Below are 72,089 nucleotides of genomic sequence, written 5' to 3'. Positions count from 1 at the left end.
TCGTGTATCCAATGTCTCTCATGACTCATGTTCAGTGTCTCTGGTTCTTACCTCTTCTTAGGTACTCCAGTTTCTTGCCTCTTATAGGTTCTACTTTGAATGTAATTGTAGCCCCCTGCTTTCTTCCCCTCCCTGCTACCTCAGGTCAAACACTTAACATCTGTCACGTAGCTTCAGAATCAGTTAAAGGCCTACACTTGTTTGGACAGTGCTTGGTCTACCAACAATCCCCACCTTGATGGCCCTCCTAAAGGAGCCATCATTCTTATTTTTAGGCTCGGGTGTGCTAGAAGTTTGAGTCCTACCCAACTGAACACCTACTGGGTTGCAGCCACCAGAAGAGCAACTGTTAGTTCTTCTTGATAGTGCTCTCACTATCCTTGTTCACTCTTGCCCCAGCCTCCATTATGATCTTATGTCGTGGGTCTGGTATTGAGTGCCACAAGTTCCACTTTCTCTATGCCTAATGGGTTGTAACCATTTAGTGGAGATGGATCTTCTTTGTGGCAGTCTTGTCACCTCAACCCAGTCTTGCCCTGGCCTCTGTTCTTTACACAGGAGGGTTTCCATCATGGCCTGTCTCACCATTAAAATTCACAGATGACTATACCGGCAACATATGTAACAAACACAGCCATGGCCAGTAACATCTGAGCTTTGAACTATTAATATTACAAATATTAAAACTAATATAAATATTATATTAAATTTATATAAATATTTATATAAACATTGAATTAATATGAAAAGAGAATGAGGGAATAAAACTACATTACTATCCTTCTATTGTTTTCTCCTTCCATAATAGCAGGACATGTTAATTCATTTGTTGCTTCCATCATTTTACAGACAGATATAAACAAAGTACAATAGAAATAACTACAACTGAAATCAGTAATACAATGATTGGAGGGTGAGTAATACTGTGAATAAGTCCTTGGCTGAAGTTCCAATGTGTCAGTTTATCCTACCAGTTTTCTGTGATACTTTTTTTGATGCTAGCACTCAATTCCTTTAGCTGCTTGTTCTTTTGATCCACAAGCATACCCACAACTTTTCCTTTTTCCTCTAGGAGAGACTTTTTGCATTTTATCAATTTTCTCCAGTTCCTTTCATTGCCAAGTGTGCAGGTTAAGGTGACCCATATTAAAATGCTTCACTATGGCTTCTGGGTCAATTTATTGTGTAATATTTTGGATATGTGGTACTCAGAATCCAGGGTATCCTTTGGCTGTTTGCATGAAAATGTTACTGCGCCACATTCTCTCTTGTAATTCTTCTTCCCCAACCATTTGATTCAGTGTGACATACATAATACTACTTATTGAACACACATGCAGGCATACATGCCCTTCACCAAAGTGCCACAGGTCCTTGCTATGTCCTTTTATGGACACGCTCACTTCACATGTGCTGTTTGCTTTCTCCCAGCAGCTCTGTCCATTTTTCACCATTTTGCCTTCCTGACAAACCCAACCACTCAGCTAGCATTATTGACACTGTTGCACACTTATGGCTACCCACTAGTCATTTCCCCCCATGACCCATTTAGGGGCTCCAATGGGCATGACAACTGTACCATTGATCATGCTTCCAATGTGTATGACAGGGCATGCCTTTCCCACAATCCCAGTCACTGGACCCCGTGTATATATAATGCACTGGTTAAAAATGCACTCTCCTAGACTTACTTCCCAAGGCATAACCCTTCTGCTGGGCACTGGTCAACAGCAAAGAGGGCTGGGTTCTTATTTGGGGGAGTACCTCATAAATTATAACAATGGCTCGAGCTACCACCTAGAAGTCTGGGAACACTAAACTTGTTGAGGCATCCTGTATAGACACCCCCCTACCCCCACCCTGCAAGTGGTGTAAACACAAAACCCAAATTTATTACAAATTTATTACAAAGAAGTAAAAAAAAAAAAAAAAAAAGGCAAGAAAACATTAACTATAATTTTAAAACACTTACCCCAGCAGGTAGTTCCAGGAGCCTGCACCCCTATACCTGACCTCCAGCAATGGGCTGGAGTGGGGCCCACACTACAGTCCTGAGCTGTTCCTTGGGTTCACTATGCTGCCAGGGGCTGCTTGAGAACATGGCTCCTTCTGCATTGCAAGGGGCTCCATTGGTCCTGGAGACATAGTAGAGCACTGACCTCCACTTCCGCATGGTGGCTTTGAGAGGTTAACTTTGGCTTTTGTCAGTATACCGTACCCCAAAACTCCCACTCCCAATCCCAGCTCTGCTGGGCACAAAACTGCAAAAGAACTTGAAGGAAAGGTCAGGCCTATCTTGGCTTGGACCTGAATTTCAACTAGCACCCAACCACAGCGCTTGGTTGAGACAAAAACTACAAAAAGGGACAAAAGAAAGCCCAGGCCTATCTCAGTGGGCCTGAGCTGGGCAGCAAAAAGCCAGCCAGGCCTATACTGCACTGAGGCCTGGATAAACAACAAGTAGCACCAGGTCTCACCCTGGCTCAAGCCATGCCAGGGTTCACCCTGGCCCAAATCTGCCAGCCAACATATGGCTGGGGTTCAGCCACACAGCTAGGCTGAAATGCAATAGCTGTGAAACAGCAAAAAGGGCCCAGGCCTATGACAGCAACCTGGACATTTAGTCTCAGCTATATCACTATGCTGAGACAATACAATTACAATACAGGGGGCCAGTAACTGCCAGGACCCATTCCTGGTCAGATTGCTCCAGGGATTAATACCCCCATGGTATTATCCCACATCAAGTTATGTGTGGCCCAAACTGCCAGGACTCCATTCCAGCTTGCTCCACATATTAATACCCCCATGGTACTATCTTACTAAAAAAAAAGGGAGAAAGAGGGAGGAAATAGGAGTCTCAAATTCTAAGACAGACTTTTTCTCCCTGTGCCTGAGGCTTTCCTGCATCATAGCTTTTCCTAATGGTGACCAATCAATTCAAAGGTGGGCAGTGTTCCTGGATCTGGTCAGAGTCACTAAACTAGCTAAACTAGTCACTAAACTAGTTTTACAGGTTCTTTTAAGGAATCCTAAGACAATAGTCTGGACACGATGAGGGTGTGTGGAGGTGATTCTCTTCTAGTCCCAAACCCCTCCTCAGACGAGTTCAACAAGGTGCCTGTTCAGCCTCATCTTGAACACCTTCAAGGAGGGTGACTGCACCACCTCTGCTGGGAGTGTATTCCAGATTCTGGCAACCCTTACAGAGAAAAGTTCTTTCTTATATCTAGTCTGAATTTATGCTCTATAAGCTTATGCCCATTGGTTCTTGTCCTCCCTTAAGGTGCCTTCCTGAGGAGTTGCTCCCCTAGGTCTTGGTGTTCACCCCTGACATACTTATAGGCGGCTATCAAGTCACCTCTTAGCCTTCTCTTACATGGACTGAACAGGCCCAGTTCCTGGAGTCTTTCCTCATAGGACCTATCCTCCATGCCTGTGACCATACAGGTGGCCCTTCTTTGTACCCTCTCAAGCTTATCCATGTCCTTCTTGAAGTGCAGTGCACAGAACTGGACACAATGCTCCAGCTGAGGCCTACCCAGTGCCAAATAGAAAGGGAGAATCACCTCCCTGGACCTATTGGCGACACATCGGCTGATGTATGCCAGAGCTCTATTTGCCCTTCTGGCAGCCTCATCACACTGTGGGCTCATGTTCATCTTCCGGTTGATTGTGACCCTCAAGTCTCATACAGATGCTGTGCCAGCCAGTGGACCTCCACCCATCATGTAGTTGTGGTGAGGGTTTTTTCTACCCAGATGAAGGACTTTACACTTCTCTCTGTTAAACCTCATCTAATTCTGTTCCACCCATGAGTTCAGTCTGTCAAGGTCATCCTGGATCCTGACCCTATCCTTCAATGTGCCTGCATTTCCCCACAGCTTGGTCTCATCCACGAACTTAATCACTGAGCTTTCTTCCCCCTCATCCAAGTCATTAATGAATATATTAAAGAGCACGGGTCCAAGCACTGATCCCTGGGGGACATCACTGGAGACGGACCTCCAGGATGAGGCCATCCCATCAATTACCACCCCGTGGGAGCAGCATCTAAGCCAACTGTCCACCTACCTCACTACAGACTTGTCCAGCCCAGCACCCTCCAGTTTGTTTGCGAGAATCCCATGGGAAATAGAGTCAAAAACTTTACTGAAGTCTAAGTAAATCATGTCTGCCTCATGTCCCTCAACCAGATGCCTAGTTACCTGGTTGTAGAAGAACACCAGGTTTTGTTAGGCATGATCTACCCTCGACAAAGACATGCTGGTTGCTTCTTAACACCCTGTCAGTTACCAGCTTGTAATTGATGGCCTCCTTAATAAATTTTTCAAACATTTTACTCAGGACTGAGGCCAGACTGACTGGTCTATAGTTTGCAGGGTCATCTCTCTTCTCTTTCTTAAAGATGGGCACCACATTGGCCCTCTTCCAATTGCCTGGGACCACTCCCGAGTTCCACAACTCTTCAAACAGCTTGACCAGTGGTGTTGTTATAAGATCAGTCGGTTATTTCGGGACTCTTGGGTGCAGGTCATCAGGCCCAGAAGACTTGAAAACATCCAAGTGTAGTAGGGGATCCCTCACCTGTTCAGGACTGATTTCATGTAGCCTGTTGTCTTCTCCATGGTCCCCAGGCCTCTGGTCAGGTGAACAGCCCCCATTTGATTTCAGAAATACTGACATGATGTATATATTCAGGAGTTCAGCTTTTTCACAGGCATTGGCTGTGGGCTGCCCCTAAGTAGTCAGTAGGGGTCCCACAGTGGAGCCTGATATTTTTTCTTGCTCCCTATGTATCTGTAGAAGGACTTTGTTGTCTTTAATTCCATTTGCCAGCTTGAACTCCATGCCTGTCTTAGCTTTCCATGTCTCATATCTGCAGGCCATGGTGATACAAGTGTATTCCTCTCTGGTTGCTGAGCCATTCTTTCATTGCTTATACTCTTCTTTTTGTCCACATGTGGATGGCCTGTTTTTGGGCTGTGAGAATTGCCTCCTTAAGGAAGCACCACCACTCCTGAACTCCAAAATTGTCTGGCTGCTGGTTGCAGAGGGCCTCTCCAACTAGCCTCTTGAAGCCAAAATCTGCCTTCTTGAAATCTAGAACTTCTGTTCTACTGACTGATTTCCCAGTTTTATGGTGAATGGTGAACATAACCAAGTCGTGATCACTGTCTTCCAAAGTACCACCAATCTTCAGGTCACCTACAATGTCCTCCCCTTTGGCCAGCATTAAATCCAGACTGGCCTTAGCCCTAGTATGCCCTTCCACAACCTGTGTCATAAACAGGTTGTCTATTGTTTCCAAGAATTTGGCTGACCTGCAGGGGCAGCCAAGTGATCTTCCCAACACATGTCAGGGTAGTTGAAGCCACCCATGACAATCATGTCCCTAGTGCAAAATGCCTCAGTCAGTTCTCTGGAGAATGCCTGATCACTCTCCTCTTCTTGGGAGGGAGGCCTGTAGTAGACTCCCCCCACCAGGTATCCCTCTCCTGATCTCCCTTGTATCTTGACCCAGAGGGTCTGAAGGGTCCCTTCCCTACTGTAAATGTGATGTGAAGGGATGGTTACTGCTCTTTCACATTGAGAGCCACACCTCCTCCCTTCTTTCCAACCTGATCCTTCCTGTAAAGCCTATAGCCCTCAGTATTCACTGCCCAATCATGTGCGTCATCCTACCAGGTCTCCATCAACCCAACCAGATTGAAATCGTATCCAATTCTCCAAGGTCTTTGGTACACTTAGGATAGCTGTACTACAGTTGGAATACCTTTCTTGTACAGACATCCTTTTGGGTACTCAATTCCACCTAGTCAGTTTTAAGTAGGCCTTGAATACTATTTCTTTGGGTATGTCTACTCTGACTTGCAATGGGGACCCCTCCTCCCGTGTGCTGTATGGTTCTTGCACCATAAGGACGGATGAATGCCTTAATATTCCACATTTGGCAGGTTACTCTGGAAGAACCCATTTAATTCTTCCCATAAATGGAGAAGTGTTTTAAGTTGCAAAGTAACGTTCCCATTGTTTTCACTATTTGTATAGTTTATCAAGTTCTACAGGTGGAATTGGTTCCATACTCCCCATCCTTTGGTCCTGAAGGAGGAATGATGAACTCTTCATGCTGTGCTTCAGGTAGGTCAGGACTGAACTCTGTGCATTTACAAATTACAGACATAGTGGCCCCTTTGATCCCAATTACTATTTGATCACAATCTAGCATGGTCTTACATTCATCACTTCCGCATACTCTCATTATCCACATTATACGAGCCATTATAACCACAATGTTCATCACAGATATGTGCTGAATCACTGCTTAGGCCATCTTTCTGAGTCTGTTGAATGGTACCTGAAACATAGTTGATAATGGGGTCTTCACTCATTAATTTCCTTCCAGGCCTTTAGTTGTGAGGAGAGAAACCATTTTTGCTTGCATTTGTAATTTTGGCATTGTTTCACTTAACATATGCAGCTGCTTTTAAACTAGCTTTTTAAAAAAAATTCTGACTGGTCCCATCTATAGGGGACTGAGTGCATGATTTTTTTTCTTTTACCTCTCAATAAAGCACTTGTTCCCCGATTGCCCACTCCTGGGGATGCAATATGGGGCTTAGCTCTTTGACCATTTTCTTAAAGGCTATAGCCACTTGCCTGTTCGTGGTGGCTACTGATTGTAACAGATTTTGTATCCATCGATCTGTTAGGATGCAAGGTTGCAGACTATCCATTGGTTTCCATCCTAGCCACCATTGTTCTGGTAGCCACATCTCTTGCCCTGACATAGCTTTGTGTAGGGTGATTCTATGCTGGCTACAGTTCCTCTTAGTGCCATCAAAATTAAAAGGATAATTTTGATCCCAATCCTTCCCTTGTTGGTTGATGACTTTTCATAAGGCAGTTTTTATGGTTCTATTTGTCCTTGCCACTTGACCTGAACTTTGGGGGTGCCCTGCAATATGAAATATCTGTTTTATTCCAAAAGTTTGACAGATAGCCTATATGATTTCTCCAACAAAATTAGAGCACCGATCTGAATCGCTTTCTTTCAGCTATTTGTAGACCTATAGACCACTAATTCTCTGATGTCCCAAGGGTTCTTTAATTATTTTTGTCGGAATTATTTGCTGCACATGCTAAGCAGTTGTCAATGTATTGTTTCACTTCCTTCCTCCTACTTGGCTACTATCCCACTGCCTGCAGTCTTATCAGGGTTTTGTCTATCTCTAAGTGTCCATGCTCATACAAGAGTTGTTATTTTAACCCTTACTTCTTCAGGCCCCAACCACATGGGAGCCTCCTGCTCTTGTTTGTGGACTAAAGCCAATCCTGATGGCTCTTGCCAAATTTTCCATCCTTTCCACTGGCCTGTGTTTACTAAGTCTTTTATTTTCTTGCTTTGAACCTACTTGAAGTGCTACCAAATCCACTGCCTCTTGGGTTCTCTTAGCTCCAGCCACTATTGGTGCTTTGTCTAGTATCTGTTCTGGCTCTTTTCTGGCTCCACACTTTGCCTGTAAATCAGTTTCCCCATTCCACTTGGCTTCTTCAGTTCCTTTTCTGAGCCTTTATTTTTACTAATATACGTGGGTTAAATCCTTTTCTTTTCTAATTCCCACGCATGAAACAATGTGGTGCCATGAGCCACTGGTTTTCCATCAGCTGACTTCATACCTCTCCTCTGCCACACTGGGAGCCAATCCAAAACAGCTCTTCTGAGTCAGAAAACAGTGCCACTCGTTCATCTAGTGAGCTATTTTTTAATGCTGCTGCCAGTGCCACAATCTCAGCTGCCTGTGCTGAATAAGGCGTGTGCCTTCCTTCCACCACCTCCTCAGTTTTAACACCAACTGCAGCATATCCCGTAAGGGAACCCCCTTATCATAATAGCTGGATCTGTCCACAAACCAAACAACATAGGATCCTTTTTCTGCTTCAAGCAAGGGCCAAGTTCCTTTTGAATGGAGAATGTCTCTCTCAGTAGGCCATACCATGCACTCAGTTTGTCTCAGTCAGTAGGCATTCATGCTGCTCTCCCTCTATGATCAAGCTATATGGGACTGGAGATAAACTGGCTTGGATCTCTACACTGACATCTTTGTTTATCAGTGCTAAGATCCATTTCACTAATCTTGGATTTGATACAAGGCCTTCATTAGTTTCACCAGACAGTATGTATTTTACAGCGTATTGTCCTTAGTATTACTAGGGCCAGACCAACCAGATACTCCCAATGCTGCAGTGCCCACACTAACACCAGAATTTCCTTTACACATGAAGTGAAGTCTTGCTCTACTAAAGTCAGAGTCCAGGACGTACATACCTCAGGCTGGTGCCATGGTCTTGACTCAGCACTGTTCCAAGTCCTCTCATGGTGGTTGCTAGCTAGAGGACGCATGGTCTATCCACTTGAGAATAAGCCAAGGCTGGTGCTTATAGTAAGCCTTCCTTAAGGGCCTTAAGTGCTTCTTGTTGCTCCACTCCCCATTCTCTCATATTTCTTTTTCAGAAGCTTGTAGAGAGAAGCTTCTTTTTCTGCATACCCCTCTTTAAACACACATGAGAATCCCATCAGTCCCAGGAATGACCGCAGGGTAGTAATATCGGTTGGGGCTGGTAACTTCTGTATCAGTTTTATTCTTTGCTTGTCTGGGGATTGTTTTTCTTGCCCTAAAGTTACACCTAGATAGGAAACCTGTTGCTGACATAGCTGCGCCTTACTAAGGCTCACCTTAGGGCCTGCCTATTTTATCAGTTTAGAAACTGTCCTAACAATTCTAGATTCTCTTCTTGGGTACTAATATGTATTAAGATATCGTCTACATATGAAATCACTTTCTTAGTTATACAATTTATCCTTCATGTGCATCACCTGAGTGTGGCATATAACAGGTGTGCTATGAAATACCTGCAGTACCCAAATAAAGCTACATTGCCTTCCCCTGAATGCAAGTGCAAACTTATACTAGGAATCAGGGTAAAGGGGAATGGCAAAGAAGACATTAGACAAATCTAGTACCAAGAACCACTTTGCCACTACAACAATTGCTGCCATCACATCGGGGTACTTTGCTACAATGGGGCTATCATATGAGTGACTTATTGAGGACCCTATAATCCACTGTCAGCCTCCACGTTTTCCCATCCGCTTTTCTTACAAGCCAGAAGGGGATACTCTGCTATTCTACCACCACCCTGTTCTAGCAATGTATTTATGGTTTCCCGCAGGCTGCTTTCAGCCTAGGTTGGATATCTGTATTCTTTTTTGGGTGGGAGATCAGGCCCAGTAATTAACACCTAGGCTTCAATTTTCCCACATTCCAGTTTATGTTGTGCCCACACCTGTGGGTACTTATTGGTTACAGTCTGTACATCTTTATCCCATTTGGATTTCATTATGAGCAGTGAATCTATGCTTTGCCGCAAGCACACTGGGAACTCATCCACCATGTTACCTGCAATCTTACAAAGCATGATGTTATTATTCAATTCCACAGTTATTTGTAATTTTTTTAAGTCCTCCATGGCCAATATTCCTTGCTGCCATCATTTCATCATTCCAATTGTGCCTTTGGCCCATTGGATCCCTATTCCAAATTGCTGCACCTGTGAGAAGGGTACTAATGATTCTTTTCCATTAAGCCCTTCAAGCCACTTTTCCTCTCCTTGCTTATAAGAGAATGGAGCCTCCTCTACCCTCACAATTGAAAACAAAGCACCTGTGTCTATTAGCATTGTTAGCCTCAATACTGGACCATTTATATCACTTCCAAACTGCAATTTTACTAGAGGATGCTCCCAGCTGTCATATTTTATGGGTGTTAGAAAAAGGGGGCTATCAGACGCCGGGCTGTCCTAACACTCCAGAGGCAGAGCATTAGGTTCCAGCCTTACCCTTCTTCATGACAGGTTAATCTTTGTAATAACTCTAAAGTAGGCAGATCATCTATCTCTTCTCCTTTTTCATATTTAATAAGCTGGTGCCAGATTTGCACTCTCCAGGATTCTGAATTTCTGTTGGTTCTCTGAAAGCCTTCGTTTTTCTCTCCCGCAGACTGCTCTGTCCCTTTCAGTCCATTATTACTAAAGGTGACAGCTGAGACTTTTCCTTTCCCTTTCTGATAGGCTTCATTACTGCATCGCACATGCAATACTGCATTATGAACTGTCTCCCACTCTGACCCTGAGCCACACAGCAACAAGAGCTTGCTTTTCGTTTCCCTGTTGAGTGCCCCAAGCAGGATCTGTTTGAACAACGGATTAGCATCCCTCAGATTTTGCCCCTGCTGGGGCTTGATTAAAGAGACCACTATCTGAAAGGCTAGCCACAGCTTTTAAATACTTTTGAATCTTCACCCAGTTTCTGCACATACCCAGCCAGCATGGACAGCATCCCATTATTTCCCACAAATACTCTTGCAACATCCCTCAGGATGGCCATTATATTTGTTTCTTCACCCTAACAAACTTCCTTCTTTACAATTATTACCACATCTCCCTCTGTCAATTTATCTGACTCCTGTACCTGATTTAAGGACTATAACTGTAACAGGAGCGACATCAGGGTCGCCGTGCCATCCCCTGTCACCTCCTTTACTGTGCCAAGCTTCTGACTTGTACCCTCCTATTCTCGCCCGCCACGACTTTGATTGTTTCTGTGTTTTTATAGGGAGGCTTGCTTTGTTCTACTTGGCCACAGTTCTCCTGCTTCGGGTGTTCCGTGTATCCAAGCCCTGTGGGCTACACGTGGCTCCTTCCACCCCAGTACCACGCCTCAAGCCTCACAGATGGAAAAGACAATGTTCTGTCTGGGTCTACACCCCCTCTGGCACTCGGGCCCTTCGTGGCCCTACCTCTCTCCGCACCTCTCTCAAGGGGCCTTCTCAGCAACATGGCCCTCTCACAGGGCTCACCATACCGCTACCCCCTCTTCTGGGGTTTCTCAGCCACCCCTCTCTGGAGCTGGGGTCTGTACACCCCAAACACTGTGCCCTCACTGGGGCTGGGGTCCTCACACTACCATGAGTCCCCTATGAGGCCTCCTCCACCCCCTTATAGCCTCACCCAAACCACCGGTGTAACCAATAGCAAACATAAACAGTAACATAAACACCAGCCTCTTGGCAACAATTTAAACATAAGCCACAAGCTATCAGTATGCTCAGGCCTACCGGGTTTTCTATCCTACCACAGTGCCCAACACTGCTCTGGCATTTAAGCTTCTCTCTTTTCTAGCAGGGAGCTCCTTCATCCTTAACTGCTAGTCAGGACCCACCTCTGGCCTCCTGCCTATGCTTTATATAGAGGCCAGGCCCTGCCCCTTCCTTCAGCTGGCTAGGCAGGTGTAAGCCATTAGCTCCCTTTGGTTGCCTCAGCAACCAGCACCTGAAGGGTAATCCCAGCACTTCTAGTAGCAGGCACCCTAATGCCCTGCTACAATAACCAATCCCATAAATTATCTCTGTTGAAGGGTCCCAAATTTTTAGCAATGATGATTGCCTCCTGCACAGATAAGAACAAAATTGTATGGGTGATCAGTCATTGACCCATTCTCCCCCTTCCCCCTCTCCCCATAGGGGTAGTGGTCTTTTCAAGGATGGGAGCCATAGATCCTTAACAAGCATCATTTAACCCTTGAAAATCCCCCCCCTTAAGGGGACATATGGGTATGGCCAACAAGGAGGTTCACCCCAACGATCTTTTTCATAATCATAACGGGGAAAATTTGGGTTTGGGCTGTCATCACCCAAGCCTTCCAGTTCATTTTCACTAGACCTGCCCCACCCAATCCATCCTCCTTGTATTGCTGCCACAATTTCTAGTGACACTTCCAATGTAGCTTCTAACTCCCTTAATTGCTGGTGGCATTTATTATAGTTAGGCCTAAGTCTATTCTGAAATTTTTTTTAAAACAGCTCACACTGTGCTTTGGGCATCCAGTGCTTTCTGTTTTCACAATGCCACTTCTATATTTGCTTCCTCCTTTTGGTCTTGTAATTTTCCCCCAGTTTTTCTAATTGTGCAATTTCCAGCACAACTTTCAAAGATGTCCCTTGCAATGTTTTTACTTGTACCTAGGAGATAGCTGCTTCTTGCTGCAGCCTCCCTGACTCATTTGTTACATTCTTTAACTGCTGATCCTTCTGTTGCACGTTTATTAAAGCTTTGCATGTCAATAGTATCCCCTCCAGAGTGATTCATTTCTTTGTCTTTTTATTCACCCAGGATTTATGCCCAGAGGGGATCCACTGGTCTTGAAAACTGCACAAACACATCTGATCTACAAAACGCATCCTTACCCCAAAAACCCAGAGCCATTTTGCTTATCACCCATCTCTCGAGTTCTGACAGTTCTTTTCTCATTAAGCCTGCCATATCAAGCTAATCCAAAAAGGGGGGAAACTCCTGAATAACAACTCAGTCTGAGCTCCCTCCCTTGGAAAAACCAGTTTGGCAAGTTTAAGTGAGTAAGCGCCCTAGTCTGCAGAACAGGTTTCATAACAGCTCTTATTCCAAGCAGCTTCCAATCGTAAAGTCCCATGTTTAACAAAATTTTAAGTGTTGCACATAATCTGTCAGTCTAAACAAATTCAACAGCGCCCACCCAGGGACACCAAAACCTGTTACCAGGCTTAATATTAGACTTTAGGTACTGGCACTGAAGTCATATGTGCTTGAACAAGAATAGTCCCTTCTCTGAAGACAGCATTTATTGAACACAGCAATTTGTAACTTCAAGCATGAGACAAACAACAGGAAAACTCCACCTAAGTTCAGATATAGGCCAGTAAGAGACAGTGACAACACATACAACTTAACATAACTTAAAATGCAACATAATAAGCAAAAAGGCAACAGAAAGCCTTACATATATTTTACGTAATCCTGAGGGCAGAGTGTCTCCTTGCAGCCAGGTATTCAGAAAGTCTTTCTGCGGGATCCACAGGTCATCTTAGGTGGTGAGGGCAGTCCCACAGGCCTCATCTTTACCTGCGTTTATATAGGCAATCTGCACTCTCTTCTTCCCCTTGGCTCCATCACATACCTCGTGTCTCTCATGACTCTCGCACATTTGGTGTCTCTGTCTCTTGCCTCTTCTTAGATATTCCAGTTTCTCACCCCTTACAGGTTCTACTTTGAAATGTAAATGTAGCCCCCTGCCGTCGCCTTCTCCCCTGCTACCTTAGGTCATGCACTTAACATCTGTCATATATGTGTTAATGTAATGTACAGCCACATACAGTCTCCTCCCCTCCCCCCATTTTCAAAAGTGACTTTACGTGAAAGTAGAAAGACTTAAATTAGTGTAAGGCTGTATATAGAGTGTCTACTCTATCTTTACACCATACAAAATAAATAAACATGTCCCATATTTGCATCCTTAGTGGAGAGGTCTACTCCCATCATTTTATTCTACTTACATCCGCACCTACTGTCCTCTTCTACCACCTGTTCTGGATGCATTTTCATTCCTTTCTGTTACATTTATAGGAGTGACAGGATCAACATCTGACTAAGGACTTTCGGACCTGTTTCTCCAATGCCCTAAACCCTATTAAGTCATTAACACCATTTTAAAGTGGATGTTAAATGCTACTAAATTGGGTGGCATTTTATATCTTTTCTCTCTGCAGCTGCCCAAATGAATATACAAGGTGCAATGACAATGAAGTATCAGGCCCCCTGTATGGATTAAGCACAAACAAGGCTTGGACCTTATTGTTTCTAAGGGAAACATTCACAAAGTTTTCTGCCAAGAGCAAAGATAAACAATTTTATCATTCAGTGAGAGAGGGGAAAAAAAAGAAAAGATCAGTGTTTTGGAAGTTCAGTTCTACAAGCATTTGAGGGATTTGTAATTAAACGTAATGGAGCACTGAAGACAATATTCCTTTTATTCATTGTTACAATGATGGCTGATTGACTTTCGTATTGTCTGTTGCAAGCTTCACAGCACTTTTAAAGGGATTTAAAACTATATGTAGGTATGGCTTATCTTCATCAGTCATCAAAATAGTGCCAACTCTGGGCTGGAACATGGCAGTCATTAATATGGAATTGACAGCTAGTGGGTATTTTTCTTCTTTTTATTGCAAAATATCAAATTCTGGAAAGGGAAACTATTCACAGGAAAAGACCTGTTTTTACTAATGTCCCATTAGAAAAAATAAATTGCATGAAAAAGCTTGGGAAGTAAAACACTGTGGGTCAAGCTATTTTTTTTCCCTCAAAGGATGTTACTTTATGGTAATATTCAAAATGTCTAAAATTGAAGCATTTTAAAAATCTTTTAAAAGATCCACATGGAATTTTGAAAAAAAATACAACGTTTTGATCGACCTGATCTGTAGATTTTCACTTTGATAAAACATGTTTTTATATTTTTTCTTTTCACCATAATTTCAGTTGGGGAAAATATCAACATTTTGGAAGTATAGGGAAGCTATTTCCTGTCCAGCTGTACTGGCAAAACCTTCCAGTGTTTCTGGTTTACTGCAATGACTTCAAAAGCAACATGGAATGGTTCTCTCAAAATTTGTCTTCCACAAAGTTAAAAGCCTCCCTGAATGCACAATTTTCAGTAGCATGTGCAGGACCATGGGAAAGTTGTGAAGGATGTGTTTTCTGTAATAACTCTTGTGGTTGAAGAGCTGTGGGAAGGTAGTGGACTGGTAAGGTGATCTTTTCTCTCCATTTCCATAATTGTATCAGCTACTCTGCAAAATGAAAATGTTTATTGGACATATTATAAAATAGGAAATGGCTTTGTCACTGTATCCATGAAGCCACATAATATGGCTGGGATGAAATACAGTGCACTGTGGTTTTGAATGATCTGTAACCTCCTTGATGCCAATCCTCTATCTCTGCCTTCTTCCCCTATGAGGAAGGCTCTATGTTCAAAATAAAGGCTATCCCAATAAATCTTTTGCAGCTTGTTCCTTATCGCGGTCCTTTGGATAGGCCGCAGATCTTCCTTTTAAACCAAACAATTCTGAACTTTCCTGCAAACTGTCAACACCTTTTCTTCAAGATATTTTCCCTTTTTATTGTCCGTGGAATCTGGAATGTGTTATTAAAAATGACCAAATGAATGCTGAATATAGAGGGTTTCAAACCAGAACTGAATACCCACAATCTTTGCAACCCAGAATCTGGATCTGAGCTTTGAAGATGGCTGAAGAAAATCATTACTTAGAGAAGTCATATAACAGTGATACCTACCTCAAACAAAAGGTTTGGACTCTTCCCAGTTGACTTAATTGGCATTAAATGAGTGTCAAGAAACAAAGGTCTGGTTCTCAATGCACAAGTGTCAACATCACAACAGCTACTACCATGACTACAAGTTCAGTAAGGCTGTGAGAACTGCAGTGAACTGTTATCTTACTGGAGGTGCCCCTTTCTGATTAATGTCAAAGCGACTTGCCTGTGTAGTTACTGGTTGCCCTATGAGCCAAAAAAATATGTCAGTCTTTAGGGAGTTTTGAATTAAGGAAGCTCACCATCTCCTGCCAAAATTAAATTCATGGATTAGTTATACTGAAATAAGAAGTGGAATATTTTCTGAATAGCAGCTGATCTCTTTTGAAAAACTGGGCCCAATTGTGGACAAAGATTGCTGGACCAGAGATCTTTGGAGAATTTGTCCTAGTGTGTCTACTCAGTCTAAAGTATAGGATTAGGCATCTGCTTTCAGCTTTGATTCCTTTTCTTCAGGGGGCTCATCTACTTTTACATGTACACAGTGATGTCCCAACAATACAAAACTGATAGCTTAGAAACAAATGTAAAATGATTAGTTATTAGATAATAAAAACAAAAAACCTTTGTTTTATTCCCAAAATGTAACCAAATCTCACTCTTTCAGAAGATTAATATAATTCTGGGTAGAAATGAGTTCAGTTCCTCATCTCATACTCTTTGTAGTGAAAGTGCAGACTAAATAACAGCAGGACATCTTTTAAAACTTGGCTCAGTTGTACCAAATGGCTCCTTTAAAGGAAGAAAAAAAAAATGAAAATTAAAAGCATTTCATATTTTCAGTTCAAGATAATTTTTCCTTTTTTTAAATAGAAACATTTATTTAGCCTCCAAAGTGAAACCAAAGTGCTGTTTATTTGTTTTTGCTTGGTTGTGGTTTTTCTTTTTTACTCTCCAGATCTGCTAATACTTAAAAAGGCCTTCACTTCAGGTTGTTCCAAAGCACATTTTCGTTTTTTGCTTTTTTTTCTTTTTCTTTTTTTTTTTTTTTGAATTGCTGGAGAACTGAAAAATCAATTATTTGTACATCTCTAATTCAGTTAGATGAAAACTGTATTTGTGAGATGTTTCCCTAGGGATAGTTCTCACTTGTCTAGAAGCTGGAAGCTCTCATGAGTCTGTTTTCCTAACCAAAGAAATAGAAATTTGGGGTAAGCTTGAATTCACTTCAGAGAAGCATCCATATTTCAAACATTAATCCCTATGGAAATTATTCTGCAAATTCTTATAGATTCATAGATTGTAAGGGGCCGGAAGGGACCTGGTAAGATCGTTGGGTTCAGCCCCCATGCACCAGGCAGGAAAGACAACTGGGGTCCAGTGACCCCAGTGAGGTAGCTGTCCAGTCTCCTCTTGAAGATTTCCAAGGTAGCTGATTGATTGCACCACCCCCGGAGGGAGCTTATTCCACAGTCTGCACACTCTAACTGTGAAAAAGTTTTTCCTAACGTTGAGCCTGAATCGATCTTCCAGGAGTTTGTGGCCATTACTCCTGGTTTTCCCCGCAGGTTCCCCTCTTCGCTGCTGCACCATTATTTCTGCTGGATGTGCAGTGCTTCAACACTGAGCTACAGGATCTCATCCAGCACCCATCACTGTAGTAAGTAAAGGTGTCCAGTCTCCTCTCATTAATAGGATTAGTATAGAAATTATTGTAAAACACCACTAATAGAGTTGTCAGATGAAAAAGTGACATTGTGTGAGGGGACAGGGAGCCCCACACACTCATATTTCTAGCTAAACGGCACTAAACAGGATGATATTTACTGTCCACGTTCTTTAAAAGTTACCTCTTCTGCAGGAGCTTTCATGACTTTTCAAGGAGAACTAAGAGGAGTTCCCACAGAAGCAAGCAGGAAGCTTAACCATGCTTCATGTCTGAAAACCTCTAAGTTCCTGTAAAAAACAGGACCTCCTTTCCTACAGGCTCAATGAATTTAAGACTCCCACGGTATTAATATGGACAGGAGCAGGGGTTAGGGATTCCTGAGCTCTGCTCCCAGCTCTGAGTTCAACTTTCTTCTGTAGTACTGGGGAGGTAACTTCTTCTCCATCTCAGTTTCCCAGCTTTAAAACAGGGATGAAACCTACCTAGGCAGGGCTATTGTAAATCAGTTAATGTTTGTAAAACACTTTGAAGAGGAAAAGAATATTATTTACACACTATGAAAAGCCCTCTTCTCAGCATAGAATATGCCACCACCCCGACTGACTCAGAGGAAAGACATTTAGGCAATGCAATCATCTGACTGGCTGAATGTCCGCTTCCAGTGCCGTAACAACAGATGAAAGACAGCAGCAGTTTGGCAGGTTGTTTCATGTATCAATGCCCAGAACTGGTTCATGCATCCATCTTTGTGCCCGCCCCCCCGCCGGCCCCTCCTGCACAAAGTAGCAGTCAGACCCAGAAACAGTCAGAGCTAGGAAGGAGCTCCCCTCCCTGCTCAGTTCTGCCCTCCTAGGCTTTCTGATTTGGTTGTGGAGAGGAGGAGGGGATTGGAGTTGGGAGGGTGTCAACAACAATAAGCAAGAGGGAGAAAGATGCCTGGCACTCAGAGAGTTCAGGCTGGGACAGTTTGATCTCTCCCAGAGCACTCTTGGTGCTTGAAGATCACTGCTTTTGACACGTTTCTCCTGCTGCTGAATGAGAGGATTTACTTGGGTGAAATTTAGGCCTGAGGGGGACATGAAAATCATATTCATAATTTGAAGTGACATGTGATTTGGGATTAAAAAGCTGGCTGGCAGAGAAAAGAGCTGAGGTTATCCTTTTGAGCTGTGCTAATGCAGAAAACTGCCTTTTTAATCCTGTTTTAAAAAGGCCTAGAAGGTTTCCAGCTGGGGTAGTTGGAATATAAAGGAGAGGTGAAGATAAGGAATCCCTTTTAAAATAATAAATAAATTAATAAATAAATAACACAACAAAACAAAACAAAAGCCATTTAGAGGTAGCCATTTATTGAACACTGCAGATTTTGACCGTCCTTCCCTATACAAGGCCTGCCTAAGCACTCAGAATGGAAATTTGAATAATCCATTGCTTGGCTACCAAAAGAAGCTAGAAGGAGCAGAGTCTTCAGTAAGCATTACGTATGTCTTCAACAGGATATTGCAGGTTATTGCATGAATCTCTCATCCCATTAAAATCCACGACTGCACTCCCATTATCTTCATTGGAGTCAGGATTCCACTATCATTGTCATAGCCATAATTTGTATCATGGCAGTACCGACATAGCCAGTCAGGAAACAGGACTTTATTGTGCTGGATATTGTGCAAACACAGTTTAAAATCTCAGTATTTTAGCCAAAGCTCTTTAAATTTTATCCTTCACTGTGAACCCTGCAAAACACTTGACTATGGCAAGTCAGTCAGCGTGCTAAGTTCATTGCTTATCTGATTCACACTTGTTTCACTGTTATCCCACCTTTCTCCGATTCTTTTTTCTTTTATTCACCTTTTGTTTTTCCTTAGACTGTAAACGTAGGTAACTGCAATGTTTGAAGTACTAAGGGTGAGGGGTAGAGTCATAGAGAAATAGGGCTGGAAGGGACCTCCAGTGCTCATCTAGTCCAACCCCCTGCCTGAGGCAGTATCATTCAAACCATCATATACACTCCATAATCTAAACTCTGTGTAAGACTACCATCAATGCTGACACAACACCTTCCTAACAGCTTAACCTGCTATGACAGGTTTACGCCCAGTGCAGTGGCCATGTCTACAAGTGATGCTGACTGCACAGTTGTTACTATCCAGTTATTTAGTACTTGCATGCAAAAGTGTTGTGCCATGCAACAAACAAGCTACTGCGCAGTGGTAACAAGTTACTATGCAGTCAGAGCCTCGTGTAGATGCAGCCAGCCTGTACCAACTTGACCATGGAGTAAAATTCCTTCCTGACCCCAAATATGGCTATTGGTCTGACTCTAAGCAGAGGGGCAAGCAAGACACTTTAGCCAGGACCTTCCAGCTTTGGTCCCAGCAGAAGCATTGGCATACCCCAGTCAAAGTTCCCAGCTTTGGCTGTAGCTACTACCCAATGCCTCTGAGGAAGGTTTAAAAACACTCTGACCCATGTAGCAGAAAAAGGGGTGGGGGCGTAGTGCAGTAGGGACAACCAGCAAAACCCAGAAGCTGGTTGCAAAATACCCATAGTAATACCCAGAAGCTGATGCAAAATACCCATAGTAAAACATAGGTATAGCTACATCTAGATCATCCCCGACCAAATGGTCTTTTTAAAGTGGGATATTCTCACCAAAATTTTTCCTTTTTGAAATGCTCTGTTTTCCTACCCAGTGGAGCTGGAAATGAAAAATGATTTGGGGAAAGGGGAGAGGGGCATTTTTTTTCCTAGTTTATACATTTTCCCTGAAAAAAATAGGGGCAGAGGAGGGAGAGAGAGGAAGGAAACAGAAACAGGGCTAAGCAAAAACAACAATAAAACTGTAAAAATCTAAAAACAAAACAAAAAAGAATGAAGCTGAAAATAAAAAAAAATCAGAAAAAGTTTCAGGTAAATGAAAAATGGGTGTTTTTTGAAATGCCATTAAACAAAACTTTATTTTTTTTTGTGCAATATTATTTCTCTGGCTTTCAACTAGCTCTAATTTAAAGCTCTGTGGGGAAAGGGCTGTCTTTTTTATTACATATGCATAGGCACTGTTCAAATATATAGCAAGTGACAATTCATGCCCCAAACAGCACTCAGTTAAAAGAAGATAATAAGGATAATTAGATGTATCCTGTTTACAGGTTGACACAAGATAACAGTAATATATTAGATTTATAGCAACTTCATTTCAAAGCAGTTAACAGTCTACATGCATACATATACACATGCCCACCAGGGTGCCAATTTTTAAAAAAATCTGTATTTATCTATATATATCCCACGATGGTATTGGAGATGCGGAAGTTTTTTGTCTAAATCAGGGATATCCAACTGGCAGCCTGTGGGCTGTATGCAACCTGTGTGGGGTTAATTTGTAGCCCCTGCTGCTTGTCCTATTACTTTGGCTGCTGCTGCAGCTGGGATCTCCTAAGCTTCCCTTCCCTTCCTCAGCTTTTGCTTCCTGCTCCAGCCCACGGTGCCAGGGGAGCCCATGATGTGGTGCAATGAGGGAACTGAGATGGTGCAGTGCCCATGTGTGTGGTGCAGCAAGGTGTGGCCGCAGCCTCGGGACCCACAGCTCACACTCATGAGCCCCCTATACTACATGAAGCCTCTGGCTGCTTAGAAGCTGGAAAGTCCTGTTGAATAATACACTAATATGACAACTGTCTTCCAAGATATGGAAATACCTTATATTCCCTCTGTTATGGAAAACCCCTTTAAAATTCAACTGGAATGAAAGGTCTGGTCCAAAGCTATCTGAAATCAACAGGTATCTTTCTCTGTACTGAGTTTAAGTGGGCTTTGGGTCAGACCCTCAGATTAACAGGATTCTGTTATTAATCTAATAGCCTATGTCCAGAATTTAATTGGCCCACTAGGTTAGTTTTTAAAACCATCCCCCAGTATTTCTACTGAATTATACAATTTCATATTAAATCTGCTCTCTTCAGGTACTACCGTAAATATTCATTGCTGTTTTTAATTCCTGTTAGTCCTGATGAGACATCAAAGCAGAAAGACAATGAGCTGGTGGTATTCTTGTATATCAATGCCTAAATTGTTCACTATTCTCCAATCGTTTACACTTGTGCAAATATAAAGATATCAGTAGATATGACTGAGAGTCATACAAGACATTCCCTGAAGATCTGGTGTTGCAGAAGTCTAACAAAGAGGATAATATGGCTGGTAAATCCTTTATTGACAGTAAGGATGCATGAAAAGGAAAAAAAAAAAGAACTTTGCTCTCAAATACCAGTCACAAGTTTGCAGGTCAGGTAGTCAGAAAAAACAAAGCAAAACAAACCTTTTCACTTGTAAACTGAGCACATTTGATACAGAGTCATTAAGATACAATAAACATGAAACCAAATGATGCCATTTTTACAGAGTCACTTTTCAGGGTAGAACTGCACTTTAAGTATGACAGGTTTTGGCTGCAGTCCAGTGAACTATATAATCCTCTTGAGAGTTTTATTAGAATTCCTGGGTACACTAAAAGCATACATGGTGCATATTATATGTAATCAGGAAAGCAACTTCTCCCTTGGGATCAAACTAGAAATGTCTGCCTTTACAGTGTTTGTTTGTTTGTGTGCTTGCTTGTTTTCAGTGTTGGATCATCACAATAGGGACATTTTTGTCAGTCACTTTCTGAGATACACAACTTCTTGGGAGTGATGGGAAAGACTTATTGCAGCACAGAGTCTATTCCCCTGCCAGAGAACACTACTGCCTCTTATTAAATATTACTGGAGATATTCAGCCAAAAAGAGTATCTGGAAACGCTGCTTAGGTGACAGTTCAGGATGTTGAACCAGCTAGATGTTGAACTGATTGTATGATTGCCATGACTGTGAACACAATCCCCATAACAATATGAGTAGGTAAGCCATGTTACTGAATTGTACAGTTCTGAAAAACTGGGCCTAATTAATAACCAAAGCCTCTAGAGAAAGTCTGTATTCAAAAAGGGACTTCCAAGCTACCACCCTGTCACACCACGCCATCCATTCTTGAATGTTGCATAGTGTTGTCCACCTCCTCATTCTCTGTCTTTGAGGAACGTAGGTTGAAATATATCCCATAAACCTTCCCCTTGGAATTACATACCTAAAGCTGAGTTTCCAATTCAATTTGAAAATCCAAAATAGCTAAAAACAAAGATGTAGCCAAGCTATCTGGATATCATTTTATGGATCAACACAGGAAGAACACTATAAATAATATCATCACATGTTATCAAATGCATTGCCTGTGAAAACCAAAACCAAGTGAGATCATCTTTATTCATAGAAAAAAATCATAGGCATACTTGTACCATGTAAGTCACCCATAGCAGTTCTCTAAGTTACTCCTTTCAGTATCATTAGCAGTTGTAATTTTACTGTGTCCTACTGGGCAGGGAGGAAATAGTATGCGATTCTTAAATATTTGCTTAGCAAACAGGTTCATGTCCACTCCATCTTACAGATAGGAAGTGGGTTAACCCAATCTACTGTACATGTTCAGAGTGCAGCCCCAGGGCTGGGAAAGCCCCGTTGCTTGCCTCAGCCCTGGGGCTGTGCTCTTCCTCCCCCCACCCCCAACCCTAACTACGCTATTTTTAACCCCTGACCTCCTGCAGACTACCCAGTAACCCTCTTCAGGGATCACCAACCCCCCTGCAGATCCACTAGCCCTTCCTCAATCCTGCCTGTCCTTTCCCTCACCCTGAGTTACTTAAAGTGGTTTCCCCATGCAACTCCCAGGAGCAGCAAATGCCTGTACACACCATTCCCGCTCTACGTTCATACAGCTTAAAGTCTGCCGTGTGAATGTAGACTGCATGCAGTGAATGGCTATATGCACCTAAGCTAATAATCAGAGCTTCTGCAGAAAGACTGCATGTCGGTTTAAGTAAAATGATAATTAGTTAAACTAACCCTTCCATGGCCCTTTTTTTCCCTGGCTCTCAATAGTGGTACACCTTATTAGAGGCCAAAATCTAGCTCTGCACCATAATCTGCCATGCACCATCTCTTCTGAGTTTAAAAAAAAGAAAGCCTCTCGGGGGTAGGTTCACTACAAATTGTGCAGAGACAGTTAGTTATGTTAGTCTGAAGTCAGCCAGAAGGCAGGGGCAGCCCCATGGCCTGGGAGGCAACAACACCGAACAGCTTCAGCTTGGCTGCTGGCAGCCAGGCCAATAGCATGGGGGCTGCTCTTTTATACCCCCACCCCACAAGTCAGTGCCCAGAGGGTCCCAACCCCTTCCCCTGATTTTGCTGCTGCTGGCACCTTATAGAGTGCCTCTCTGCACAAATTATGAGTGGGCAGAGGCAGGGTCAGTAGGAACTGTGGTGAGTTTTCCCAGCTGGAAGTTACTCCTATTTGTTGTAACCACCTAAGGAATAGGAAGTCTTTCTTTAGACCTGAGATCTTTCCCCATTGAGGTACAAGCTCAGCTCCGGGCCTGTTTTGCTGCTCAAGGAGGTTTTTTTTATAGCTCCAGCCAAAACCCTGTCTTGCTAATCTATATAACTTTGTTTTTCCACACTCCCTAAATCTCCAGGCTGCCTCTTTTCCTCATGTTGTAGTGCCTTTGTTTGCTTAAGGCCTGAGGCAATCGTAATTACAAAATTTAGGCAGAATTCTGAAATGACCCCAAAGGTCTTTTTACTCAAACAGAAATCATTTGTCATAATGAGCCTACTCGTAACCTACTGACCCTTGGAGCTCAATTAATTTCACACAGGAAAAGTGTTCAGAGCCTCTGACCCCTCCTCCCACTGGAGATAGCCCTATTAAATAGGGAGTAGTCTCCCACTGCAGTTGGCTGATGCAGGAAACTTGGCTTAGACATCTGTAGACAGGACACTAAACATTGGTGGAGCATTGCTTTCAACGGTAGTTTGTAGAAACTATATCAGCCTGAGTCCAGCTGTCTGTGCACAAATGTGCTGATACATGGTTATATAATTGTTGTGGAATAGAGATGTAAGGTGAATCTGTACAGCAGAATGTAGTGCCATACACAAATTACTGGCCTGGCTTTAACTGAGGTATATTGGGTATTAGAAGCCGTGTCCATTACCCTGGACTTGCACTCAGGCAATTTATCTTGCCTTCTGGTTACCTCTAGACAGCACGGCACTGCAATGGAAACATATGTTGCTGGGCCGGATTCTGCCTTGGAGAATACTGGCAGATCTCCATTAACTGGATCAGACTTTTTTGTTCTCTCCCACATGCTGTGGATTGTTTTATCATCTTGACTATCACAAGATTAAGGGTGATAATGAATCTTTAATGAAAATGATCCTGTATTTGTTTTGTGTTGTTTTCAAACTCACATGCTTAAAATAAATACTGTGCAACTTGACAACAAAAACAAAAACCCTCGTGTCCATTTCTCAGCTACCTGAAATGGAGGCCTGGTTTCTTTAGTGCACTTGTATAGATGAGAGGCTCAAGCAACTCCCTGATTTGGACTTGTCGGTGCCAGTGCTTTTGCCACAGAAGATGACAAATCTGTGTCCAATTGTGTATGCATGAATGTGCATTGGCTGGAATAATACAATTCTGATCCATTTTAAATGTATGTGTGATCCAGCCAGCCTATTCAATTAAGATGAAAAGCACAGGCAAGGAGATAATTTAGGAGTCATCAGTCATATTGGACAATGCAGGGCAGTGAATTTTTGTATCAAATCATTTAACCTGCCTATCCATTTGCGGGAATACACGAGGTTGGACTGGATAAACCAAGAGAACCTTTCCAATAGTAGTAATACTTTGTACTTGCATAGCACCCTTTGGCCAAGGATCCCAATGTCTATAAATCTGAAAGCTCATAGGTGAAAGCTCAGTAATGAATTTCAGAGCCATATAATAAATTGTATTTATTATGCACTTTCATTATACAATGCTATAAATGGATTTTCACTATAAGCGAGTCTCAGACTATTCCAGCTCAACCATAAGCCACAGCTACTTTGTACAAAGCAGCCAGAAAGCTCTCAGAGAAATTCTCAAGTGGCACAAAACTGGCACTGCTTTCTTCTTCACCACTTTCCATGTTTGGTACATGTGGTAGCAGGGGCTAAGGCAAAGTGTACTGTGATTTAGCAGATGCTACCAATGATTGCAGATGATATAATTTAGAGTATTCATGTCTGCTGTAAGTAACACTCAGAAGCTGTTTAGGCCCCTACTCAGCCCAGAATTAAGAGAGCAGAAAGGTGACAGAAAATGATCTTTCTCCTATTATTCTGCTCATATGCACAGAGTGAGATCAAACAACTGAAAACTGTGCCCCCTGCACTATGCATATACTATTAAATAAAGCATGTATGAGTGGCTTATCATAGACTATTTTTTCTAGTTTGACACGCTCCTATTATTAGGCTATTTAATTGAAAAACTTGTCATATAATTTGTTCAAAATTTGACAGCATTCAGCAACTTCTTTTTCCCCCAAACTGTTACTGAAAGCACTTTTATTCCTAAAGAACATGAGAGAGAAAAATAATGTGTGTTGTGTATGTGTGAGTGTGTGCATGTGTATAATACATGATTGGTGATCACTTATGACATTAATCTTCACTTGTGAAGACAGAAGAGATAACTCACTCATAAGTTATCTCTCTGCTCAGTCATGAATGTAAATGTCGTACTCATAATGGAGATATTCTCTAATGAAATATCATGAGTTACTGTATCTCCTTAGCCAAGTGTGAATTTCATTTCTTTCTTCTTTCTTGTTCACTCTGTGTACTTTTAAGGTGGTATCATCACAGCATTGTGATAAGGGAGGGATGGAGGGAATCAATATTGCATTAACAGTCTAATCTGCATAATGTCTGGTGCCAGTGGGACGCTGACAGTGTAGCCCCTTGGCATCCATAATTAAAATCATCCAAATCCACATTCAAAACAAATATATTTGTGGATTTCTTCCCTAACAGCCAAATACAGAGGGAGTGGAAGTAAGTCTATAAGAGATCATGACCTAGTCTATAAATCACAGTGGTATGTTTAAATCAATACAAAATAGATCAAGTTCCAGTGATGCCAACTTGACACACTTAAAATGGCTAAACCTTTGTAAAACAGGCATAGCTTCATTTAGGAAATTAATATAGACAAGTCAAAAGTTGCTATAATTTACACTTTCTTCTGGCTTCTTCAAATTTTATGTTTCACCAGTTTATATTCCCTCAGAGACGTACACACTTGCTAATGTGAACCTAACCCTCAAGTACACTTTTCCTCACCATAGCCAGCTGTGTTGTTGAGGACTCCAGTCTTACATAATTCACCTACAGAAAGAAAGTTCATCAGGAAGCTGAGTTAACCTAAGGGTTAAGTAGACCACCCGCTACTTTAATTTGTACTCTTTCGTCCTTATTCTATTTGGGTAAATCAGATCCATTTATCCTCTGATGGACTGCACCAGGCCTAATCTTTTTCCACTTCCCCAGTGTAACTTTATCATTTTCTGTAGAGTTATCCTGTATACTAGAGCAGTGGTTCTCAACCGTTTTCTTACCAGGACCCATTTGTAAACATTGATGGCCAGTCCCAACCCAGTAAATAGTTTAAATAGAAAACAGTCCCCTGGCCCTGTTGGTGCCCCTCACTCCCAACCCATAGCCCTGCTGGTGCCCCTCACTCCCAGACTGTTGCTCCTCACCTCCAGGCCCCAGTCCCCAAGTGTGTGGGGTGGTGCATGGGGGGTACCCCAGATTTGTTCACCTACAGTGGGCACAGGACTGCAGCCTGGCTGCACTGGCACAGGCAGGAGTCACCTCCATGGCCCGGCACATGGGACCCACCATGGGAGGGCAGAGCAGAGAGATTTATTGCCGCTGGGACCCCTGCACCAGCTGTGCTGCCATCAGGGTGAGGAGTAACAGGCAGGGGGGTTGTGCTGCCCTCACTGCCTCCTGCCACCAGCTGCTTGTATGCTGGGCCGCAGCTGTACCACAGGTCTTTAAAGGATAAAATCCAAATTTTTCCAAGGCAAACAGAAAACCTAGATCCCTGTTTATTAGTATGCACACTATTAACATATGGTGAAGCACAAACAGCATCTATTTTTTCAAAATGTATGCAAAATATGATCCATTTTTAAAGTTTGTTTGTGACCCTTTCATATATTCTTGTGACCTGCTCTTGGGTCATGACCCACGGGTAGAGACAAGGTGGACTAGAAGTCACAGTGTCCCCTGACCTGACTAGTTTACACATGCTCATATTGACTTGAAGTCAAAAGGACCCAGAGTCAGTGAACTTCTGAACTTCAATGTCATGACCTAGTTTCAGGTCTGAGCATGCGTAATGATATCCCTGTCTGCGGAAAAGCCCGTATAATGTTTACTTCAGGACTGACAGGTGAGGTGCCAAGTCCACTGAGGAAGAGGGATGTGTGTAGCAATGAGTGTTGTGTGCATACGTGTTTGGTTGCTGACATGATGGACAGGAGTTTGTCATGGATGAGTATCAAGGAACACAGATCTGAGGGCTCTTTGTTCTCCTGCATATGGATGTTGTTCCCCAGGTGTGCCTGCGAGAGTGAGCGAGGATCTGAGAGATCGCTATCTCCTCCCAACAGTGCAATCGGTGAGTGCGCATTTGGGGCATTCGTGTTGAAGAGCCTGGGAGGCCAGAGGACAATGTGGTCCAGCATGTGAGTGTATCCAGTACGTGTGTTGAGCAGGTGCTAAGACAATCGGCAGCCGGTTGAGTCTGGAGCATTTGGAGGGTCTGGGCAGCCAAAGGCCGGCATGGTCCAGTGAGTTGTTGTTGAGAGAGTGTGTCTGTGTGAGTGGTGTGGCTGCAGCAGCTGAGTGCTGGCCACGTCTGAGAGATAAGAAGTGCTCTTCCAGCACCCTCTTTGGTAACTGTCTCGCTATGTATATTGTTGTTGTTGATACTGATATGTGATCCTTGTTGCTGCTATTAATTATTTGCTTTGATTGTTGTTGAATACAGTTGCTATTATTACCCCTCCTCTTATGTGTTGTCTGATTATTACAAATTCATTATTAATCGTCAAGTGGGGCCGGGCTGTAGGCCAATGCTTGGTGAAAGCAAGACCCCACCCCTTACGTCTACTGTTCAGGTGTGCAGATTACCATAAGTGGTCAATTTGCATATTCCCACGTTAACAATCCTTTCCTTCTATAGGCCTGTGGTCACCATGCAAAATACGCTGGTCTTGGGTATAAACACCTGCTGACATTGTCTCATTTTCAATCCACTTCTCCAAGTGCAATAATAATTAATGCGCATCAGGGCAGCTCATTTTAAGTGTGTAGGCATCCAGGTGGCATGAATTTATCCAGGTACATATATGACTCCTGTCAACACAGCATATGATCATTAAGCAAATACTAATGCATGTATCTTGTAAGAGCAGGACATACTGTTATCCTCACTTCTGGATGCAAAATTGAGGAACAGGATAGATTAAGGGCATGTCAACATATATCCTTGGGCCATCCCCAGCACCTCAGGGGAACCAGTGAGCAGTGCTGGGGGATATTCAGGTCTGCTCCAACCTACTCAGGACCTCTCCTGAGCCACCTATTCTGTCCGCTGGTTTATGGTGCAACCAAGAGGGATTGAGTGGGTAGGATTTAGTTTCTGTTGTGGAACTGTGATTGAGAGGGAAGCTATATAGATATGGTTTAAGTAGTTTGCCTGAGGGAAGAAAGGAAGTCCATGTTACAGCTGGGTATTGAAAGCCAGATCTCTTCTAATCTGAATCAGAATTTGGCCAAAAGAACAGGTTCTGTTTTTGCAAAAAATGCAGGCAAAAATAACTAACTCTTCAATTCTGTCCCTGGAAGGTTACAAAGTTAAAAAAAAGAAAAGGTCTAATTATCTGATAAAATAAGTCCCTCACTTGCCCTGCAGTCCTATAAATATTGCATGATTCAACTTTATTTAAAGTGACCAGGCATGAGCAATGCTTTTATTGTGATGTTGAGCAATTTATGCTTGAACATTGCTATTTGCTTTAATTTTCCATTGACACATGTCAGTACAGTTCTATGCGTGTAGGACACTGATGGTGCTAGTTTGTGCCTACCTGAATAATCTGAATGAATCTGATAGATTATAGATACTTAGCGTATGCATATTCAATTCCCCAGAGCAGCTCAGCTACTCTGCTGCTCACCGCAGCAGCAATGTTTAATGACAGAGGTACTTGCTATATTGTGCACGAGTTCCATCACATCATCATCGTGCACTGATGCAGAGGCTGCACCAGGTTGTTAAATTCCTTAAGTATTTATTGAAGCCAGTAGTGCCTCAGGCTCCCTCCTCCTCCTCCAGCATACCTAGCTGAAAATTACTGCCAGCATTTGCCACTGACCCTTACAGGAAGCATTGAACCGATTCCCCCCCTGACAAACAGAGAGCAATGGATCTGCCTTGCTGAGTGACCCCCAGTGAGGTCGGCTTGACACTCTAGGCAAGGATTGATTGCAGGTAGCAGGTGAGACCCTTTCACTTGACTGCCTCTGGGACTTGGCCAAATGCTCTGTGCTTCAGGCAAGACACGTGGTGCATTGGGGATAGGAGTCTGAGCTACTTTTATCAGAACAAACTGGCTGCCAATGATTATTTTTAGGCCTATAATTGCTGGATGTGTTGATGCTATTCCTTGAGCACAATTATGTGGAAAAAGCAAAATACCAAGACAAATTTCTTTAGCATTTCCATTAGCAAGAAAGGGAAATGCACACAACTGGTCAGATTCTTTTATGGTGTCAAGATTCTGGAAGCAGTTTTGTTTTTGCGGTGGATCGTGTTGCCCCCTTGTGAAGCAGGTGTGATTTGATCAGGAAAGTTACATTTACTGAAGTGCTGGCATCATGCAAGTAGGTACTTGGGCAGAGTTTCAGCTGGTGTAAAGATGGGTTTAACTCCATCATCATCTGGATGCATCTATACCAGCTGCAGATACAGGCCAGATAGGTAACTGGACCCTTCTGCTTACACACTAACATTGTGATAATTAGCAAAAAGGAAAGGATTTAAAAACAAAAAAAAACAGCAACAAAAAAGAAGTGTAACTCTCCACACAAGTGATGTCTAATAACAATCACTGGTGAGGTGCAGCTGTCAGGACTAGGGAAAGAGTTGCTTTCTAAGTAGATTTGCCTCAGCATGCTAGACATTATTACCCACCCCAAATAAACTGATATTTGGGTGTTGTTGTTGGTACATTATCTCTGGGTTAAAACTAGGGAGCAGGGAAAGAAAGAAAATGAGAAAGCCAAAGGAAGTAACTAAAACTAGGTGAGATTTTGAATCCTGAATCAAGCCATCAACTGCAATAAATATTTTATGAACAGCACATGCAGCATGGTAATACCCACAGAAATATGACAGTCTTCTTTCTCTGCTTTTCCTTCTGTCTCCTTTATCTTCCTACTAATACCTAAGACCACATGATTGAGACTTGTTGCTGTTGCCAAGACCTGAACAGCTTCTCGCCTGTGACTGAAGAGAGGCAAGGAGCAGATTGGCAGGGGAGAAAGAATGAGAGGTCTCTGAATTTCCTTCAGCTACTCCTTTTGTTCTCTACCTGTAATTCTGCTTCCGGGTTCTTCCTTTCCCCCTCCAATTATGTCTCATCTCCTGCCAGTTTCTCATTGTTATTTGGCATCACTTGTGTGGAGAGTTACAATTTAATAATATATTGAAATGGAGTTCCTATTCTTAAGCCCTTAAACGTTGTCCCCCAGATCTTAGCTTCAGTAAACAGTAGTTCACAATAGTTAAGAACTAATACAATTCCAGGGCTTTAAAGATTTAAGACTAGTGGGAAACCATGGGAGTTTAGGTACTTAGGTGCTTCTGAAAATTTCATTAAACACCTATCTTCTTTAGGTGCCTAAGTAACTTTAAAAATCAGGCCTTTAGGAGCTTGTGTGTCTCTGGAAATCAGTGGGATTAATCTGCTAAAAGTCAAAAGCCCATCATGAAAAATCTACCTGAATTTCAAAGGTGCTTAGTACCTAGAAGAGCTCCATTGCTTTAAGTGGGAGCTGAAGAGCTTTGCTTTTGCACATCTCACTCCATTCAGGCAACAGATATGACCACTTTTGCTAATCTAAAATCTCAGCACCTTAATACTTATTTTAAATGTGTCTTTGGCCCCTAAATCACCTAGGCACATTCAAAAGTTTTACCTTGTGTCTTTTGGCAGTACTAGGTGGTAGAGAAGAGGTTCTGTCACATTCCTGGGTAAATTGTTCCGTGGCTAATTACCTTTTCTGTTGTATAAAATGCACCTCATTTTCCCCTTGAATTTGTGTTGTCCCAGTAATTATTTGAATTTTTAATCCTCTCTCTTAAGAGACATTTATCCTGACTGTCCTAGAGAGACCTTAAGTCCTCTTCGTGCGTAATTTTTCCAACCAATTGTTGAGTGATGAAGAGGCTTCACAACAAAGAGAAGAAAAAGAAAAAAAGTGAGGCAGGATCTCCTGTGGAGCTTATATGTTGTATCTTCTTGCTAAAAAACACTGCATTCATTCCACTTACACTACCCGCTTTCTCAGGTGTTTGTGCTGAGAGGCGGGGTGCACAGCCTCGGCTGGATAGAAGCTCTTTTCCAGCTTTGCCACCAGGCAAGGGAATGAATCTCTAAGGCTGACTATATTTTCAGCTTGGCAGGCTCCTGCTTCCCAAGCTAGCTTTGGTTCCCTTTCTTTGCACAATAGTATTTCTTCCCCAGCCCCTAACCTGGTCCTTCTACAGACAGTTTCTGGGCCTCCTGGTTGTATTTTTGCAAAGAAATAAAAATTGAAATTCAGGAAGTTTACTGCAAATGACAAATGAGAGTATAAAGCTGAGCAGAGAAATTACCCAGGAAAAAAACTATCCCCCCAGGAATCAGATCACATTCGAAACTGTAACAGGATCAGACAAGCCATAGCTAGGGAAACTACAGAAGTTCAGAGGGCACAAGAGAGCTACAAAAAAAAATAAAAATAAAAGGACCAGTGGCTGTTCCTTGCATATTCTCCTACATAGTGACTTCCAAGCCCCTGTGATATGCACTGTGCTCTCATAATATTAGGGGTTAAGCCTTTTTCATAAAGGAAGTGGCAGGGAGAGTAAATCTGCCCCATGAACATTGTTATTCAATAAATGACACATTATTATGAAAGCATATTTTCAACATGTGGGCAAGGTCCTGGGTAGCCTGTCCAAATGATTTATTGATGGGTCAATGTTTTCACATTGGGCATTACAGAATAGAGAGATTCTCGGGCTATTGAATATTTTACATTCATTTGATGGATTGGATTCTACATGAGTTAAGCAAAAAAGATCAACCCAGAATGATCGGAGTTCCCAGCTCTGGTATGGTAGACTGTTTTGTGACCTCAGGCTAGACAGATAATCTTTCCGTTTCTTGGAATTCTCATCTCTAAAATGGGGAGACAGTACTTCTTTCTCTCTACCCCTCACCTTTTTTTGGCTTGTCTGTTTAGACTGTGAACACATGGAAGCAGGGAGTGTCTCTAGCAATGTTTGTACAACAACCCACATAATGGTGCCCTAATCTCAGTTGGGATCTCTAGTTGCTACTACAAAAATATAAATTAATAGTGTTGATGTTGAGAATACCAGTATAAAAATATTACAGGATTTTGCAGCCATGCTGTTCAGGAAGCGTATGCTAGAAGACCAAATACAGTGCTTATGGGAGGTGGAGAGGGGAGGAGGAATAGTACTTCCTCATGGACTTTTCCATTTGATGAGAATGTTCCACTGTATTGAAGAAAGTATAACCAGGGCTGAAAGATATCTGGGTCATGAAGAAAGATAAGCATAATTCCAATCCATAGAGGTGAATTGGGAATTCACGCTGGAGGGTAGCACAACAGTACTTGACTGCATAGAAAATTGGCTTTATTGAATAAGTATGCATCCTATAGAAAAGCATGTTAATGAGCACATCCAAAATACTGTGAACTCACTGATTTCTTGGTCCAGGTGAGATCTACATTAAGTACTGTGTTCCCCCTGAGATCCCAGTAGGTGGAGGAATAATAGTTCAACTCCCCCACCCCACCCCCAGCACCACACACGCTCTAATTTTCCTTTACTTGTAAACTGACTCCCTCAGTGTCTCCCCAAGGATATCAGCCCCACTCTAGCAGAGAGTCTGGGAAGTTTTTTCATTATTAATTGAAGTTAGTAATAGCAATTATTAATGTTGTAAATACAGGACTCTAAGTCTTCACAGGCAATGAGGTGGCAAGGTCCTTAGCCTCAGGAGTTTACAATCTAAGTGGACAATGAGTGAGTGAGGAACAGGAGGGTTGAGATAAAACACTGAGAGCAAGTGAGTGAGCTGTGAGAAGGATGTTAGTTCTCATTTATACCTATTCATATAACACATTTTGCTGGGGATATAGTTCATATACCCGCTGAGAAGAAAAATATTTTTAAAAGATAGCTAGCTGCAAAGGAGAAGAGGTTAGTAGCATGGCAGAGGGGGCCAGGGAAGGAGTTCCAGGATGACTGGGTTGCGTGGAAAAGACGCAGGAAGGAGAATGGGAGAATTGGGAAGCTAGACATTCAGGAGTGGGGTCCTGGGAATAAAAATGAGTATAGCAGATCCAAAGTTAGATTGTTCAGGGCTCAAAGGTGAGAACAAGGAACTTCCATTTGATGCAGAAGGCAAGAGGGAGCTAGTGAAGGGAATTCCAGAGGGGTTGGACATGGAGCAGTAGGCAAAGTAGATGAGTTTTGCAGGAGTGTTTTACAGACTGGTAGGGACAAAGCAAAAGCCAGTGCTGAGCTGTGGAAGTGTGTACCATTCTAATCCTGTTTTATACCTTCGGGCTTGTACAGTTAAACTGGCTACAAATGGGTTCAAACACCGTATGGGTATTGGCTTTATATGGAATTTATGAGATTTTCGACTTACTGTCAGTGCATGAATTCCCTGTGTTATTTTATTTTATTTTATTTTTTCGGAGCTGAACGGGTGCATGAAGGGCACATAAAGGTTTATTGAGTAAAAGCCCTAAATGCTTGCAAACTTTTACTATTCTTCCAGGGCCTATAAATATTTTTCTCGATCCTTCTCTTTGAGGTAATAAAAAATTAGTTTAGAGGTTAGCTGTGGGACACTTGACATGAGTCTGGCTCTAATCTCATCTTGAGGTTAAGCAAGAAATAGGACTGAAATGGCCCATGCTGACAAAGAGGTGAAACTGATATTACCATGTGTCTGCCTCATGTGGCATATGTATCTGTGGCCTGAAAGGTTCACATTCTCCTTCTGAAGTATACCAGGAGGCAGCTTGTCAATGTGGTGTGCAAAAGGTGTGTCAAAACTCAGTTGTCTTGAAGGCTGCCACCCTAGCAACACTTCTGACTATGTAAATAAGGCAGTAGCAATATATGCAGGGGGTGTGGGGGTGTGAGAGGTATATATGCACATGTACTTGCATGCAGAAAGAAAGAGAGGGAGGTGTTAAACACCAAAGTGATTTACATCATCTTTGAAAACTCATGGTGATCAGAAGTCCTGGATGGTTGGAAGAGAGCAAACATAGTGCCCATATTTAAGAAAGGGAAGAAGGAGGATCCAGGGAACTACAGACCAGTCAGCCTCACTTCAGTCCCTGGAAAAATCATGGAGCAGATCCTCCAGAAATCCATTTCTAATCACTTGGAGGAGTAAAAGATGAGTAGGGAGAGTCAGCATGGATTCACCAGGGGCAAGTCATGCCTGACCAACCTAATTCCCTTCAATGATGAGGTGACTGGCACTATGGATGTGGAGAGACCAGTGGATGTGGTGTACCTTGATTTTAGCAAGGCTTTTGATATGGTCCCCTACAGCATTCTCACAGGCAAGCTAAGGAAATATGGGCTAGATGAATGGGCTGTACGGTAGATAGAAAACAGTCTGGAGCATCAGGTTCAGAGAGTAATCAATAGGGCTGTGCAAAATGGCACTGTTCCATTTCAACTTGAATTTCGAGGTTTGGACAGAACAGTGTTTTGTTTCGAATTTCATTTTGAGTCGAAACAGCTGTTCCGTTTTGCTTTGTCAAAACAGTGAGGCTGTTTCGACGCTGTTTCGCCTATTGGCTATAATGGGGATGCTCAAAACAGCCTTTCTTATCTGGCAAGCAGATTAGGGCCCAACCCCGGGAGGGCTGACATGGCTGTGCCAGTCCTCCCGGGGCTGAAGGCCCCTAATCTGCCTGCCAGATGAGGGAGGGAAGCCGGTGCTGCCACCCAGGACTGGGGAAGGAAACTGAGCCTGAATGTTCAGTTCCCCTCCCCAGCGCTAGATCAGGCTGGGGAAAGGAAGTCAGCCCAGCAGGGCTGGGTTCCCAACCCCAAGGCGACAATCGCTGGGCTGAGTTCCCCTCCCCAGCATGACGATTGCAGTGGGGAAACTAACTCAGCCTAGTAATCATTGCCCTGGGGTTGGAAACTCAGCCCAGCTGGGCTGAGTTGCCTTCCCCAGCCCAATTGTAGGGCTGGGGAGGGAAACTGAGCAATCTGGCTGCACTGTGATCGGCTTTCCCCATGGGAGGTGGGGAGAGCCAGGGCTGCACTCACCGCCTGGCTGAGCCTGGAGCCACTGGGAGTGCAGCCCTGGTTCTCCTGTCTCCCACCACCTGGCTGCTTCGAAACGTTTCAAAACTTTCAAAACATTTTGACTAGCCTCCTTTTGTTTCAAGGCTGTTTTGAAGCCCTTCATTTCATTTTGATTTCACTGTTTCAAGCTTGGAATGAGTCAAAACAGCGTTGAAATGAAATGGCCAGTGAAATTTCACACAGCCCTAGTAATCAATGACTCAAGGTCGAGTTGGCAGCTGGTATCAAGTGGAATACCCCAGGGGTCGGTCTTGGGGCTTGTTTTGTTTAATATCTTCAATCAGTGATCTGGAAGATGGCATAGAGTGCACCGTCAGCAAGTTTACAGATGTCACCAGGCTAAGGAGAGTAGTAGATATGATGGAAGATAGGGCTAAGATTCAGAGTGGCCTAGACAAATTGGAGGATTGGGCCAAAAGAAATCTCCTGAGGTTCAACAAGGACAAATGCAAAGTCCTGCACTTAGGACAAAACAGTCCCACGTACTAATAGAGTCTGGGGGCTGACTGGCTGGGCAGCAGCTCTGCAAAACAGGACCTGGGGGTTACAGTGGACAATATGCTAAAGATGAGCCAGCAGTGTGCCCTTGATGCAAAGAAGGCTAACAGCATACTGGGTTGCATTGGTAAGTGTCTTGCTAGCAGGTCAAGGGAAGTGATTCTTCTCCTCTATTCAGCATGGGCGAGGCCACATTTGGAGTACTGTGTTCAGTTTTGGGCCCCCCACTACAGAAAGTGTGTGGACAAATTGGAGAGAGTCTAGCCAAAGGCAGTAAAAATGGTTTGGAGGCTGGGGCACATGACTTATGAGGAAAGGCTGAGGGAACTGGGCTTTTTTAGTTTAGAGAAGAGGAGACAGAGAGATGATTTAATAGCAGCCTTCAACTACCTAAAGGGAGGTTTGAAAGAGGATGGAGCTAGACTGTTCTCACTGGTAGCGGATGCCAGAACAAGAAGTAATGGTCTCAAGTTGCAGCAGGGGAAGTTTAGGTTAGATATTAGGAAGAATTTTCTTACAGGGAGGGTAGTAAAAGGCTGGAACAGGTTACCCAGAAAAGTGAGGGAAGCTCCATCCTTGAAGGGTTTTAAGACAAAGCTTTGACTGGGGTCCTGCTGTGAGCAGGGGGTGGACTAGATGACCTCCAGCAGTCCCTTCCAACCCTAATTCTCTATGGTTTTATGATTGCAGGTCCTGCTGAGGAGTCTGAAGCCTCATATACTCTGATTTATAATTGTCATTTTCTGGGTCTAAAGCTGGAGGTGTACAGTTTATGTATGTAAACTGCAGCAGCAAACCAGAAACTGAGCCTCAACTCATCCAAAAATGGAGGTTTTAAAGGTCAACCTCTTGGAATTTAGTACACATGAAAGGAGGTACAGTTACAAGTGTGTGCATAGTCATAGCAAATGTCTGCACGAAAGGACATGCTTAGCCAAGTTCGCTTACAGTAACAGGTTTCTGAATTCCTACCTCTGTCAATCTAATTACCCATCCAACTAGCCAGCTATAGATCTATAGCTATAGATTTCAGATGGCAGCCATTCCAGCAACACTTCTATTTGTTCCTTTACCATGAAGTTCAGGACTGAAGTCACCCTCAAAATCAGCAGTATAGCATGCCAGCAATACAGATTTCTCAGCTAGATGCTGAATTCTATTCATTCCAATTGAAATCTGGCAAATATAGCTAGAGCTACCTAGCTCTAGCTGTATTTGCCTTTACAGACTGCATCAGCAAAAAATCTGAGTGACTACTATTAATGCAATGTGATAATTCCATATAAAAATCAGGCAACTGCTTGCATAAATTTCATTATAAGAAACCAAGCTTAAAATGTTAAAATGCCCTTGCATTTCAATATTACCTTTGTTTTTCTCCTTCCTCCTTGCGCCTTCTCTTCCTCTTCTACATATATACCTGCACACAGCCAGCCACATTTAGACTACTACCTCTGAATGGTGCGATCTGTTCTTTAGTTTTACAGGCAATCGCCAATAAGTATATAAGTGTCTTGATGTACCTGTGCAAAACCCTATTGTCACTAATGCAAGTGTTAACTAAACAGATGGTATTTTGGTCAGTAATTGGAACTGGTTAGTTTAGTCACCAGTTCTTCTGATAGGCAAGTAAACAGGCATGATTCCCACACAGAAAGCAGATCTGTTCAGTAGGTCATCAGTGCGAAACTCAGATGTTTTGGTTTGCTTAAGTACAAATACTTTTATATGTCACATTTTCATGAATTATGGTGATTCCAGAAAATTCAGGGAGGTATTCTAGCTTTGTCTTCTCTAGAGCAGCTGTCACTGAACAATTCTGGGTGCTAGTACACACCAAATTTCTGAAGCCCCTGATCTCATCATTGTTTAACAGAAATATTCTAAACACAGGAGATTTTCATGGGAATACTGATGGGGACGTTCATAGTGGAGGTGGTAGGAGGCTTGCAATAACACATTCGTTCATTTGAAAGACTGTTTTGGCTATAAAGCCATTTCCTATGTGGATGTTTATACTGAAAGGAAAAGAGGAGAAACTGTCTTTTTCACAGGATTTTTTTTTTTTTTTTTTTTGTGCAAGAAAGTCATTTTTTGATGAAAAGCTAAGTTATCTTTGAGGACCAGGCATTTTTGTAGGAAAGCTGATGTAAACATATGTAACTCTAAATGACTTAATGAGGTTCTATCTGGGCATGTTGTGCATTTATCTAACAAGAACATATAGACTCTCCTCTCAGCACCTCCTCATATTGTGAAATCAGGTGCCCTCTCTGTTCTAACAAGGCCCCCAGATTAATGCTGCCTTAATGTAATGGTTCATTCAACAGCCCTGTTAATTTATCAGTGAAGCCATCCCAGGGTCTAACTCCAAGAGATATGAAAACAGTAACCTTGTGACCAAGAGACAGGACTAATGTTTTCACTGCTAAGCTGTTGAAAGGGTGTTTGGTGTGAAGGAGAAGGGAATAAGTCATATAGCAAGGGGGAGAAGTGGGTTAGGATTTTTGAAAAGAACAGAAAAAACCCCTTCCAAGATACAATTCAGAAAATATTGGGGGAAAGCAAGTGAACCCAGGCATACAGCATAGAGGAATACATCAAATCTGTGATCTACATAAATTCTGAGTATTACAATTATGCTTTCACACACACACACATGTGCACAAACATACATATATTTGTACATGTATGCATATACATGCACATTACATACTGTTGTATATATGGATGCATATACATATGATATAATAATACATTGATATCCAACTTGAAAATAATTGCAGTTTAATAACAAAAATGTGCATCCATTGCAGCAATGAAAACTTCAGTGAAATCAAAACCAACTGGTGTTAAAAAATATGTGTATTTCAAAGAAGTTTGGGGTTAGCCTGTGGTTTTCAATGAACTGTGTCTCTGTAAAATTCCTGCTGGGCAACACAATGGTCCAGCGTAACATAGCCTGACCTCTGAACTCAGTGATACAAGTCCTAGATCCTTGAAGGATCATTTCATGTAACAATTTTCCAAAGTTATCTAAGTTAATTAGAGCACAAAGTCTTTTCTTTGACCCCCTTCTACCTGATTTACCTTTGGAGCCTCTGATATGCCCCCTCTCCATATTTATTTTAAACATCCCCAGATTCAACGTGGATATATTTCTTTCACATCTGCAAAAGAAATCACTTCTCTAAGAATCGGTGTAAGAGTCAGGGAGTATACACAATAGCTGGAAATACTGTTTAAGGCCCAGAGGGGAGAGCCCATTTCAGCTACGAAAATGTGCTCTAGTAGCAATGTAATATTCAAAGCTCCCCACCCCCTCCAAAAGAAACACAAGGTAGAACAGCTTCATCTAAAGCAGAATCTGCTCAAGAGAACAGATGTGGCAAAAAAAATTCCAGTTTTCCATTAAGATCTGCCAAAAATAATATTGGCTCAACAGGCATGTGATTCTCAGAGAAGTTTGTTTCTTGAATGAGTCAAAATGGTGATTCCATTCTACCTCTTAAGTGAACAGGAAATGTATTCTTCCCAACTGCTTATTCCTCCCATAGTGGTTCACTTATGCTGAATTATTTCAATATACTGTGCAGGTGTTGAGAGAAAATGGAGACCGTATAATGGTTTCCTCCAGTTTGAGAAGTGTGGCAAAAAATAATCCAAGGTCATCTAAGTGTATATATAAAAACAGAGACACCTGTATATACATGTTTGAACTGAGGAGTGAGAAGTGTGGAGGGCTAATTTTTGTAGGATTTTTCATTATAGAACAAGGGTTATTAGAGCAGATTGGAAAATAGATTTTGTTGTGCAGCTTGGTAAGTCTAGAAACAAGATCATATGACCCTTCTGGTTGCCTGCCATAAAAAAGGACTGGAATATTTGATCAAGGAAGTTCCTTCCCTGTCTATACCCTTTGTTAGTAAAATGAAAATACTTTTTTTTTTTTTTTTTATAAAACATTAATTTTTGTAGAGAGTATCGGACTTTTGTAGAAAACCTAAAGTCCTGAGAAGTGAAAGTATTTCATTTTCCCATTACTGGATGTTTCTTTTTCCAGTTGCTGACCACCCCTCATCCCACATCCAAACTGGGAAAAAATGGAAATGTGCTATTTATCATCAAAAGAAAAAAGATGATAAATAAAATTACAGCCCACCAGAACTTTAAACAATAAAATCTGCACTGATCTGTATGTAGTGGAAGCGACATCTTTTTCAGTTATTGTTCCAACCTACCACTGGTCTCTCAACCTTAGAACCTGTGTTCAGCCATCTGCCAAAGTTTCTCCATCTGAGATGTGATCCAACTCCTCCTCAAGCCAAAGCAGATCTTTTTATTGCTTCAGCCTCTCTGACCAGGGCTCATACCTATTTCCCCCTCTTCTAGGGTTGTTGATCAGTTAATATTTATAAAAAGCTTTAAAAAGTACTTTATGTTTAGTACTACTCCTGTTGTTATTATTTTTGTTAATACATTCTGCTTTGCACAACATCAGTGGACTCTTCACCTAAGCTCCTGATGCAGAATTTTCATTGCCAGTGGCAAAAAGAATGCGATGTGATTACTCAATCCCAGAAGGAGTTTGCTATGATCATGTACAGAAATGTCAAACTTAACTCAGAAACTGAGCAAAATTGAGTCTGGAAACATGAGGGGGATAATATGGAAACCCACAATGGGGTCTTTGCAGGGTTTTTATTCATACTACAACTACATTTAAACCAAAAAGAGGGGTCCTTGAAAATCTGCCTGTGGTCTCTCTATGGCTTCCTGTCTGTAGGAAGAATCTCTCTAATTTACCCTTTGCAATGTTTGAGCACATCACATCAAGTCTCCCCAAGGAAATCCTACAAGAACCACATTTTATCTTATTTGCATTTTCCCATTCAAGTACTGTCAAGTTTCCTGTGGCGCTCTGGGGATGAGCTTCCCATGCAACTGGAAAATGTTCGAAGTCTCTGCTATTCAATACAGTTTCAAAAAGGGGCAAGGAAAGAACTGAGGGAAGTGTTTGGCTGTATAGCTGAGTGTCCTGAGGCTTCGTAGCTACAGAAGAGCAAAAACACAGCCAGGAGGCATCAGCCAGTTGAGTCCTGGGGCAATTGCTGCTCATGATACTGATCGATAAGATTTATCATTGAAAAGTCTTTTGGGATGTAAGTGTGGAAAATAGCAGAAGCAACAGGCTGTATTCCAGCTTCAGAAACTACATTCAGTCAGCTCCCATCTCAATTCCTGGTATGCCCTTAGGGGATTTAAATAACTCATTAAATAAGTTAAGTCAGTGTCCAAGATTTGCAAAATGATGAATGATTTTTGTAGTGCATGACTCGAGACAACTTGGGTATTCAGCACTTTCAAAAACTTGGGCCTGAAGGTCCTTTGGATTTGGTTCCTGAGATGTGAGATGCCCAGCCAAAAATCACCAAATAATGGATTATTCAGTTTAGTGGCTGAACTGAAAAAAAATGTCTTAAATGTAAAATAAAATAGAAAGCCTCTCCCCCTCCCAGTCATCCAAACATAAGCTGATGTTGTAATTAATTCCTGTACATTACATTGTTACTGAGATATTTTTACAGAACATTAAACTTATTACATAATGTCTTGATATATAATTAACAATTCTCCACTGGTGCCTAAGTATGTCATTGAACATTTGGGTGGCATCAGCTGATTGGGATTTGCAAAGCTGTTGCATTAGATTGTTTCTAACACGATTTGAAGACATCTCTGTGTTTTATGACAGCTCTTTGGTTCTCTCTTTTCTTTGGGAGAGGCAAAGTTTTCTTATTGTCTTGTGCTTTACCTTCTCCCTTTGAAGGAAAATTGTCAGTAGAACATGATATAGCCCTGAATCTCAACTGTGTGTAAGCGTGTGCACGCACGCACACACATACATACACACACACAAGCCTGCTGAGGCTAGTCGCCCAAAGAGCTATTGTGGTTACAGTATACTAGTCTGTTTAGCCAGTGGTCTTCAAGGGAGTGAGGTGACCAGAAAAACATAGGGCTGCCTTTGACACTACAGCCTGAATGACTTGGTATCCAGCAGTGTCAACTGGGGGCAGGCTCCAGCCTTCACAAGTCTGCAATGAGGCTTCAAACTTATGCCTCTGAAGTCATTGCAAACATCATAACCACTCTGCCACCATGCCCAGCATATCTTGTTCTACATAGGAAGTCTCAGTTGAGTCATTCAAGCTTTTAAAATATGTTCTCCAGAGCAGTATTACACATATAAAGATCCCTGTTGGAATCAAAACAATCATATTCTATCAGACTTCTTCACAGCAATGGCCTTTCCCAGGATACCTATTCTGCATTGCTAAATAAACAGCATGCACATTAGCAAGAGTTGGAAGCACCACTGCTCTGGCCCTATTCTCAGAATAAGTACATCCTCATTCCCAGCCCATCCATATGTGTACTGCCAGATGGGCCGACTGGTGGCCAGAATGGGTTGGGTCCTATCACTCTCAAACTATGAACATTGCAAACCAAATACTTCATTTTTCACTCTAGCCACTCTCTCTAATTAGTGATGGGAGTAGTAGCAGGAAAATTGATCATTTATATTGTGGTAAAGTCTAAAACTTGTAATCAGATTATGGCTTAATTGTGCTGGGTACTGTACAGACATCCATTTTATGACAGTTCTTCAACTGAAAAAGAACCTTTTATCCTATTCCTTATCCCATCACCCCATAGCCTCCTCATAGATGACTCTGGGTACTACCACTGTAGACTTCACTGGCCGGCTATGGCTTTAATAAATACAAAACTGCTTTACACCAGAAGACACGATTCATAAACCAAATATTTTATTCTATAAACTTAGGCTTAGGTCATGGAAGTCCCACACTCACAAACTCTGTGTTGTAGTACCATTACCTTTCAAGCCCAAGGAACCTGTGATGGAAATGTGGTGGGAAGAGATCCCAGTGTTACTAATCCCATGCATTAAAATATCATGAGTCAGGCTCCAGAAAGCAGTGAGGGGGTGTTCTTTTTGTGTGTGTGCTCTGTTTTCTGAGCTTTTTAGGAGGAGGGTCACACTTACTTCATACTTGCATGGTTTTTTTTCAACAGCAAAAGGGCTAGAAAAAAGTCTAAAAAGCAAGCAAGAAAGATGATATTCCTTTGTGATTAGTTAATTATTTGTCTCCAAGACTTGGGGCTTAAAAAAACCCCACCAAATATCCCAGGACTCATGAAATGTGAAAATTAGCAACATTAACATTTGGATGCAAAGCCTTCCCTTACTCTGCTCACAGCAAAAGCGGGTTTGTTTGGTTTTTTTACCCAAGATGTCCGGTCATCTCTGAATTGCTCACTGAAAAGCAGCTTCTCACTGCAGTTAGCCTGTTAGCTTAGAAACAATATTATATATATATTATGTGTGTGTGTGTGTGTGTGTATATCTATATCTATATAGATATAGATATATCTGTATATATCTATATACATCTATATATATAGCTATATATATATATTTGTGTGTGTGTGTGTGTGTGTGTAATGTGTGTGTATATATGCATTATAAAGGTTCAAGATGGACAGCAGGGGTTAATTGGATTTCTAAGAGCTTGGGAGACGCGCACAGTTTCTCATGGCCCTGAAAGCAGATGGGCTGTCTAGCACAACAAAGCCAATGGATGGAGACAGCTTGAGAATTGAGGGGGACATGCCATAACACTAGATCACAGCCTTCAAGGCAGACAGGTTGTCTAACACAACAAGGACACACAGCTTGGGAACCAAAGAAGTATGGACCGTACTATCCCATAACACGAGATAAGTGACACCAATTTCAAGGCCCCAGAGCAGCAGGGGGGCTGAGTCCTGGTTTCGGGGGAACAGACCAAATTAGAAGAAGGCCTGGAAGGCTACATGGACATGTGACCACAGAGAGATGGCCAACTAGAGATAGCTATGGATGAAGTCATCAGGAGTCATCAAGGGGGAAGGAGAACACAAAACCAGAGACTTGAGATTAACAAAGGGTCCCTCCCGTCCCCGCTTCTCTTCCTCCCGGTCCTTCCCTTTGTCCCGTCCCTTCCCTGTCCCTTTGTCCATGCCTCCCTGTTCCTTCTTGTCCCTCCCTGACCCTTCTTCTCTTCCTTGAGAAGGGTCCCCATCCCCATTCCCTGGGAAGGGTCCCTGAGGCCACCATGGACAGAGGGCACACACTAGCAGCCTGTCTCATGCACCCCACTGGAGGGGGGCTGTGGGCCTTGGCATCCCATCTCCAGACTGTGACACCTAAGAGAGAGAGCCTCAGAGTGAAGCCTGCATCCTGACCAGATGTATTTTGACTCTGATGACAGCCCTAAGATTGGTAGATATAGAATTGTTTGTATTGTTGCTTTTTTATCACTCTGTATCAATAAATTCACCTATTATCAACTGGCAGGTGTTGTGGTCAGTCTGAGGGTTGTGCCTGCCCAGAACAAAGGTATAGGGGCTGGGTCCAAATCCAGTGTCAACAAGCCTCTTATGCCTTTCATCCCTGAGGAGACAGACTCAGACATGTTCTGGGAGGGGTAAGGTTGCTAGTTCTGTCTCTGACACCTCCCTGCAACAGCACTTTTGCCTGAGGACACAGCTGATCTACCCAATTCAGCCAGGCACACTTCAGAAACACCACACCCCAAACAGGCCTAGCTTCCTCCAGCTCCTGTTGGTGATACCTGGAGAGATAAGTTGCACAGTGTCTATCAGAGAAACAATCCTACATTGCAGATACGTGTTCAGCTTACAGGATAACAGGTGTGCAAAACTTATTTTGTTAACCTGGAGAAGTATTTCTCTGCCCATCTAGCAGGTGATTTTTATTTTTATTTGTTTGGAGTGTGGTTATTTACTCTGCCAGAGAAGAAAGATAGCCCAGGACTTTGGGCATAGCCTGGGATCTGGGGAGAACCAATTTCAGTTCTCAGCTCCAGAATAGGCTTCTTACATGACCTTAAATAAGTCACTTAACTTCTCTGTGCCTTATCTCTCCATCTGTGAAATGGAAAAGATAGCACTTCTCTGCCTCAGAGGGGACATATTATGAGGAGAAATATATTAAATATTGTTAGACAAGGTTCTGTGGGTGAATCTGAGATCTTTTATTAGACTAAGTTAAATAGTTGGGGGAAAAATTAAGTAACTATTCAAGTTGGTCAAATAAAAGATCTCAGATTCACCCAAAGAATCTTGCCTGCCCATGTCCTTAGACCAACACTGCTACAACCTACACCCCTTAAATATTATTAGTCACTTAAACATTTCTCTTACAGAGACCACATACATGCCATACATTAACTTTTAAGGTAAACTTCCAAGCCATGTTATGTGTTCTAAGCTACATAAATGGGCCAGGTCTTTGATGAATCAGTGGGATTACATACACCCATTAATAACCTGCTCCAAATTGGCATTTTGCTTCCCTTTGTGGGAAGGAAGAGTGGACCAGTCCTGATGATGCTGAGCAGTGGGAGAAGACAGGACGGTCCAAATCACAAGCACAATGTTCAGGACAGGACCACTAAATGGTCAAATCTCCAAAAACTCCAACTGGAGTCATTTTATCCAGATGGATGTTTGGTGCAATTAATTCTGACTAGAGATTGTTCAGATTTTCTTCTTTCCAACAAAATGTAATGCCAATGTGTCATAGCCAAACCTTTTAATGGAACAGTGTTTAGTGTTTTTGTTAAATAGCCTTCATCTCTGAACAGGGGTCAGTAAGACTAATGTTAGCATGTAACTGTGGAGTTACTCCCATGACACAAACACCATGTGAGAATGTGGAGAAAACTTTCAGACTATGGAAAACCTACTGGTCTACCCATGTACATGGGAACTGTGCACTAAAGACGAGCTTGCTGATGCTACAGATTGAGCAGTAGTATGTCCCTGTTTCGGGGCCCAAATCTAAACATGGTGACAGGACATGAGAAGAAGTTAGAAAGATTTATCAGGTTCCACAGCAGATCTGGGAAAACATTTTTACACCTCATTTTTTTTCAGTACAGATTCAACAACACCAAAACATTTTATACATATAGTGTTAATTTTGCTACCTTTTTGTTTTGGAAAAATTGTCATTTGAACTGGCCGCTTTTGATAAACCAAAATCTTTAATTTTGTTGGAATGAAACAATTTGAAAGAAGCCATTTGAACCTGTATCTCTTGTAACACACATCAATACCCTAACCACTATATCAGTGGCCATTGAGGCTCATGTTTTCTAATTTGTGAAAGACTTCATTTTCATCCCATTGGGCACATCCCCATGAACAGGAATGTGCGTTTCCCCAGGGACAAATAGTAGCAGCACATATCTGTGCTGCTGCTAGTTTCCACTGGGCACGCCCCCGCACATATGGCAAATTTCCATGGGTGAGGTAGGGAAGGCTAGGGCCAGTACTTGGGATAGCCCCAGCAGCCTTACCTGGGATCCTGGGGGCCTCCCAGGGCTGCAGCAGTGGTGATCTGAGTGCATGGAGCCTAGCCAGCAGCCGGAGCATGGCTTTGGCCTCCCAGGCTCCAGTTTTGGATGGCGCATGTTGCAGCTGTGTGTGCCATACTGCTTTTTTTGGCACCTTTTTTTTTTTGACACTGGGATCTCCCAGTGTCAAAAAAACCCCACTCTGCTGCTAATTAGCAGCATGATGGATGTGTGCACATGCAGCACATGTGGTTTGCAGCTCTACAGCTGGATTTGCGGCACTGCAACTGCACATGCAGGCTCGTGGGGACGCACCCATTGTGAAATAGAAACAAAATTTGAATCTTAAAAAAGTTCACCATGTGGAATTCATGTTTTTCAAGTCAGCGCTAGTTTTGAAAGTTGTTATGAAATCTAGGTCCTAACTGATAAGAGCAAAACCACCAGAAGGGGATTAGTTAGGTGACAACTATTGATAGAGTTTGAATAACATGTATATACAATTTCCTCCACTGAAAAATATCACATTCACAAAATGATACCTTTTTGTGATGCATACTGAATAAGGCCAATAATCACCCATAGCAGAGGACTTGTGAATAGGGAAACAATCTGTTCTTAGTTTCATTGGCATAAATCTATCTGAACTGAAGGTATCTGAGGACAGCAATTTTTCCCTTAACTTCAGTGGCAGCTGCACCCACATGCAGATGTCTAAATCTGGTTTTGAGTAATTCAGTGTGTCTCACCCATACACAAACACAGACAGTCACTGACTCATGGGCTTCCAAACAGTCAGTGCACCTCTTACTAGTTGAAACATGTCCCTGGTACTCTCTTAGCCCTCTGGGATTAACCCCTGTCTTCTGTCTACTTTGTACACCATCACCTATTGCTAGGCAACAGAAAACAAGCTCTGATTTCAGCCTGATGGGCATGCTTAGCGAAGATGCATGGAGACAGACAGATATTTTTATGAGCTCACTTGACCCTTCAGGGTAAGAAGTGGAAACACTTGTTGTATAGTAAATTGAGCAAACATGACATGGACTGTAAGAAAGAGAGAGACAAAGAGAGACTCCACTACACAGAGAACTGTGAACTCAATAGCCACTCACATGTATCATCAGGGAAGTGTGACATTTCCACACGAGAACAGACTATGGCTATAGGTCCATAGCTTTTCTGGTAGAATTCTGTATCAGTATAGAATATCACTCATTTTTTTACAAAGCAGGTATGTTTTCTATTCAAAGGACACTATCAAGTCAATTCTGGATCGTGAATACTTAGATTTTTTTAAAATTCAGCTCTGTCCAACCTTGTGCTGTCATGGAGACTGTCCAGTCTTTGCAGAAGCTAAGCATCATGGAATTCCCAAACATTGCATTCTTCTCTTCTCTCCCCCACATTGTTGTATTGATATGATGTTCTCATGTCTTTGAACTATGGACTAAATGGCATCATCAACCTGATGTTTCTATTCTACCTGATTAGTTTTACTAGAAATGGTCTTTGTTTCAGTCAGATGTCTATTTGGAAGTTAAGAGGGGAATTAGAATTATTGGTTTGAAATGTACTCTACTCAGCCTCCTGCTCCCTCTTGTAAAGTTGCTCCTTCTTGAACTCCTTTAAAGGCCCAAGAACCCCTGGTTTACTGAAAGCTATCTTATTGCCTTCAATGTGAAACAAATGAATAAATAATCTATTAAGGAATGTATGTGACTCATAGTCTAGCAGACTATGTAATTCAAACCAGAGTTTGATTAGCAACTTTGGCGAACTGGCAGAAGGCAAAGTACAGTCAGGAAACATGCTACTTTCATAGTATCTTAATAAAGATAGGATTCCACTGTATAATATCTCAACTGCTGTCTTCTTTGAGCGACTACAAATGGTCATTCTACTTCCATTGCCTGTAACATCAAATATGATCACCAACAGTGAAGACTCCCTTCTAGTTTATAAATCTGAAAGTATTACAATGTAATGTTTTGTCTCTCTCCCTGCATTTCTGCTTGTCCACTCTGAGATTGTTCTCTGTCAGGTAGATATTTTGCTTGAGAACGTTCTGATGTTCATGAAAATGTTAAATGCATTGGTTATATGTAGGTCTAAGGTGAATCTGGCAGTAGACTTATGAAAGACCAGGGTAGAGGCTAAAGCATAAAGCACTCCTTCCTCTTGTCTAAACATTGTATGACTTATATTAATTTAGTCTATTTGGTCCCCTTTTGGCCCTGCATCCTGGGTTCTTGCCCTGATTGCTCACTCCAAAGCCAGCTCTTGTGTCAGTCTTGCACTGTAAAAAGTGCAACACACACAACAAAGAAAGCCAGTAGCATACTTGGATGTATTAACAAGAAAGTCTTGTACAAAATATTTGAATTTAAAATAGCTTTCAAATACCAAAAGGATTGTTATAAAGAAGATGGTGATGATTGTTCTCTTCATCTATTGAGAGCAGCAAAACAAATAATGGTCTTAAATTGCAGCAAGGTATAGTTTGGTCTCATATTAGGAAGACCTAAACAACTCTGAGAATAGCTAAGTTTATACTAGATATCATGGCATCTACAGCTACTAAGCATGGGAGTTAGAGATACAGCCTCTGATTTGGAACTTCCTAGACCTTAAATGTTGGAGGCTGTAAATGAGAGAGGAACAGTGGAAAAAATCCTGGTCATACCCAGTACATTCTCCCTTTCAGTATCCACTGTCTGCCCATGTGTGACACAGGTTACTGGGAAAGATGGACCTGTGGTATGACAAAGTAAATGGCAATCCTTATGTTGTCCTTCCTATGTAGGAAGAGGTTACCTACTGAAGTTGTAGAATCTTCACCATTTGAAGTTTTTAAGCATAGCTTACACAAACATTTGCCTGAGATGGTTTAGACCGGGATGATTTTGGCCTTGAGCAGGGGTTTGGATGAGATGATAACTCAAATAGATCGTAAAGGCCCCTTCTAGTCCTTGCAGGCCCCTTCCAGCCTTTTTTTTTCCATATAACACTAGGTCACAAGTCATGGTTGGGGCAACTTAGAATCAACATGGACTTTTTCCCCATGCACACGATTCTGCCACTGCATCTCATTCCTCTCCTGAAATTCTTCCCGTTGTCATCACACCCGCAAATACAGTCCCCTGTCCAGTTATTCCAGTATCATAAGCCGTGACTGCCAATTGGTCTGAATTTGGCAGCTTTTGTAAGGTGAACAAATATCTGTCAGGGACTATACAAACTATAAATATTTGCCTGTATCATCAGATGGGTAAAACCTCCAAGGGAAGGCACAGCTTGACCAGTATAGCTTACCCCAGTTCCATGAACAAAATAAACTGTATCAGGCAAAGCCCTTTTTCTAATAGAATAATTAAATCAACCCCCATGTTTCAGCTGGTATAAAACATGTTTAAGCTGTTAAAAAGATCATAGCCCTCACCTGGATTATTCTACCAAATCACATCCCTCACTAGCATTATTATACCAACAAATATATCTAGTATAGACATGGCCTAAAAGGCAATTATCAAACTCATCAAGACTTAGCACTGAAACCTAATTTGAACCCAGTCTCCAAGAGGTGGGAAGTTAGTGAGTTAATCTACCAACATCCCTTCAGTGACAGATGAAAGAACTCAGAGGAAAAACACAAAGTAATCCGGCTATTTCATTCACACCGAATACCAATTTCCATTGTCTAGAGACAAAAGACATGGAAAAATATCCTAATGTAAACTGGCCCAGAAACCAACACAAGCAGTTAGCATTAATTATGTATTACACAAGCAATATAGATAGCCAGAATGGGGAGAAAAACTCATAACACTATTAATAATGAACATGAAATTTGTGAACTCTCTACCAGGAATAATTAGCATAGCAATATAAATATGCTCTCCAGTGTTGAAAAGCTGGAAACAATGCTGTGGTAAAAAAAACAACCCCCCCCTATAATTTCATTCATTAAAAAAATGGTACATTCTACCTGCTATAATCTACAGTTTTAAGGTATATTGGAGTTGTGTGCATATGATCTATATTTCATATTTGATGGAAATAGTTAAAACAGTAACACAAAAACACAGTTGTTCTTTATCTCAGATTAACAATGATTACTCTAAGGGCAGACTATTACAGGGTAACTTCAATGTCTTAACATATCTGACAGACTTCATTAAACCTACAGTTGTGATTATTTATTTGGGAAGGATGATCTTGTGCTTAGGGCCTTGAACTGGGATTCAGGAAACATGGGTTCAGTTGCCAGTTCCACATAGACTGGACAGCCGCATATGTGACTGTAAAAATTACTTAGACCTCTCTGGGCCTCCATTTCTCATCTGTAAAATGAGACCCTACTTCTTTCCTGTTTCCCCTCCTTCCTTGTCTTTAGGAGCCTAAACAGAATCAGGCATCTAAACCCCAGTAAAAGTCAATAGGGGTTGATTGCTTATCATTTTATGTCCCATTCACATGAGTGTAAGCTGACTTTACACCAATGTAAGAAAGGAGTAAAGACACGATGTATAGCCCTATCATGAGCTAGAATTCAGTGCCAAATTTCCTTAAGGAAAAATGACAGTAAAAAAACCACTGGTCTAATGCATCTAGCTGTCGTGTGTCCTCAGTTATCTCAGGGTATCTGTTTGCTCTGTGTAAACTAGCTATTACCTGATCCCCATTAACTAGTGATGAAGTGTTTAATAGTACCTTCTGTGGCAGCCAACTTGGGATAACTGGTCATCTGTCCATTCTGGATCCATGTGTAATCCACACTAATGAACAAAACTGATGGAAATTATGCCAGCATTAATGTTTTGTGCAGCCTTGGGCTCCTTGGAATATTCCTAGCCTAAAACTAAGCTTTTTGGAGGAGGGTATGTATCACACTATGTGAATAAGTATGTAGTATAATGGTACCTTGATTTGAGCCATTGTATTGTAGTAGTATGCATGTACAACTATTGTGGTATGCATCTTAATAATATCTGTCCATCTGTCTGTCTCTCTGTTGACGTTTATGAAGTGCTTGTCACCATAGTATCTGAACATGGCATATGTATCATAATGCAATTTTAAGCTGTTAAAGAGAGTCAGTCCCTTGTTTATTTTGGCTGCAATGAAATCTTCTAAACCAAAGCATGACGTCTGTTCTTGCCCTCACATGAAGTCTAATGTTAGCATGAACAAAGCCTTTCTAGCTGAGTTCCATTGTATCCATTCAGCACAGTTTCAAAGCAGAGTTCAGGATCTGCTAAAAGCAGATGTAAAATGTGGGAGGGCTACTTCTGATAATCTGTTACATTATCTGCAGTGCAGTCATCAGTTCTTAGTCTTGCTTAGTGCAGGTCAGGATTCAGGGGAACCAAATGGAGTTAGTGACATGAAGCATCATGGACTATATCAGTCAGACTGGAGAACCACAGGGTCAATCAATCTGTGTCCAACAGCCTAGATAAAGAGACCCCTTTCTATTCATTACAACTTAATCCCTCTTCTTTGTCATGAGATGTACTGCATCGATAACCTACACACCTAGCAGAGCCCACAACAGGCCATTTTCACACCCTGCCTGCCAACTGTGAGTTTAATCAGCTACTACAGTCCCCCTGCATTTGGTTACCAGCTTCACTGGTTTCCTAACCGAGGCAGGTATCACAAATAGGAATACATTTCTCCTGGTCTGCAGCCAGCCAAATTAGTAAGAAGTTCCGTGCATTAGAGGCTGAGCAGACTTTATTTGAGTCAGGTGCCATGCAATCTTTGTCTGCCTCGGCATGTTAGTTCAGTGTGCACCTTCATGTCTCAGTTTTGCCTACCAGACTTCCATCCTGCTGGCTGCGCTAAGTTTCTCACAGCTGGAAGTTGCTTTTGCATACATCACAGATATCTCTCAGTGGGCTATGATTTGATTTTCAAGAAAGGCCTCCTGGGAGAGTACCTTGAGTATAGGCTGGGGGAGGACAGGGAAGGATATGGTTGTATGCTTGATCAGAAAAGCAGTAATGAAAAGTGGAATGAGATGGGAAGAGAGCAGTGGGAGTTTTCTCATCAATCCTGGGTCCTGTTGGGCCAGCAGCCCCTGTGGTATGTTTAGGGATGCTGTGTGCTTTAACAGCCTCCATTTACTAATACAGTAATGACCTGCTGGAGGAGGATTTGGCCGCTGTGCTAATTGCATTCCTCCACTGCACAATAACTTAGCACATTATTAAGATTCCACAGAACAGGGCCAGGGAATTCATCTTTCTCCAGTGCCCCTTCAGCCCCCACCCCCCAGCCTCATCTCACACGCACCCTCTCATTCTCTCCCTTTGTGGAGTCCAACTTGGGTGGCTTTAAAAGCTTAAAGGAAGGCAAATGATCCACCATTTATTATGCCAGATCAGTGACAATTTATTTTTCTACTTAGCATCCTGGACATGATTCTCAGTGATGTTACAGCATCCTCCCCCTCCACCCACCCCCGTACGTGTACCTCTTTACACCAGTCTCCTAGCGTAAGAGTGCTTTAAATAGGAGTCAATTATGTTTACCTGCATGAAAAAGTGTTGTTATATTGCTGCAGTGGCGTAAAGGATATAAAGTATCAATGAGAGTGAAGATGTGATTTGAAAACTCAGTGAAAGCAGCATTTAAAAAAGCAAATTTCAGGACATATTACAGAGCAGGTCGCCTGTGTGTGTGTGTGTGTGTGTGTGTGTGTGTGTGTGTGTGTGTGTGTGGAGGAGATGGGAATCTACATATATTTGTAGATTGGTGGTTGTCACCATTGTCATCAGCAATTTGACTCTGTGTCTTCATCTACCTATCAATCATGGTCTTGTGCTTTCCTGCCACACACATGCCTGGTTTCTCTAGACTGCTTCGCTGGCATGCCCTGATGCCTGCTTTCACTCATAAGTGCCACATCTGGAACCGCTGCGGTGAAGCTGCTCTGAAGGTGTCCCCTCATAGGCATTCTACAGGCATCTGCCTCCAGCGTGCAGGGCAGCAGCTGTGGCAAAAACCAACCACTGTCTTCGCATGGTGGTGTGAATGTGAGTGGGTATGTGGAATGAGTTCAGGAGCATCACTCCCCAGATACATGGGGATGGAGGGAGCATGGTGCAGACATACCCTAAAAGGTTCAGGATGGGAGCCATTAACATGAATAATCACACTGGCTCCCTTGGTTCAGCACAACCCCCTGCTCCTCCTGCACAGAGCAAACAGAACGGGGAGGAGAGGGGAAAGCAAGTGGGGAGGGAAGCGCTCCTTATTCCCTGCCCACTCTCCTCCATGCACATCTCTGCCTCTGCTGTTCCCTGACAGGGCTCTACTTGCCCTGCATATCCTCCCTCTTTTGAATTCATACCATTATAACAGTGTGACTCCCTGGGCTTGTGCATCTTCATTTAATGAAGACAGATGGCTGATCTTCAGGGTGGTGTATATTAGATTAGTTGAGGCCCATAACATAGGACTGGAAAGAGGCTCCCAGGCTATCAAGTCCAGTTCCCTACAATCACAGGCAGCCATGTATCTAAATGGTTCACTCTGACCCCCCTCATGCATCTCAACTGGAAAGCACCTTGTGGTTGGAAACAAAAAGCCCTACTACAGCACAGGTAAAGAGCTAGAGAGAAAAGGGTGCTGCCAAAAACCTTCCATTGCAATGGCAGGGAATGTGTTAGGCTCATAGATGCTCAGATTGTGGCCTTTCATACCATAAATTGGCTTTTCACAGGCTCTCCCAGCTCTGCTGTGAAGCTTCCAAGAGTGGAATGATTCACAGTTCTTTCCGTGTTAGGAGGGCTGTTCAATCTGACACCAATAGCGTTCATGTCTTGGAGAAAGGACTGTTAACAGAGAATATAACGAGGCAACAAGCATCCCAGGCAGTGCTGTAACAAGCAGGGTGGGGAGTGGGGCAACCGCCCTGGGTGCGAAAGCCAAGGGGTGCCAACAGGCACTGCCCAGCCAGGATGGGCATGGAACGGAGCCACAAGCAGCTCATTTGGTGGGATGTGGGGATGGGGGAAGAGTGGTTCCCGCTGCTACATGCACTCCCAGGCAAACATGGGTGCGGTGTGTGCTCTGCACATCTGTGCATGGCGAAAGGGTGGGTTGCTGCTTCATTGTTATGGCACTGATCCCAGGCTGTACATTTATAGCTGCCATTTATGTCAATTAACATAGATTTTGGCTCCTGGCAAAGCTAAGGGTTAAACCCCTTTGAGGATTAAAAATAAAAATGCACAAGAGGGTGAGGAGTGGAGGGAGGGCAGAATACTAGAATGGTTGACTCATTTTGGGTAACATGACAAATGGGAGAGGGCTGTAGGTGAAAACCATCTGCAGGCCAACTTGACGCAGATCTTCAACCCTGATGTACAAATGTGTGGTTACTAGAGCCTGGATGAGTTTCTGGTGTTGTACCTGAAAAGTTTTGCTGATCACAATGATGAGCTGACCATGCTGGTGTACCTGATGCATGCTGTGAGGAGGCAGCATGAACGCACTTGATACTCCACTTACTCCTACCCTGTTGTTTTCTCCTCCTCCCCACTATTTTAGTCATTAGTCTATTCTTTTTCAGTTGATGACCACCCCAGTGGTGCGCTGATTAAAGGGAGTTGCCCTTGTGCTGCAGACTTGTTTTCAAAAGAGGGTAGGATGAGTTTATTAAACTCAATTGTACCTCACTGCAATTTTTCAGAGACAATAGATCACTGCATTAACCCATTGCACCATCAAAATTGCTAGGGAGTTACATGCTTGATCTACTTTTCCTTACAGCTCTGACTCACATGATGACTTCTGCTCCTTCACTCCACCCCAGTGCTTTTCCTGGCTGTGTCCTTAACTCCTCTCAACATTGTGGGATATGTACCATCATTCATAGCATTTCTTATGCCTGGAGCAGCTATCTCACCGCTGTATGTCAAACTCCCTCTGTTTTTGCCTTCTGAAATCTTTTGAAAGTCCCATTGGCACAATGTAGCATTTGAATGAGGCATGATGACTTCATCAATGTGTACTTTAATCTATTTTATTATATACCAACTTTAGGCTGCTGAATTTAGGAGCAGGGATTGTTTATCTATTTGGCACTTTTTTAGCAATGTTTACACTTGTATCACTTAATACAAAACAACAATAACAACAACTAAACTATGCCAAATCAGTGAGCATGGAGGATTAAACCTCAGCTGCTAAAGGCCTTCCTTTGGCTGAGAACAACTCTGAGATACAGAGCCTTTAAATCCATTTGCTTTTCCTTTTTACCTATAACAAGAGACAGACTACAAATTTTTAAATTGTTGTTATGGCCATTGCAATAACAGCTGCGGGTCTTGATCAGGGATTGTGCCATGCCTTAAACACATGGAGGATTTCAAAAGAAAGTCTTTTCCTCAAAGAACTCTACAGATCTCTGTCTAAGGAGGGTGTACTTGGTTATTACTAGATATCCTGATTCACAGTAACTATTTGTATAGCAGCTATGACACTGACTGCACATAAAACATGAATCAATCCCCTTTATTTAATTTAAAGATCTGAAGCATGCCAGTTTTTTGGCTGCTGGAAATTGGTTAGAGCACACTGTTTTTGCAGTCGTATGATCATGTTCAGGTGCACAGCAAGTTGATTTTGGATTTTTCCCAGAAAAGTCCATTAATGTATTAGTCATAAACAGGCCTCAAGGACACTTGACCTCAGTCAGTATGCTTCTGTCTCTGATCATCTTCCAGGTTTTGCTTGAGCAGTAGGAAACTCTACAAAGGAAAAAAACGGCAGAATCAACTCAGTGAATGAAAGCCAAAGACAGCCGGAGTTGCAATGTTTTGCTGTAAGGTGATCTGTACTTCCATGCTCAGAATATCATTTCCAGATATTAATAATTCCTTGTAGGCTGTTGATTGGCGATTTCTCCTACTAATTAACATCAGCCATGGCCGGGGAAGTTTTCTCACAATTTCACTGTCTGGGTTCAGCTCATAGTTTTTAGAAGTATAGCATTATAAGGCTGCTGGGCCTGTATTTCATTTCAGCTGTCTACTAGGCCTATGAGAAGAGGCTAGTATTGGCTTTGGATTTGGAGATTCAAATCACTGTCCCGAATCGATTCAGCTGAATCTGATTTGGAGATTTGGCCACAACCAAATCGGTTGAATCTCCAAATTGGCCCCACCCCCCACCCACTCTCAATGGATGCCCTGCCTGCTCTCCCAGCTCCTGGCTCTTTAAAAAAAAGCCCGTATTCACCAGCTACTGCCAGGCGGGGGGTGATCCCCACTGCCCCCCACTGCCCCAAGCTGTGTGTGGGGCTCTGCCATGAGCCCTCTGGCCCCCACCCACTCCCCCCCCCCCCCGCATGGCTGCCCTGGCTGCCCCACCTGCCCCAGCTCTTAGGCCTTTAAAAAAAAAATTAAAAAACCCCCACTCACCAGCTGCTGCCCAGCGGGGGGGTAATCCCCACTGCCCCCCATTGCCCCATGCTACATGGGGAGCTCTGCCATGAGCCCCCCAAAGCCCTGAGGCTACTGCAGCAGCTGGTGAGGCAGAGCTTTTTCTTTTTTTTTTAAAGGGCCAAGAGGTGGGGCAGCCATTGGGGATGGTGATGGGACAATGGGAGGGGATTGGGGGGTGCTCAGGGAGGCTGGGGGAGCAGGCAAAGGATGGGGCCTGGCAGGGGTCCCCCCATGATTTTCTCCCCTTTCCTCCAGCCCCCCTAGCCCCCTACCCCCACCCCTTGCAGAGAGCAGGGACTGTCTGAATCTCCAAAGCTCTCCAAATCTTTTCCCAGTTGATTCGGAGAGCTTCAAATCAATTCAGACCTTTTGACTGGTCTCCTGAGTCAATTCAGAGATTTGGCCACCAAATCAGGCCGAATCTCCTCCAAATCGAATCAGAACCCAAAGCTTTGCACAGGGCTACTGTCTACCTGAAAGGCAGAGCACTGCTAGGCTGACATGCAACGCCCTGTCTGGACATAACACAATTAAGTAGCTATAACTAGGCCTTGAGGCCCATACTATAACAAGGAAGTGCAGGGCAAGAGAAAAATGGCAATACCTTTTCAGCTGCCACTTCTTCTTCTCCTCATGTCTTTATCATAAGCTAGATGTTTTTCCAGAATTGTGCACAAGTGATGGCTCTTTCCATTGCTGCAGCAAGGTCCTCCTTTGTACAGGTCTTACCAAGGAGTCGGCAAATGAACAGGTGCTCTATAGTCTGAACTTCACTGCACTAGCATATATTTGTGTCATTAGAGTAGCCCCATTTGATCATGTCTGGTTTTGATTTTTGCATGTACAGGTGATTCAGGCATTGCCATGTTGGCCAGTCCATATAAGCCCCTCTGGAAAGGTCATCCTGGGGTTCCAGGACCATTTCAGAGCACCTGATTGCACATAATCTTTCCTTCCACAGCTTTAGTCATGCCCTGTCAGCTGTCATGTCTACGGGTGCAACACGGGTTACAAAACCATTTTGACCTTTAAGGCATTTTGTTACTTCTATGTGACTATAGAGTGCATGCCTTCCATCTGCTGTGATCTTTATTTTTGGCTTGTTAACTTTCTTCTAATACCAGGTGGTGCAATGCTAGCCACTAAGTACAGGCTATCATTTGGTGTTGGCTTTAGACATCCTGTTATGTCACGACACCTGTCATTTAGAACTGGGTCTAATTTCTTAGCATGAACTGATCATTCCTATACTGGACACACATTCCCTGCAGTGGAGTGACACAAGGAAACACCAGTGTTCATAATGTAAATGGGTTCAGTCCCCACTTTGAGGTAATCAGCTTTCAAGAATGTTGTTGCAGGCACTGACTTTCCCTTTCATCTTCTCTATATATACTTTGAAGGTAAGTTTTAAGTCCAGTGTAAGTCCCAAGTTTTGGGGGTTCAGGTGATTAGCTAATCAGATTCCATCCCAGGTGATGTATAATTTTTGCTTGGCTTCTTTATGGCATAGGTGAAAAGCTGTGACCTACATCTTGTTGGGGTTGGCACAAAGCTGGTTCTTATTGTAGGAATCTGAGAGGTTGCTCAGTGCACATGTCATTCTGTTCTCAACAGTGGCAAAGTCCTTCTCTTATGACATGATGCATAAATCATCAGCATATATGAAGCTCCTCATGTTGCTCTGTATGGGTTGGTCATTGGTATACATGGTAAAAAGGATTGGTGCTACTGTTTAGATGGTATGGTTTATTGTGAGGGCCAGGTAATAATAATGGATTAATTTACCAGTGCAACCCATTCCCTTCAGTGAGGTTGTACTGGCACAAAATTAGGGTGAAAAAAAGAAAGAAAAAAGAAATGGAATCCATGGGTTTTGGTTTTGTTTTGTTTTATTTTTGTAATGGAAAATTCTTCTTTTTTTTTTAATGAAAACTTTGGTCCCAGTTCTGCTAACAGATGTGATCTGATTCTTATTTACACAAAGGTCTATTAAAGTGAATTGGCAGTATAAAGAGGTGTGTAAACCACATTATTGCCACAGCAGTCAATATGGATCGTAGAGTTAAGTGAGTATCAAATCCTACATGGACAGAACTGCCACTGGAGATAGCAGAATTTCCACACAAGAAAAGCTTACAGGTTTGAATGATTCAGATGAAATCTGAAAAGGTTACAAAGATAAAATATTTTCTTACATTACCTTAATATATACCAAACTCTCTGTGGATGTCAGTGGAATTACTCCAGCAAGGATTCTGACCTCTTACTCTCTAAGTTTTCTTTAAAATCTTTCTGCATAATGCATTTTAAAAACAATAACTGTTTTGAATCATAGTATTTCACATTATAAAGTAATTAATAATGGTGTTCAAAATGTCTGAGAAGCAGAAGCACTGAACAAAGAGGAAGGACATTAATAAAAAGAGCAACAGATAACAGAAGAGAAAACAGTGTCATCCGAGGGAAAACTTCTGTAAAAGAGCTTCTCTTCTGGCTTATAAATGTCCCCTCATTTCACCTCTCCGGGCCTCCATTCCCCACTTACATTAAAGTGTGGTGGCAAGTCGCATAATATTTTTAGATGATGTATACTGGCAGAACAACAGGAACTGCAGCTCCTTTACTGTTCTGCTGGAAATTTCTACTGCAGTTTCTGGTAAATATGGCTGGTGGCAGGACCTGGCTTGTAACAGTAACCACATGTGGGAAGTTCTTAGCAGAGAAGCCAAGTCTAAAATTAATCAAAGAAAAAAAAGGTTTTGGAAGGATGGGAGTGTTGGAACCCTATTTGTTATTCTTTTCTTATGTAGAAATGTACAGACTTGGATTAAACTGAAATCCACAAATTTGAGATCCTAAATGTAGGACACTTTTGTTTTTGCGAAAATGCATAAACATTCCAGTGAAGTACCATAGCATTCGGTCCCGAGCAATATGCCAGTACCAGAGAGAGCACTGAGCTGGCTGTACCTTCCACAAGTAATGTGAAGGGTACATCTACCATGTTGCCAAATCTCATGATAATCTGGTATTATTTTTGCTAGTCTCAACACCTGGAGCCAAGTGATTTTTTTTGAAGGCCTCAGCTTTGAAAGACAAAGTTTTTATCTCTTATGCTGGTAGAAAGTGTGGGGGGGAGGGGAAAGTAATCCCCCAAATATGGGTACATACATATATTGTTTTAATCTCAGGCTTTTTAAGTGCATTTCCCTACAGGAAGTATGGAAAGGTATAATTTATTATTTTTGAGGATTGGATCAGAAAATATATATGTATTTTTGAGCATCTTTTGTCACCAGTTGAACCAACAATACAACTGCTGGGGAAGGTAAAGCTCGGGAGCTGTTGTCGCAGTTTCATCTGTCACCCTGTGTTAAAATTTGACTTCCACCGGGCACATCTGCAAGTGTGCATTTACTGCGCAGTAACCAAAATTACTGCACAGTACAGCCACGCATCTACATGTGTACTCCCATACCATGCAGTCAATATGGTGACTTACGCCAATGTGAGCCTAAATTTGATACCTGCATCATGCAGGTATCAAATTTACAACCGATTATTTACTGTGCAGTAATGCCTTACTACTTAGGAACTGTGTGTGTAGACGTGGACTGATTTGAAACTAATTTTAGTTCCAAGTCAGTCCCTACACAGTGTTAATGTGCTTTAACACCTGCACATGTAGCTACTGACCTATTCCTGCTTACTGTGCAATAATTTACTGTGCAGTAAATTTAAACTGGCATAAATGGACATGTACATGCCCAGTATGAGGCACTGTGGTTCAGCCTAATGTGGGACATCAGAAGCTTGTGAACAAGGGCTGTGCTTGGCTTGCTGCTCCCTGTGTTGATCTGTAAAGCAGTCTTTCACCTTAGGTTCTAGGTGTTTAGCTGCTGTTTTTGCTGTGTCCTGCAAAGCTAATTCTGTTTAGTAACAGCTGCTATAAAAACAGAAGTTTGCATTAATGAAAAGCTTTATCTGCACAAAATGGGTCTAGATAAAAATGAATTACAAGGAACATTAATATAGGAATACTGATAATTCCATATTTGTCCATTTCTTCATAAAAACCCAGACACAGATCCAGTAACCATGAAAAACTGACATTTAGCTATGAATCTGTGCATGGACTCTAGCACTTTCTTTGTGTACCTATTGTACATCTTCCATGCATCCATACATCTTATTTTCCATTTGAATGGACTATGTTGACTATGCAATGCCTATTTTCTTTTCTTAATTAATAAGAAAGTTTAGTTGCGTCTCCTTCAAAACCTTGCACTGTATATAACAAACTACATTTCCATGAAGCTGATCAGTTCTTTCAGGTAAATAGTAGTGAATCTCAGCTTAATTCAAGATGACTTTGTCTTCTGATTTTAGATCTGCTCTCAGGACTATAATTTTGATATAAGTCCATGGATAGAAGGAAGGCTCTTATATTATAATAATTACTAAATTGATCAGGGTTTCACTGTACTAAGTGCTGTAAATATAGTAAAGGCAGTTTCTGCACCAAAGAGCTTACAGTCTATATAGACACGGCAGAAAAAGGCTATTATTTCTCCCATTTTTCAAATGCATTATCCAGACACAAAGAGTTGCTCAAGGTCAGAAAGGAACCTTATGGTAGCACGTGAACCTGAAAACAGGTCCCTTGAATCTTAGTCCAGTAGTTTAACCATAAGGCTAGCCTTCCTCACTACTCTGCCACAGCACCCAGATAACATGTTAGTGACCGATAACTGAAATTATGACACACTGTTTTTGGTGCCACAGGCCCCATTAGTTTAGATAGCACTGGAGTCCTGTTCCAGACAGGAGGAGCTTTCCAACAGTAGGAAGATTAGAAAAATAAGCATTCTAGTTACCTGCTGTGATTTTGGGGAATTACTGGTTCTGTTGCCTGATTCTTCAAAATGCATCTACGCCCTGTTTGGACTAGTAATATGGGAATGATTAACAATAAGAGATTCATAACTGAGGTTGGGGAAATAGCAATGTTAGTGTAGACATGACAAAATTTGTTTACAGCCCCTTTAGTGAATGAATGACTGGGACTATCCCAGAAGCTAAAATGAAAAAGGGAGGCTTTTCCAATAATTTTTCAAAGCACTATGAGCTGCCAGTTTAGGATAGACAAAAAGCATCAACACTGAACAGAGAGTGTTGTTCTGTATCTGCAGCATCTTAATGAATACAAAAAGTTATAGACAGTATCACTGCAGTGCGTTTGCCTCTTATCAACTCTTCCTTTCTCAAACATGTTAATGATATCAAGGCCTCTTAAGGGTAATCGATTTTTAAGGGTGATACTAGATGATTTTCTGTGTACACAGAGGGAAGTCAAACTTTCCCTTTGAACTTTAGAAAAATCGACATCACTAGATGAGAGGACGCACTTTCTTGTGAGAGACGAGAGAAGCAGTTTTCCTTGACCAGAAGGTTTGTGTTTTCTTGGGCAAATCATCGTTCTTTGTGCTTCCATTTCCCTGTTAGACTAGGGCAGACATTCAAAAAGCCTGAGCCTGAATTGATTCAATCTTTGCAGGTTAGTCTAACCTGGCTAGGCTAAATCAGTTTTGTAACCAGACAGACATCCCAGAAATGCAGGCACATGCCTGCAATGGCTTAGGCTAGAAGCTGGGGGGCGCTAGAGCAGCCCTCCCTTGGCTTCTACAGTGCTGAGCTCAGGGGGGCATGGCCAGGTCCATGACTCTCTGATTATTCCCCCCACTCCTAAGCAGCCCAGCGGGGAATGTTTATCACCCCCAACTAAGTGTTTATCAACCCATTTAGAAAACAAAGCCTCTCTCCATTAACTCATGGAGCTCTTCTTAAACAGCTCTTCTAAGGAAGGACATTGAGCTACATGTTGATTAGCTCCAAAAAGCCTGTCTGCCTGTCCTCTCCCACATCACAGACCGTAGCCAGGATGTGGTCTGCTAGCTAATGCTAGCAGTCTACATAAGGCAGAGGGGAGAGGGGAAATAATCCCTGCTTAACAGGTAAAAGCTAGGCCAACGCTCTGTGCCTGTAAGTCTCTGCTAGAGCTCTGACCAGGGACCAGAGGGGAGGGGCCAGCCCTGCTGTGGAGCAGAGAGGCCCACACAGCCCAGAGATCATGCTGGGATGCTGGAGGAGCCTGGTTTACCTTAAACCAGAAAGGGGTCTGGGAGAGTCATTGCATGAACTGGTTTGACCCAAATCAGTGAAGTCTGATACTACATTCAACCAGGTTTATCTCAAACCAGTTTCAGCCATCTTCAGACTGGTTTATTTTCACTGAACATCTGTTCTGTTACAGGTTTAAACCAGTTTCTGATCACTTAAACTGGTTTATGTGTAATGTCTGTTCCTAGCCCATGTGAAGCACAAACAGAATTACCTCCTAACTGTTGCAGATGTTGAGATCCATGGATGAATGTAGATCACTGTCATAACTATTATTTGCAGGAGATCAATGTTATTCTCATTTATTATCTAGTCTCTGCTACATTTACTGAAATGTTTCAATATTTAGCAGCTTAGTGAACTGAACAGCCACATTTTTAGTTTCAGAATGAGACATCTACAGCCCACTGCTCCCCCAAGATTGTTAACTTTCTGTTTGAAGCTGCAATGTAACAGATGCAGCAAATGGAAAAAGGAGTTTTAGAAGTCTATAAATATCAGTGTCTGAGGCAATCCTTCTTAGACCAATGAAGATTACTGTAAGCATTGCCCATTTTTGTAGGACTTTGAAGATATATGCAAGCTCTTAGGTTTTGTTTGAACAAATTATTCATGGATAAATGGATTAATATTTATCTCTTCTATGAATTACATGAATATGTTTGTAGCAGATATCTAGGCAATGTGCTATGACCTAATCCTGCAAATACTTAAATATATGAGTTCCTATGGAGTCAAACAAGTCCAAGTGGAGGCACAATCCAATTCTCTCTGTCCAATCCAAAGATCATTGCCAGGAATGGGAATTATTTAATTTATTTCAATGAGATCAAGATAGGATCCTATGAATACAGGCAAGCCTTTACTGCACTTAGCTGTGCAGAAAAGATGCTGCTATGGTAGGGTGACCTGGCTTCCATTTTGCCCCATTAACCATCAACAGAACCATGAATTAAGCTGCATTTTACTGGTTATTAGTTATCAGAACCTAATTTATAGACCCCAGGTGAAATTTGCAGGCAGTCACAAAACACATTGTTTAAGTTATAAAGTGAGCAAAATGGATTAGAACTGAGAGCCACTGAGAGAGGGTAAACATGAAAACCTACTGTTCAGCAGTTCCTCTTTATAATTCTTTAAACATCATTTTGAGAAATGAATGAATCATAAGAGCCAAATACAAATACATCAAGATTCACTTTTAACATTTTTGAAGCATAAAAGGTGTCAAATGTCATACAAGTGGCAAAAAGAAGGTCCTTCCATAGGAGTTTTGCAATTGACTTCAGATGGGACAGAATTTCACCCACAATTATTTTGTACCATTCCATTTATTAATTTTTTGGTAGTGGTGGGTTTTTTTAAGTGAAATAAGTACAGTAATAGGAACAAGTAGAAATGGAAAGAGTGGCAGACAGTAATGCCATTTCTACTATCATTTTTCTGCTATATCTGGCCCTCTGTTATCTGATCTTCATGTGATAGCCCTATATCTTTCGGTGGTAGGATTTCCTCAGATCAGGTTTGCTCATTCTTTTCCCATATCAGAAAAAGGAAACACGGAGGTGACCAAAACATGACACACTGACCACAGAGAGACAGCGAGAGTCTGACTCTGACTTTCCTCCTGAACCCAGCCCATTTCTTTTCTCACCAATAGCAACTATTTCATTCTTTGAGAAAAGAAAATGAAATCAAGTATAATTTCTATGAAGATTTGGCAGGATCTTTGCACAATTCTAAGTGTGGCTCAGTGTGTGGGGAAAGAAAGAAAAGAAACCATGCACCTCTGTTTCATTTTTCCCCTTTTTGTTGTTGTGTTTTGCAATATTAGTCTTCCACATCTTGCTCCAGTGAGTGAGAGTGAAAAAGAGAAAAGGAGAAGAACCTCAAGAGCTCTTAAAATATGTCAAGATGAGCAACAGATAAAATTCCCATAAAAGTAAAAAACCAGTGCTCAGCCTAGGTGCACTGGCCAGGACATAGTGCAGTGAACTTGACTGAGTTTCCTCAGTTGCCTCCTATTTGCTAAATTTCATGTTATGGCAGTGAGAACATCTAAAATAGGACAACCAAATCTCAAATCTGTATGTTTAAATTGGTGGGTTGGGCCCAATCTGAAGTCCATCGAAGTCAGTGGGAAGACTCTTGGTACATTGAATAAACTTTGGACCATGTCCTTTGCTACATAACACCTAATTTTATTTCCAGTGTTGACTTAGATATCCTGAAAGAACTGTCTTTCAAGAGCATCTGGTTTCTCCTGTCCTCTTTTCCCCCACTAGGAGCCTTCTGCTGCTCACTGCTCTCACCTCCTAATTTCATCAAGGGAATTTTACATTATTGCTGCCATTCCTATCCCTAATGCTTTGGTGATCAAGCAATGTTATGTTAGAATAGCACATAAGTCATGTTATCTGCAGTATGTGATCCCTGCCATAGTTTTATCATCCAGATTTTAGATTTTGCTCTCCTGTTAAGGTAATATATTGGTGAAATCCCAGGGAGATAGACAAAACAGTAAAGCAGGCAGGTTGCCTAGCACTTTAGAGGCACACAGTTATTATTAGTTGTCAGATCTGTACTGTAGGACTCACAGGGATCTCCAGTCACTGACCATGATCCCATTTGTACCAGGTCTGTACAAATACAGAACAAACAATGGTCCCTGCCTCAAAGAGCTTATGTTGTAAATCATACTAATCAATATTTGCATCCATCTAATATTGTGAACATCCCCAGCAATAAGATCAGTTTCCCTTGAAGTTAACGCTGTTAAACATGGGGGGAAATCTATAGCATCTGGGCTGTACTTTATAATACCTTCCTTACTGAGAAAGCCCTTAATTCTTTCCCTGTGCCTTGTGCTTTGGGCAATTACTGTCTGTCCAAGACACTGATACCAATCAGCATTCTGAATGAGGAGGGGTTGACACTGATAATTGATCAGAAATGAGATAATCAGTTGACTCTAGTGGGTACATGATTAATTGTCAAGGTCCAAAATGCCATTAAAAGCTGCAAATGATGTGAAAATTTGAAGTGAATTTTAAACAAGTATACATTTCCCAACCCAAAGGCCTTTTAGACCTATAGCATTGCAGCTTAGAGAAATCTATCTGGCTTTCCTCCTTCAATCAATACCATTAAAGCCCTAAAAAACCCTTTCTCCATATAGTTATAAAATATCAATTACATACATTTTCATTAGCTGAATGCAGTGATCAGGGCTGATTCATTGGTTGTTTGTTTCTCTGTGAGGCATTGTTGGCATCCTACCAGCCATAGAATATTAACCAAAAGGAGCATCCTCTAATCATGCTGATGGGGACCTAAAATTGGCATGTGACACATAAACCTACCCTCTGCCTATAACATTATTGCAAGTGGTTAGCCACAGAGTTTCAACATGGGGATAGCTGAGCTCATGTCTCTCCTGTAGATCAACTATGCAATAGATTAATGATCAGCACAATCACTTGGAGGATTTCAAAGCTCAGAGCCTCCACAGAGTCGTCCACCCTGTGAAGAAACTACTCTAAGAGAGTAGTTCCATTACATCCCTACATTTGAATATTCACTCTAAACTTACCCATTCATGGGTCTTTAAGTATTGCCTAAATGGCAATACCACATAAATGTACCTCTCTATTCCTGACCTGGCATTCTCCCTCCTAAATTTCACAAAACCTAAATTTAACTCTGGGTCTTTCCATAATAACTTTAAAAATGTGTCTATCAGTCTCAAAATATGTCTAAGCCATAAACTATCCATAAATATGCATGGTCATATTGAATATATTTAATAATGTCCATGGAGGGATGTAGCACTATGTTTCCGTTCAGTATTGCTTACTGTCAGAGAAACAACAAGAAAGGGAAGGTACTCAAACGTGGCTGTCTTTTATCCTTCCGAATGAGCACTTCAAATGAAATCATTGATTTCTCTCTCTCTCTTTTTTTTTTTTTTACAGCCTTCTGCATCACACCAACTGCTGGTGAAATGCTTGGGATTTCTGGTCTCTCTTTTTTTCCCTGGAAGTGTTTGTGAAACAAAAATCCATCAGCCATGGCCCTGACATTTTTTAATGGATTTACAAAACAAAAGGAGAAAGAGCAAAATTAGCTTCTGAAGAATTTAATAGGGATGAAAACAAATTTCTATATAAATAAAAAGGGTTTAAGTCATAAAGTCAGATCTTTTTTCCCCATCCAGCTGCTTTATGCTGGCAGATTCTTGTGGGTCAGACCTTTACTATAAAGTTCCTCCTAATTCATTTTCTGTGGCTTTAAAGGACTTCTAAGTCCTTCACTAGTACAGGTAATAGGGGTCACATCTATATGAGACGTTTACTGCACGGTAAACTAATTAGCTGTGCAGTAAAAGTCAGGCATCTATACATTAGTCCCTATTAGTAAAAAACTCTGCAGCAGCACATGTTCACATACTGCCCCAGCTGAGTGGGGCTCAAAGGTGTTTCCAAGCAGGGACTGCCTGCCAGCTAGCCACGCACTGAAACACCCTTGTGCCCCAGCCAGCCCCTCTACCACACTGAGCCAGGAGGAGCAGCTCTGTGCTAGCAGGCTGACCCCCAGGCTCTCTGCCATCCGGGGCAGCTCCGACCTGGCTCAATGAGCTACAGTCCTGGGCACACGTGTAAACACAGTGCCTGGGAGCAATAACCTCTAGTGCAATATGTACCAGAGTTTATTGCATCATATTAATATGTGTAGATGAGCCCAGGTTCAAGTAAACTGAGCCTTGGACTTGCTACCCCCAATCAGCCACTGCCTGCTTTTAATTGTAATTTATCTCTCATTATGACAAAGACACTATCACCTGTTTTTCATTTTCCCATAGCCTCAGTGACTTTCCTTCTAAGGCATTTGGGATGCTAGGAGATAGAACTGAAATGCAAATCTTCAAGTGGGGAGTGGAGGAGGGCTACAGAGACTAGAGTCAGATAATACGATAGATGGGAAAAAGTAGCTACCCGGTAGGAACAAGGCAGTGCTGGCTGGGAAATCATTCCTGCTGCCCCTCCCCCTATGTCTATGAAATGTCTATGAAATATGTCTATGAAAACAACTCTTTTTTATTTTATTTCTATAATCTTTTTTAGTTTTCAGCAAATAGAAATGTTTTGCCCAGTCAGGCATTTTTTTCTTCTGAAAAATGTTGCCAGACAGACCAAATAATTTTGACTTTCACTTGCTAAAAAAATCAAAAATTTCCCATTTTTAGTTGTCGGAAACTGAATATTTTTAAAGGACCGGGATTTTTTTTTTTTTTTTTTGGCAAGAAAACCCCCAACTCTAATAGGAAATGGAGATTTTCCCAATACATTTACATTTAAATGATAGAAAAATATGTAAATAAAAAAAGTTTCAGTAGGCTTTTTATGCTGTGGCTTCATCAATTACAGACTGACCTGGGCTATACCTAATGGGTACTTTTTCACCCTGCACTTCAATATCAAAACATCTGTGCAAGCATATACATACCAGTATGCCCATGCTTAGGAAATGTCACATTTGACTTTAAAAGAATAGTGCATGAGGTACACGCACATGACAGATCAGAGGAAACTGTCTTAAGCCATGCCTGGGAGCAATGCACCACAGAGAACTGTGGGGTATTCTCTATCTTGCATTACTTCATGCTCTGAGGCATGTAGTAATTATACAGCCGTTTTAATACATTACCCACTGATGAAAGGGGCTGATTTGACAACCTGGGAGACCTCTGTTACACAAAGAACAGGTAATGCAAGAACAGTGGTAGTGTATAGTTACCCTCATCATCACAATGTCTGACCTCTTCAAGTGCAGAGAACACAGCTCCATCTCCTTCATTTCTTGGCATTCCTTTTGACACTGCCAGGAACTGCACATGTCTTGATTATGTCCACACAGAGATCATATTATTCACATTTATAGGCTAGTCTAGTGCTTACAATCATAAAGGAAACTGACTCAGCTTTGTTCTTTGGATCAAAATGTACAAGACTTGTAAGTCCTTCCAAGGCCAGGCCTCAGTGGGGGGTTTTGGCCAGGTGGGGAGTAGTGGGATGTTATAGTCATAAAAATGATATGGTTTTTGATTAAGAAAATGGTGAGGCTTGTCTCAAGGGCAAAAATATGTACATTTTCATGAAAAAAAATCTTTACTGTAAGAAACTTGTAGCACAAAAAGTCAGTTTTACCCAGCTATGTTTGCCAGAGAACTGTGCAGATGTGACTCATCTGCTCTCTACAGGCCAGATTTTGGTTGGTGACTAAAACAGGCATATCCCTCTGCAAAGACACACTCAGATCTGCAACAGAAATGGTAATGTGGGTCCATATTCTGCTTGAGAACAGTCCTTCCCAGGAACTGCTATTGCTGTTATTAGGAATAATTTGTGTAGAGGATTTAGACATTAGAGTGGACAAAAGGTCCGGACAAAAAGGTATAAATGTGCTAGCCCTATTACTCCCTGTCTGTTGTCCCTTGCAGCCCTGTTTACATCTTCTTTCCCTTTCCCCTGGGGTGGACTGCTCCACAACTACTGGTCACAGGATGTGCCTCCTGCTATGCCAGTTTAGCTATGCTGGCTAGCATTTTGAAGAAGCAGTGTCCAGTTGCTGCCACCTTACAGTTGTTTGCATAACTCCATCTCTTTTCTTGTGGATGGAAAGGGAGCATATCAACTGCACTGAAGATACTCTCTCACATGACACTACATTTGGATTTCTGGTCTCTCTTTTTTTCCCTGGAAATGTTTGTGAAACAAAAATCAATCAGCCATGGCCCTGATATTTTTTAATGGATTTACAATAACAAAAGGAGAAAAAGCAAAATTAGCTTCTGAAGAATTTAACAGGAATGAAAACAAATTTCTATATCAATAAAAAGGGTTTACGTCATAAAGTCAGATCTTTTTTCCCCATCCAGCTGCTGTAGAGCAGATACCCTGTACTGCTTTGCTTCCTTACACAGACACCTGATTTGGTCCATAACCTGGCCCGAAATCAGGCCCTTGTGTATGCAAACAGAACAGCTCCTAACAGAAACAAGGGTGAGAAATTGGCCATGAGGACCCTACTGCCATATGAACTTAACAGTCATTTCAGCAGCAAACCAAGAGTCTGTCCCTACAGTTTCAGTTTTACCATTTTATTATCATTATCACTAATGTTAACAAATGCTTCATCTGCATTCAACTTTCATCAATATTTTTTAAAGAATTGTATTTAACCACAGACATTTTTTTGGTGATTTGCTTATGTTTGATTTTCAAATACATAAATTCTTCAAATAAGTACATTCTTACTAATATGCTTTATTATAGTTGTTGTTGTTTTGTCATTATTGTTATCATCATCACCACCACCATCATCACTATCATCAATAAGTAATACTGAAACCCTGATCTTTTTTATTATGTTTAGTCTTTATTTATTTAGTCTTTTACTGTGCTTAACTATGTCTTCTCTTTCAAGTAATTGCTGGCAATTTAAGCATAGAATAAAATCAACCTTATTCTCTAATATGACTGTATAGTTAAAAGAAACTTAGGGCTTTTTCCCATATGGAGAAAAATCCTGTTTCCTATTACATGCATTACTTGCACATACATTTTATTCATAATCTAGGTGACAATTACAAAGCTGTCTTGGTTTAAATCCTGTCGAGTCCTATCATGACTGGCGTTGGTCCAGTACAGGGGAGTAAAGGGATATAAGGAGCTTCCTCACTCCCCTGCCTTGGCTACCTTGACCATAATGCAGGCTCAGAGCAGCCACCACTAGGCACAGGTGGGCAGGAAATAGGGAGCAGGGATGGCAGTGGCTTTGTTCTGCCCTAAAGGCAATTCCCAATACAGCTGAACTGGCAGTGAGGGGGAGATGAGTGTATGACCTTGTGCAAGTGACACATGTAACAGGAAACAAGATGTTTCTGGGTATAGGAAAAGCTCTAGGTGTCTTTTAACCTTGTTCCATTGATGTTAGAGAGGAGATACATTATATAAAGCTCACATTGCCCCCTTGACAAAGTGCAACTGCTTAGATTACAAGGTCTTCAGGGATCTGATGGGGCCTCCAAATGCTGCCATAAAGAAATAAGCAATTTGTACAGAAACAGCAATTGTTTGTTTAAAAACAGACCACTTTTCACCCCCCAAAAATAGCAAAAGAAATGTGACCAGTTCATGTAAAAGCTACTTGAATTTCTACCTTTTTACCTGGAGAATCAAAGATAAATATACTGTAATAAAATGATATTTGTTACTGTATGCTAATACATTATGTTGTCTGTACAGAAGGGGTCATTACTGTGTGCCTTGATTACATATGGAAATGAACATTAAGCCTACAGCTCTCCACACAACTATCTGACTACAGCAGGAATGCTTGAACCTAAATCTTACCCCAGCCTGCTCATCAATGGAGAACAGAAACACTGGCAAGTGTTTATTTTGCCAGCCAGGTTCAGACTCCAGAAACAGAGCCTGGGTCCTGTTCGACAGCTGTCGAACCTGTCCCTCGTGGTGTCTTGAGAACAATGGAAGGAACTTAGTTTGTCCCTTGATTAAGGAAAAGAGACTTCGTCCCCGTAGTCCTTAAAAAAGCAGATGAACTGAAAAGAAACTTCCTGCTGTGCATAAATGACATCAAGGTCTTCCTGCCATTCTCATTTGATTGCTGCTGTTATTATTATTGTTATTATTGTTATTATTGTTGTTACTGATATAATGCTGTAGCATCCTTCAGTGATGCAAATGTTCTCCCTTTGGCTGGCTACTATGTGAAAGATGAAGGGAATTATTCATCATTGTCATTTACTTTGGTTAAGACTTCACAGTTAAGGCGAGGGACGCATTTGTATTTGACTCAGACACTCAGGGGTCAGGTTCTGAGGACTCCAGAAGACAAATTATGGTTGGAGTCACTTGAATGGTGTAAAACTGTGTCTAG

Source organism: Alligator mississippiensis, chromosome 9 (genome assembly GCF_030867095.1).
Source record: "Alligator mississippiensis isolate rAllMis1 chromosome 9, rAllMis1, whole genome shotgun sequence".
NCBI lineage: Eukaryota > Metazoa > Chordata > Crocodylia > Alligatoridae > Alligator > Alligator mississippiensis.
The sequence above is the reverse complement of the archived record's forward strand: the minus strand, read 5'-3'. Positions refer to the sequence as shown.